The 72,089-nt window shown below is 40.4% G+C and overlaps 1 protein-coding gene across 1 annotated transcript; it reads left to right on the forward strand.

Moving 5' to 3' along the window:
* Positions 1 to 254: 254 nt before the first annotated feature.
* On the forward strand, positions 255 to 39,699 carry LOC149146617 (putative carbohydrate esterase At4g34215). The gene is made up of 3 exons (XM_089447671.1): positions 255 to 588; positions 687 to 1,021; positions 39,212 to 39,699. Exons 1-3 carry the CDS (start codon positions 411 to 413, stop codon positions 39,425 to 39,427), a joined length of 729 nt encoding a protein of 242 aa, XP_089303797.1. The 5' UTR covers positions 255 to 410; the 3' UTR covers positions 39,428 to 39,699.
* The last annotated feature ends 32,390 nt before the right edge of the window (positions 39,700 to 72,089 follow it).

The raw sequence follows: 72,089 nt of genomic DNA on the forward strand, positions 1-72,089 counted from the left end.
TTTCATCAAATTCCATACTCCAAAATCTCTCTCGAACATGATAGATCTGGAATTAGATGAATCTAGACTGATAAATAAAAAATTTAAATTAAATATGTTAAAAATAATTCCAAAAGCAAAGTAGATTAAGGGAGAACCTTCATAGTTTTATATGAGATAAATTTATAAAATGTGTACAACAATGGGCATAAAGTGAACATGGTTAAAGTTATAAAATTGCCGAAGTGTGAGAGGAAAAATATGTGGTGCTCACGAGCATTTGAAAAAAAGCAACAACATAAAACAAACTCGGCAGATCTGAAAAACATTCTGAGAACCGCCGTTTAAGGGGGATAAAGCACCTCTGCAGACACATTCGGTCTAATAATTAACGCGGGCATAATTAACGGCTAAACCTGTTAAAGCAGAGAATGGATATCTTCGTTCTCTCAGGACAGAGCAACATGGCGGGCAGGGGAGGAGTCTATAATTCTCATTGGGACCATTTCCTTACTGATGAATGCCAACCAGACCCTTCAATTTTTAGGCTCAATTCACATCTTCAGTGGGAGCAAGCCCGTGAACCTCTGCATGCGGATATAGATGAACGTAAGTATGTGTGGCACTCTGTGTATATATATATGAATGAGGATTCAAGTTAAGCCTAACCATTTGGTATTTCTGCTTCTTATTAATGTTCAATACAGGAAAATTGTGCGGCACAGGCCCCGGAATGATTTTTGCAAACACAATATTGAAGCACAGTAAAGATCCCGAAAAGACCCGTATTGGTTTGGTTCCTTGTGCCATTGGAGGTACTGCGATCAAAGAATGGGAAAAGGGCAGCTCACTCTATGAGAACATGATAACTAGAACTAAGGCAGCTCTCAATCACGGAGGCATTTTGAGAGCAATTCTGTGGTATCAAGGCGAAAGTGATGCAGGATCTGATCAGGATGCTAATAGTTATAAACAGAACCTCGAGAGACTTATCCACGATATCCGCTCGGATCTGCAACATCCTGATCTCCTTTTCATCCAGGTAATGTGTTTTTCTAATTCTGATTATTCGATTGAATTGTTGCTATATTTGTATTGAGTATTCTCTGAAGGGTGCCTACGCTTAGAGTATTTATTTCCCGATGTCAGGGAATATTTGGGGGCAGACATGCTACGGGAATTTTGTGCTCTGTATACTTCGTGTTTGAGGAAGATGCTTTTATTTTCTAGTATTTATTTGTTTTCTGTGAATAGAAAACATGATTAGAAACAAGATTGCACCTTTATCTGAATGCTGGTATTTAAGAGTTTGAATTAAAAGTAAATTACAGAGAAGACAATACAGAAGCACTCGGACAAGACAACTATTTATTTACATGGTGAAATCCTGATAGTGTGTCAAGCAAACATCCATAGGGTATGGTATCAGTATTCTATTGCTCAAGGAACAAAATTACTTTGTTCTCAGGTCTGGCTTACAGTAACAACATTGCATCCTCTTAGGTCCGTAGATCTATATCAAACTTGGCACCATTACATTCATTACATGAACAACCATTGTTACGCAAATTATGAAAATAATTATTTGAAGTAAATTTTGGTTTTTAGAACAATTTTTTTCTTTCTAATTGTCGTCACAATTCCAACAATCTCCATTTTGACAACAATTTACCTGATACCTTGTCCAAACCCATTCATCACCTTTTATGTGAGCCAAGAGAAGCCAAACACCACTCTAGCTTCTCTAACAGTACTGGATTTGTAAACACGTCTGCACAGTTTTTTTGAGTATGGACTTTCTTAAGAGCTGCTCCACCTCCATCAATAACCTGTCTTACATAATGGTATATAATATCAATATGCTTAGTCTTACTATGATAAGTTGGATTTGTAGCCAAATGAATAGCACTTTGACTATCATAGAATACATTTGCATTGTCTTGCATTTGTCCAAATTCACCCAAATACCCTTTAACCAAAGTGCCTCCTTGCATGCATGTGAGACAACGATATATACTGCCTTATTCGTGGATAAAACTGTTGAAAAATGTCACTAGGCTGGGTCTTCATAATGACATGTATAATTGTGATTTTATGAGCAAGGAATTTTATTTTAGTGATTGCTCCCTTTGTGAGCCTTTAGGATTTGTCATCTAGTCATAAAAGTCAATTTGAGTCTATGTCATGTAAGAAGGACCCTTATTGGGCATGTTACATTTTATATGAGTCATTTAATAGGTATGAAAAACCCTCCAAGACAAGCACAAGACCTCTCCTTCATGTTGGCTACAAAATATAATAAAGATCTCCTCCAAATGACACGTCGACTCACCCTCCAACAAGTCGGCTTATTTTGACAGGGAAACAACTATAAATAGGGCTGCTCGGCATCATTTCTGAGATAAATTTTCTCATACAGTCTGAAGTGCGAAGTACAACAAGGAAGCCTAAAGATCAGCGAAAGGAGAAGGAAGTTCAACGAAGTTCTAAGCTTCAGGTTTTGGCTCTTGTTTTAGGGTGGTATTGCTGTCACATGTGCGAAGAAAGAGGAAACCATCTACTGTAGTAAGGTTGAGTTACAAGGTAACCAGATTAAAGTTTTAAAGAAGGCCGAGTCAAGCTCCATCACAAGTGAAGTAAATCAAGGCATAAGAAAAGGTCTTATGTGCAATTTAAGATTTTTGAAGTAGGATTGCAGACCTAATTCTAGGAGGCCGAAGGTTTGAAGCAGAAGAAGGTCGAAGTGGAAGAAGAGCCGAGACAAAGGAAGGAGTACAAGGTTGTGTTGATTTCTGGTAGCATCAGATGTGCTCTAAGTCTCAAAATTTGCAGGGAGGCTAGGACACATGTATTCCACAATACCCAGAAATCGTTTTGGGAAATTCCACCCGAAGACAGTTTTATTAAAATAATTAATTATTTTTAATGGATGCCTAAGTCTAAACTTAAGAAATTAAAATAATTAAAGGGTATTAATCAAACTGAGGGTGAAACCTCTAGCAGAAGACAGAGAGCAAGTCCAAATGATTTGAGCCATTGATTAGAATCTAATATGGGCTGTTGATTACTCAACTGGAGGATTATAAGAAGGACTTTGATGGGCATTTGGAAAATACATCGGAGAGAGATCAAGAGATCAAATTTCTCAGAGAGGGCAGCGCAACAGTTGCTAGAGAATCGATCAAGGTGATTTCTTGCAGTGAGGGGTAGGGATAGTAGACTAGAGGAAGCTTTCCAGATCCGGGGAGTGCAAGGCAGAGAAGGCAGAGAGCAGTTCAGTGAGGCAGCGCAGAGCTTTAGAGGGAGTTCGAATTCCAGCTAGGAGAGACGAGATTCAATGCAGGAAGCCGGGGTGTGAGATTGGAAGGCCTGGAGATCAAATTTCCAGTCAGCAGGAGGTCAGCAGAGGGATTGACGCAAAGCCCAATCAGAGTGACGCAGTTTTGTGTAGGGTTGACACAGAAGCTGTGTAGAGGCAGCGTGGGGCCAGTCAACAAGCCCTTGATCATAATCGAATCTCCCAGAACAATGTGAGATTTCTCTCACTAACCTTTCAGCCAGTTTCTCTCTATATCGGATAGCTAGTTGGGCATCCAACAAATTGTATTCCTTTCAACCAGTTTCTCTCTATATCGGATAACTAGTTGGGCATCCAACAAATTGTATTCAGAAAACTACGGCCTAATAATACAAACCCTCAGTTGCTGCACTGGTTTTCCTGTATTGGGTTTTTTTGGGGATGTTTGTCCAAAAATAATGGTGTCATGTGTTGTGTATTTCTTTCTTGCTCAGTCTCTTGTTTCCACATTTAATTTAATTGGTGAAGGCTGCAGTGTATTAGTTTCGGTATTTGTTGTAGGATGCAGTAAATAATTTGTTTAGTAATTTAACAAATATAAGATACTTAATTAGTTGCTGCAGTAGAAATTTGGGTCTTCCAAATTTTCACATGGTATCAGAGCGCAGGTGAAGCAAGAGAGAATAGCCGGAAGAGCCCAACGCTAAAGAGCAGGAGGGAAGTTGAAGTGCTGCGTAGGCAACAAATCGAATCCCCAGAGAAATTGTGCAGTCCGGCTAGGAGGGCAAAATTTTCGTGAGAAAATCTCTCTCTGTGTGAGTCAACAAAGAGAAAGATTTCCAGATCAAATTTTGCTAGTGTCGGAGGGAGCAACGTAGAAGCACCAGCACAGAGCAATTTTCTAGTGAGACGTAGTTGTCTGTAGCAGTTGCTGGGGCAGAAAAGCGTAAGAAGGAAGAAGGATACATTGTTGAGGGAATTTCTTCCTCAGAGAATTCCTAGCCAGGAATTTAATTTCTCTATTGTTGAGCAACAACAGAGAAGAGCAGATCTACTATCTCCAGTAGGGAGTGCGTAGGCTAGCCTAGTGCTGCACAAAGGAGAGAGGAGGCAGTTAGACATTTCGTTGGCAGAGATGGCAGCTAATGGGTTGCGAGACAAGATCAGTTGAATGGTGCATCCCACTATGTGATCTGGAAGGCAAGGATCTCATGTCTTCTGGATGAGCACAATCTCAAAACCTATGTTGACAGTGCGGTAGTTGTACCCTTGGATCCAGATCTTCTTAAGAAGTACAAGGGTGAGATGGCAAAGGCCAAGCAATTGATCCTCGACAGAGTGAGAGATCACGTAGTGTGTCACATTGCTGGCAAGGATACTGCCTGGCAGATGTGGGATGCATTGGCTACGCTATATGAAGGATCTTCCAAGCAGCGAAAGATGTACTTGGAGCAGAAGATGAGATCCATGTAGATGCAGAAGGGGGAACCCATTGATCCATTCCTAATGAAGCTTTAGGAAATCCAAGTTTCGTTGGTAGTTGTGGAGTCAACACCTCAGGCTACCGAGATGGTTAGGCTGACCCTGAATTCAGTCTCAGAAGAATGGCAAGTGTTTGTCTAGAGTATCCTAGGCAAAGAGAGATTGTCAGATTGGGAAGGAATGTGGGCTGCTCTTCAGCAGGAAGAGATGAGGAGAGACTTAGTCAAGTGCAAACTTGATAGCAATAGCAACAGTGGGATGAAGCCCAAGGAGGAGGAAGAGAATGCAGCCCTTGCATCCAAGGGGCAGTAGGAGCAGCGGAGGCAGAAGAAGGACGTCTCGAAGATCAAGTGCTTCTGGTGTGGTGAATTTGGTCACTACGCTACACAATGTCCTCTCAAGAAGAAGGACAAGGATGAGAAGCATGATTTGAAGGTTGCATCTGCAAAGATCAAGGAGGAGGAGTTTGCCATGATTGCCCAGATACCTCCAGGGGAGAGGTGGGGTGATCTAGTACTGTAGTTCAAAAGAACTGCAGATGGGCAGGATCCTTGAGGAGTCCACCTCTCGGATCAATACCTTGCTACGAGAGCCTAGATCAGAAGTAGCAGGATGGACCAGTGTCAGTTGGTGCAGAGGAGTGCCAGAGTGACAGTTGTAATGGCTAGGAGCGCCAGAAACTGAGCAGCGCAGAGCAGAGTTGGCAGCAGTGCAGTTGGCACAGTGCAGAGTCAACAACAACGCAGAGGCTTCAGAGGATCAACGCATAGACTAGCAGTAGTTAGAACTCCAACAACAGATGCATCATGCTGAACACCTGTTCAGTAATTTTGGATGCTTTTCTGTTGCTAATGCAGTAGCAACAACAGTTGGAGAAGGTTGCAGTGCAGATGCAGTGTTGGCAGTGGCAGTGCCAGTAGTAGCACAAATGTAGAACTTATGAGGGTTGCAATATAGATGTAGTGTTGGCAGTGGCAGGGTCAGCAGTAGTACAGATGCAGCGTTTGCGGTAGTTGATGGGCAGTGATGTCAGACATTAGCAGTGTAGAGGTAGATGTTACAAAGTCTGAGTGATGCTTCAGCAGGTTGCATTACTAGAGCACATTCCTCGCTAAGAGGCAGTGTTGATTTCTGGTAGCATCGAATGTGCTCTAAGCCTCAAAATTTGTAGGGAGGCTAGGACACATGTATTCCAAAATACCCATAAATCGTTTTGGGAAATTCCACCCAAAGACATTTTTATTAAAATAATTAATTATTTTTTAATGGATGCCTAAGTCTAAACTTAGGAAATTAAAATAATTAAAGGGTATTAATCAAATTGAGGGTGAAACTTTTAGAAGAAGACGGAGATCGAATCCAATTGATCTGAGCCATTGATTAGAATCTAATTTGGGCTATTGATTACTCATCTGGAGGATTATAAGAAGGAATTCGATGGGCATTTGGAAAATACATCGGAGATAGATCAAGAGATCGAATTTCTCAGAAAGGGCAGCACAACAGTTGCTAGAGAATCAATCAAGGTGATTTCTTGCAGTGATGGGCAGTGATAGTAGACCAGAGGAAGATTTCTAGTTCTGGTGAGTGCAAGGCAGAGAAGGCAGAGAGTAGTTCAGTGAGGAAACGCAGTGCCACGCAGAGGCAACATTGAGCTTCAGAGGGAATTCAAATTCCAACTAGGAGAGACGAGATTCAGTCCAAGAAGCCAGGGTGTGAGACCATAAGGCCTGGAGATTGAGTTTCCAATCAGCAGGAGGTCAACAGAGGGATTGACGCAGAGCCCAGCCAGAGTGACACAATTTTGCATAGGGTTGACGCAGAAGTTGCATAGAGGCAACGTGGGGCCAGTCAGCAAGCCCCTGACTAGAATTGAATCTCCCAAAATAATGTGAGATTTCTCTCACAAACCTTTTTGCCAGTTTCTCTCTGTATCGGATAACCAGTTGGGCATCCAACGAATTGTGTTCAGAAAACTATGACTTAATAATACAAACCCTCAGCTACTGTATCAGTTTTCTCGCATTGGGTTTTTCCGGGGACGTTTGTCCAAAAGTAACGGTGTCATGTGTTGTGTATTTCTTTCTTGCTCAGTTTCTTGTTTCCACATTTAATTTAATTGGTGAAGGTTGCAGTGTATTAGTTTCTGTATTTGCTGTAGGATGCAATAAATAATTTGTTCAGTAATTTAACAAATGGAAGATGCTTAATGAATTGCTGCAGTAGAAATTTGGGTCTTCCAAATTTTCACAGGTTGACTATCATCAAGGGAACTTGTGTCTTGGTCTTGGAGTGGCAAATAGGTCAAGGGTCTTGGTCTTGGTATTTGTCAATTGGAATCTCTATAAGAAGAAGAATTTGTTTGAGTTTTCCTCTCAAGAGTGAGAGGCTTTGGCCTTGATTGATAGCCTATATTCTGCGTCTCTTGTCCCTTTATGGTTTATGCATTGGTAGTTGTTTGATGAAAAATAACACTAATAATCTAAGTAAAGGAAGATCCTAGTCTAAGAAAGTAAAAAGCATTCACAAACAGTTACTAATCAAAGAGAAATCACTTAATCTCTATGCCCTAGATTTCTCAACAAAAACAACTATTTTTGGAAGCTTTGACATCCAACTAATAAATCCTCCTGCAAGAGCGAAGACATAATCTAAAGTAGATCTTCTCTTGCCTAATTCGCCTACAAAATCTAAATCAACATAGCCCTAGAAAGAATCACCACAACGGTAAATGTGACACAATAATTACTTGTGCCTTTAAAATACCGAAGCACCCGTTTAACTACTTTACAATGCTCTCTTTCTGAATTTGCCATATATCCACTGTCAATCAACGTGGAAAAAGTCGAAATCGGGATTAAATCGGCTAGGATCCAGAAATTGAAAAGGTCGTTAAAGTTGGGAGGTTTTTGAAAAAGTCTGCAAAATTAAAAAAATACAAAAATATTCATTTTTTTTAAAAGTCATTAAGGAAACTACCTCGCTCACAATTTTTTGGAAAAACTCCCGATTTTATCCCTACTTTTTCAATAAAATCTCGATTTTTTCAAAAAATAAAATAAAAAAGTCATTAAAGAAACTACCTCGCTCACGATTTTTTCGGAAAACTCCTGATTTTATCTTGACTTTTTCGATAAAATCCCAATTTTTTCGTTTTCCAAAAATTTGCCAAAAAGTCGGTTAGCTCAAAAAATCGGACTTTGACAATTTTATCGGGACTTTTTCCACACTGCTGTCAACACTAATTACATGTGAAATATCTGGTTTAGTATATACCATTGAATACATTAAACATCCTACTGCACTAGGATATGGTACATGAGACATAAAATCCTTCTCTTTTTCACTACTAGGACATAAACTTGAAGAAAACTTAAAATGTGAAGCTATTGGGATATTCATAGGTTTCACATTATTTATACCGAATTTCACGAGTATTTTCTCCACATATTTTTGTTGTGATAACTTGAGCTTACATTTTTCCTGTCTTTGTATATTTCTATGCCCACAATTTGTTTTGCTACTTCTAGATCCTTCTAATTGAGCCTTTAACCTGTTGATCTCATCCATGCTTTTGCTTGCAACAAGCATATCATCAACATATAACACTAGGATAATGAATATATCGTTCAAAATTTTGAATTAAACACATTGGTCATACTCACTTCTAGTATAATTTTCTCTCACCATGAAGGAATCAAATTTCTTGTACCATTAACTAGGAGATTGCTTTAGGCCATACAATGACTTCTTGAGCTTGCAAATAAACCTTGTTTTGTGATGTTAAACAAATCCTTCTAGTTGTTCCATGTATATTTCCTCATCCAAATCTCCATGTGAAAACATTGTTTTAACATCTAACTGTTCTAAGTCAAAATCAAGTAAAGCAACTAGTGCTAATACAATGCGAACATAAACAAGTTTAACAACTGGTGAAAATTTTTCATAGAAATCAATGCCTTCCATATGATATTACCCCTTTGCTATCGGTCTAGCTTTATATCTTTCAATTTTACCATCAATGCTCTTCTTAAATTTGTAGGCCCACTTACACCCAAAAACTTTTCTATCTTTTGGAAGTTGTACCAGGTCCCAAGTTTTGTTTTTCTCCAAGGCATCCATCTATTCTTTCATTGCTATTTTCCATTTAGCATTTTCAATACCATCTATTGCTTCCTGATAACAAGAAGGTTCCCCATCTTTAGTAATCAAAACAATAAATGAAACATAATCATTATACCTCTTAGGAGGATTTCTGCCCTGTGTAGATCTCCTTAGTGTTGGTTGTGGCATTTCCACATTTTCCTAAATCTTTTCAACATCCGCAACTTCTTTATCTATCATCAGATTCTTCTTCATGCTTCCTAGATTCCGCAGATGGTTGAATCTCCAATTGAATTTGTTGATTTAGTGGTGCTTGTTCTTGTTTCATATCAACATCTACAATGTCCAATTTAATGAGGGGGGATTCATTAAATACTACATCCCTGTTAATGATGATTTTGTGGGTAGTAGGATCCCACAATAAATATGCCTTAACTACATCGTCGTAACCAACCAAGGCATTTTTTTCATTTGGGGTCTAACTTAGAATGCTAGTTTTTAAGAGTAAGAGCATAAGCTTCATGACCAAAACATTTTAAATTTGAGTAATCACAAGGATGACTTATCCATACCTCTTCAGAGTTTTTGCAATGATGGCTATCGATTTACCAGATAACAAGTAGTAGTGACCACCTTTATCCATTGACATTGCTAAGCATGCTTCTTGTTCTCTCTACAAGAGTCCTATTCATGCATTGCACAACACCATTTTGTTGGGATGTAAACTGTGGTTTTATGTATTTCGATCCCAACTTCTTTGCAATATTTCTCAAATTCCAAAGGTAAAATCTTGCCTCCGTTATTTGTTCTTAAACATTTGATTGTCCTACCAACTCTCTTTTTAACAAAAACTCTGAATTGCTTAAATAAATTAAACACATCGGCTTTGCCTTTTAGGATATAGACCCACAATTTTCTAGAGTAATCATCTATAAATGTTACAAAATATGATGATCCTCTAAAATAAATTGTAAGCCTATAAGGTTGTTAAATTTGGCAACTAGGGCCAAACTCCACCTTGGACAACTTATATGAGGTAGCTGATATTTTTATTGGATTCCTCTTTCTGAGAGGTGTAGGATTGATCTAAAGATCATCTTATTCTAACGTATACAAATGGAATTATGAATTTATTTCTATTATGGACAAATTATCAAGGTCGGCCAACAAACTAATGTAGGCTCAGAAGCCAAAAGGACACGTCTATTCATCCTCAATGTTGCATATAAATAAAAGGAGCCTCATCCTCATTTTCTCACTCATCTTCACACACATCTCTTTCTCTCTGTTGAACCTTTGAAGAATAATAAGAAGATTTGATCAAAGGGTTTCCCCACATTGGGGTTTTTCCCTAGCATCTGCCAAATACTGTGTCCTCTTGTCTTGGCTTGTCTTCTGGTTATTGTTTATGTTCTATCTGCATTTTACTATCATGCTAATGTGGTTTCTAATCTGGAAATTGATATTGGGCTGATAAAAAAATTGAAGTAAAATTGCTCTTAAGCATAGAACATACCATTGTTATCTAAAATTAACAGTATGGCCCACAAACATTTGAATGCATATAATCTTAGAATACTTTACTTGTATGACTAACTACTTTAAACTTCTATTTACACCACTTCCCAAAAGTACAATCTATGTTGAAATTCAAAGTCAGAGATTTTAAATTTGGAAGTAATTTGAGATTTATTAGTAGCTATAGCCCTTTATCACTCATATGATCAAGTTGTTGATGCCATAAATGAGTAGATTCATTTTCATCCTCATATACTGCCATTGCTTCATTTATTTGAGTATTCCCTTGGAGGTTGTAAAGGTTTTCAGTGTTTGTAGCCTTCATAACCACCAAATCACCTTTGGACACCTTCAATGCTCCACCTTGACCTGTAAATTTATTACTTCTAGAATCCAAAACTCCCAAAGAAATTAAATTCTTTTTGAGTTCAAGTACATGTCTTACCTCTATTAATGTTCTTACCATACCATCAAACATTTTAATCTCAATTCTTTCAACCCTAGTAGTCTTTCAAGAAGCATTATTTCCCATCTGGATAATACCACCATCAACAACTTGATAAAAAGAAAACCAACCTCTGTGAGCACATGTGATGTGAAACAATAGAATCTAATAAGTAATCTTCATAATATTGTGGGACATCACAATTAGATCAAACTTCATCAACCATACATGGACTTGATTCAATCAAATTTTCTTTCTATTTGAAGTCTTCCTTGGATTCCTATCTCTTACAACAATCTTTCTTGAGATGTATTGATTTATTATAGTACCAACATTTTAGTTTACCCTTCTTTACTTTTGACTTAGATCTTGATGTACCTCTTGACTTCTCCCCTTTTTCTTTGGATTGAACCTGGCACCTATGTCACATGGTTCAGGTTCGAATTCGAGTTCGAAAACAATTAAGTTCGATTTGAATTCGAATTTTTCGATGAGGTTCGAATATATATATATATATATATATATATATCATAAAATAATAAAAAATCAAAATCAATCAATAAAACTATATGAGTAGCAGTGAGCACCCACGAGCCACAAATCACGACCACTATTAACTTCATGCTTCGGGCGGTGGGGACAAGCAGCGTCTAGAAATTGAATTCAGGAAATTGTAGAGAATACAACACGCAGCGGCAACACTGAGCACAATAGAGCGAGTACACTCAGACTGAAGTTGGCTTGTGAAAATCTATTAACAACCATGGTAAATAAAGCCAAATGAGTATCCACTGCTGGAAACTAATTGGTGGGAAGCAGAACAAGAGAAAACCCTGTGTTGCTGATGGTTTTTCTCATAAACCTTAAAACAGCTGACAAAAACCACCCGAAATCTAACCTCGAACCCCAAAAAAATTTAAAAAATTATAAAATTGGGCTTCAGGTTCGTCTTTAGGTTCGCCTTCATGTTCGAATTTGAGGTTCGACTATCAGGTTTGAATTCGTTGAGGTTTGAATTTGAGGTTCGACTATCAGGTTCGAATTCGTTGAGGTTCGAATTTGTTGAGGTTCGAATTTGAGGTTCGACTATCAGGTTCGTCGAACCTGAACGAATTTGAAATTTTTTTTTGGGTTCGCCGAATTTCGAACCTCAAGGTTCAAATTCAGTGAACCCTGTGACATAGCCTGTCACCACAAACTCTAGCAACCTAGTGTAAAGCCTCAGTAGGGAGTCTAGGTTGGGGGAAACAATGAGATCAACCACCACTGTCACCTTAGTGTCTATTCCCTTGCTATTTGTGGATGGATATTATCCCCACAAGGGAGGCTTACACAATAGGTCTCAGAAATTAAGTGACCCAAGGACTCGTAGGCTAAATACCCTCTGAGAATCTTGTTAATTAGACACCTCAAAAGTATGTTCAATAAGGTGGTGCTTTGAGTGAAATGAGGTAGCAAGTTCCAAGAACCTATGGCTAAGTCTAAAGGGCTAGGATAAGTCCTATATATGCGCTCAAATAGATTCCAACCACGTGTTACTTTAATTAAATTGATTGCTATTATAAGTTAGGGTTTGAAATAAAAACAATTTACAACATGCAAAGTTTATGACAATAATAATAAAATAGCCCACAAATAATGAAAAACAATAAACTATCAAAGGTTATTAAAAGGGAAAACAAGGGAATAGGTCAAAGAAACTTTTGAATGGATGAAAATACACAAAACAAATATGCAACCCTAGATGTTAGCCCTAGAGTGATGCCAAGGTCTCACTTTACTAGTATCTTTATCCTTAATTCATGGATCATGCTCTTCCAAACCTTTTGAGAGATCTGCTATCTCTCTCTCTTGTAGTTAGAATTCTACTTTAGGGTGTGGTGGTGATCAACTTCAATATGGAGTTCAAACACTAACCACACTTCATCCAAGCTTGAAACCTCCTTTAAATGTAGCGCTATCTGAAGATCCCGATGCTCCTTACCAATCCTGATGTTTTCCCTAGCTAACAAGCGATCTATATATCTTTTCCTTGAATGAGAAATCCGGATGTCTGGGGACCCAACTAGCTATTATATTTCTCACTTCGGCAAGGCCTGAATAACCTTTTGGGCGCGAACCCCAAAATTTGATTCTTATTGTAAATTATAATGGGATCCACCTCAGATGACTTATGGTTTGGATATGAAATTCGATGCAAAATTTGATTCTCCTTACAAAACTTTTAGCGGGGTCCATGTCGGATTGTCAAAGTGATCCGGGATCCGGTTGATAGCTACACCGCTCAACAATTGTGGAGTCAGATACTCTCTGCCTCATATATCCTTCAAGCTAGGACTAACGGCAAATTGAGATAGACTTTTGTTTACACCTTTGTCAATTGGCTTGGTAAGTGGTTAATCTCTTGTCTTGTTTTTTTTTATGCTCCTTGATATGGTTTTTAAGTATTCTTTTCCAATCCATTGTTGATGTTATTGGTAAAGGCTATTCCTTTCAGGGGAACCCTTCTTTTAGGGGCCTTGGTTTTGATGACTTGTTTTGATTAGACAAGGGATTATTTGGTCTTTAAACCCTAGCCATTTATTCTAATCCATAAGCATTGAATAACCAAATCTTAAAGGGGCATTCTACTTGACCACATATGCCCTAAGTGGAGACAAGGCACTAAACTTACTCCTAACAACCAACCAGAAAACCCGAAAACACCAAATTATTTTCTTTCTTGTCTGATAAAAGATAAACATACAGAAAAAAAAAGGAAAATCCTGAAAAAAATGTTTACTCACTCTCTAGTGGAAATTGAATGATTAATTTTGTTTTCGTTTGTCTAGGAATTTATGCTAACTTGTTGATATTTAACACTAATATGGAAAAACAACCCCACACATTTATTCTTAAAGCTGTTATCTAACGTTTTGTGGGCTAATTTAAAGTGCTTACCAATTCTGGAAACTAATTTGCAACAGCAGATTAGGTGAAACCCTAAAAGCTAGGGTTTATCCCTAAAAGGTGTGTTCTAGCCCTACTCTAGCTTATATTTCATTCCTATATTGTTTACAAGGCTTATCTAATACAATCTATCAATGAAAGTCATCTCCTAAGTGCTTCATTATGTTTATGTTTCATTTGGAATTATTTTGGTGAAACCCTAAGGAAATTCACAACCACTCATTTACAAGTTGAAGTAATTTCATGGCTATTTTTCATTGATCTTATAAAATTTTCATTACTGGGCTGTTTTTACATATTATATTCATTTCCCTAGCAAATCCACCCAAGGTTTATTGACCTAAGTGCTTTTGGACACTCTCGAGTGGCTTTTCTTCACTCCAAATCTGCACTTTCAACATTTTTTTAATCATAAATCAGATTCTGGAATCTGTGAATAGCAGCAAGGTTGTCATATTTCAGCATACAATCACATGGTAACTCAATCATAGCTCTCTTGGAATTTGCAATCATATTTCACTCTTTATGGACTAAAAGGTACTCATTCTTGTGATTATGATGTGGAATCTAAATGCTGATTTGTATTTTTTCTGTACCATATCATTATTTTGGATCTGACACTTGTTAATTAGCTCTGAACCCTCATTATATTATGGTGTTTTTAGTCCTAGTTTTTTGTTGAATATTCTTTAGACATCTCATCATTTGGCACTGGTTTATCTAATCATATATTGAGGTGTGTGTTTGTTGAAGTGAATTGTATTGTACATTACAACAATATACTTTACAAGTTCATTTCCATAGATTGAGATACCCACTGTGGCTTCAAGGCATTGGCCTCAAGTGAAGGGGAAATTGTGTAAGGCGATAGTGGTGCATTTCCCAAGTGTGCCGACCCTTGTGGCACTATTGCTGCAAAATCTGGCAGGCCTAATGCAAAGCCCCACTAGGCCGAAACCAAACCTTAAGGCAACAAGAGATGGGTTGCCACTGTCACCTCAACAACCTATTCCTACTATTTATTGGTATTCAACCACAAGGGAAGCTTCCCTAAATGATCACTTAAGGGATATTCAATGAGAATGGCTTAAGGTGATAGAATATTGTCTAAAAATGGGATATAGTACTGGTAGAGCCTAGAGGGCTTAGGTAATATTTACCAAAGTTCAAGTACTCTATTCCCAGACCAATTATATGGCTGCTATAAGTTAGGGTTTTGCATATTTTCACTAGTAAGGCATACAACGTCATATAGCAGACAAAGGAAAAGGTCTCTCAATGATTAATTAACAAAAGGGGCATGACATTCAAATAGATACTTACGATCTAGGGTTTATAGTGGAGTTTTATAGCTGAAAAGAAAAAGAATGACAACGTGAGCCTTAAAAGCAAGTTTTAACATGCATATAATGCTAGATTTTAATTTCATATATTTATTAAATGCAGTTCCTACTTTTAAGACAACAATACATCAAACATAAATTACTTTTTAGTAATTTTTCATATAAAACCCTAGCCTTACCCTAAATATCTAGGAATTAGATAAAAGGAGGATAAATTTATTAAAGAAGAGAGTTTCATCAACACTACTAAAACTAGTGCCTTGTCCTAATGGAAATTTATGAACTTGTTGAAGTAAGTGGGGATGACTAGGGCATCCACTTTAAATCCCAACAATTTCCTTGTGAGGGGAGATTTTAAATTTAAGGGATGCACACTCGTGTGAAAATTTCTAAAATAGAAATCCTCCTGCAGTGATCAATGTTATTTCTTCTACTTATTATCACAAAAATAAGTTATTTACAGTGTTCTTATAACAACTATCAAAATATATTCTACTGTGATAAAAATGACAATGTTTGTATTAAAATACAACCCACTAGTCAGCTCTACGAAAGAGAGTCTGAGCCATGAGAGTCTGGCTCTGCACAATGCTCTACATTGTTCATCAACATTACACATTAAATAGAATATATGGTTTTAGGGAAGTTAGAACAACATCCTAAGAAATAGAAACTAATTCTTATCCTGAGGCTATGTGAACCAACTCTACCTATTCTAGGATATTCTCCATTATCTTCAACACTCCCCCTTAATGGAGAATGGGTTCACATATATGCCTAACATCTCCCTAAACATTTGAAACTTAACTTTTCCAAGAGGCTTAGTGAAAATGTCCACAACATTATCACATGTATTACAATATTCCAGATGAATTTCTTTAGATTGCACTTTCTCCCTAACAAAATGAAATTGAGTATCAATATGTTTAGTGTTTTTGTGAAACACCGGATTGTTGGCCAGCTTGATTGAACTTTGATTGTCGCATCTGATTGTTGTTGCGACTGTCTGTTCTTCCCCAACATCCTGGAGAAGTCTCCGCAACCAAATCGCCTCACACGTTGCTGCACACATGGCTTGATACTCTGCTTCTGCTGAGGATAAGGAGACTGTGTTCTGCTTCTTGCTACTCCAAGTGATCACCTCGGATCCAAGACTGAATGCATAACCTGTTATAGATCTGCGATCATCTACATTTCTTGCCCAATCTGAATCTGCAAATCCTGCCAATCTAACATCAGAAGAGTCAGTGTAAATAATTCCATAATCTACAGTACCTTGTAGATACCTCAAAACACTCTTCACTGCATTCCAATGGCTTTCAAGTGGCTTAGACATAAATTGGCTTAACACGCTGACTGCATAAGCCAAATCAGGTCTAGTGGTGGTTAGGTAGATCAGACTCCCAATTAGCTATCTGTAAAGTGTTGCATCCGCTGCTTTTGAGCCATCCTCACACTGCAATTTGATGTTCTGCTGTAATGGTATCGGTGCAGACTTACATTGATCCATTCTAAACTTTTCTAATAGGCCTTTGACATACTTTGCTTGAGACAGAAATGTTTGACCTGAATCTCTCCAGATCTCAAGACCTAAACAGTATCTGAGTTCACCGAGATGCTTCATCTCAAACATCTGTGACATTTGCTGCTTGATTTCATCAATTAGATATATAGCATCACCTGTAATGATCAAATCATCTACATATAATGAAATCAGCACTACGCACCCTTGTTTATCTTTCATGGTGTAGAGATTAGGGTCATTCTTACTTCTATTATAGCCAGCTTGTAGAAAAAATGAATCAATTTTCTCATACAATGACTTGGGAGCTTGTTTTAGTCCATAAAGTGCTTTCTTCAACCTCTAGACTAAATGTTCTTTTCCTTCTTGGACAAACCCTTCCGGTTGCTCTAAATAAACCTCTTCTTTCAGTTCTCCATTCAAAAATGCAGACTTTACATCTAGTTGGTGCATCATCCAATGTTTCTTAGTAGCTAAAGCAATTAACATTCTGATAGTGTTCAATTTAGCTACAGGGGCGAAGGTTTCTTCATAATCTATCCCTTCTTTTTGTGTGTACCCCTTTGCAACCAACCTAGCTTTCAGTTTTTCTATAGTTCCATCTGCATTAATTTTCGGTTTATATAACCATTTGCAACCTATGACCTGTTTTCCTCTAGGAAGTTCTACCAATTCCCAAGTGTTATTTCTGATTATTGAATCATATTCCTATTCCATGGCTATTTTCCATTCATTACTTTCATTTGCTTCTTTATAACTAGATGGTTCAACAACATTCATCATACTAGTTATAAAAGCATTTTCCCTATATCTTGCAGGCATTTGAGCTTTCCTACCTGATCTCTTGAGTGGTGGGGTGGTGGTTTCAAACCTTATTTGATCATCATTTACTTTTTCTTCCTCCTACTGCTGCTGCTATTGTTGTTGTTGCTGCTGCTGCTGTTGTTGCTGTTGCTGTTGTCGCTATTCATCCTTTGCCTTTGTTTGCTGCTGACCCTGATTGTTCTCTGCTTCTTCTTCTTCAAAGTACGGAATGTCCCATCCGTCATAGTGCTCATCAGGTTCTTCATTATCCTGCTCATGGAATTTAACATCTCTACTAACAAAGATCTTGTGAGTAGAGGGATTAAATAATCTATATGCTTTATATGACGAACAATACCCTATAAAAGTGCATTTGATGGCTTTTGAGTCTAATTTCTTTCTATTTTCCTTTGGTATGTGGGCAAATGCTTTACATCCAAATATTCTTAAGTGTTTTACTGCAGGCTTATATCCATATAATGCTTCAAAAGGAGTTTTAGACTCAAGACTTCTTGTAGGACTCCTATTTTTCAAATAAACCGCAGTATTCACTGCGTCAGCCCAAAAACCATTCGAAAGATTCATACCTTTCAGCATACTTCTAGCACATTCCATTAGTGTTCTATTCTTTCTTTCTGTTACTCCATTTTGCTGTGGAGTATGGGTTACTATGAACTGCTGCAAAATTCCATGATCTTTACAATATCTGATAAGCTCATCTTTCCTATATTCTCCCCCTTGATCAGAATAGAGAATTTTTATCTGTTTCCCTGTTTGTCTTTCAATCATATTTTTAAATTGCTTAAAGTATTCGAATGTATGACTCTTCTTACTCAAGAAATAAACCCAGAAAACTTCGTACAGTGATCAATATACAGTAGGAAATACAGTGCACCTCCTAATGATTTTGTTTGCATGGGACCACAAAGGTCTGTGTGCACTAACTCCAATATATCCCTCTGTTTCTTTTCTATTATAACAGGGAATTCTTCTCTATGCATTTTTCCTAAAGTACAAGCATCACAATCATTATGTACTTGCTTTAGCATAGGAAGATCTCTTACCATTTCTTTCCTCTGTAGTAACAACAAATCATTGTAGTTGATGTGGCCAAATCTCTGATGCCAAAGCTCTTCTGTAGTTAGGCTCGCTGCTGTCAATGCTCGAACTGGTGCAGGTCTCACATCCAACTTGTATAGAACTCCTATTCGGATTCCTGTGCAATTGTCTTCATGCTATCTAGCAGATCTTTAATGTAACAGTTAGATTTTAAAAATTCAACTTTCAAATCTTGATCTGTAATCATTGATACAAAAATCAAGTTCTTTGTTATGCCAGGCACATACATTACATTATAAATTTGTTTGATATTACCATCAGGTAGAATAACAAAAACTTTCCCACATCCTTTGATTTGATGGCTTCTGTCATCACCTAGGTAAATCTGTGCGCCTTCATTGATCTCTTTAAAATCCTCCAGCCAGTGCTTGTTCCCTGTCATGTGTGTTGACACTCCTGAATCTACATACCAGATGTCTGCATCAACATTTTCATCACGATCTGCCATGAACAATCTTAAATTCTGCACCTGATCACCATTTGCGAGATGACCTGCATGTCTCTTTGGCTTCTGCTGTTCTTCATGATATTTCTTTTTCCTACATTCCCTGGCAATATGACCCAATTTTCCGCAATAAAAACATTTAGTTTCAGAGTAGTTTTTATTCGGATGCATACCTTGGGTTAGATTTGGCCGTTTCTGTGAACTTGCTCCGTTTTGCTGTTGTGGACCTCCTTTCCCTTTGTAGAAGTTTTTCCTCGCCATCAATGCAAGATTGGCACTCTGGGGCTTCAGAGTCGATCTCCTCTCTTCTTCCTGCATCAGTATACCTGTCAGCTCTTCAAAATGCGGGATCTTCTCTCTGGCATTAATCCCAGTGATGAACATTTGATAATCATCAGTGACACCATTCATTGTAATGGTTACAAGATTTGTATCGTCCATTGTATGACCAATATCTGATAATTTGGTTTTCAGATCCTTGATCCTTGCTACAAATGAAGCAATTGTTTCATTCTCCTCCATCTTCATGGATAGGATCTTACTCTTGAGGAACAGAAGATGATTTGAATTTCTGATCTTGTACAATTCCTTCAGAATTCCCCAGATCTCGTTAGCTGACTTACCTTCTCTGATGTGCGGTATAATATAGTCTTTCATTGACATCTTTAACATTGTCCTTGCTCCGTTTTCTTGTTTCTTCCAATCTGGGACCGATGTTGATCCAGCTGCGGGCTTTGGCTCATCCCCATTCACAATCGACCAAGCACTCTGCGCTTCTAGAAGAGTCTGCATCTTAAACTTCCAATTTGCATAATTGGAACCATCAAGCTCGTTATGCTCGTTCATGCATGCTTCAAATATGTTGTTATTCATCTTGGCGATTAGAAAAAAAAATTTCGACAGGTAAAAGATGTTAAATTTACCCTAGATCTGTGATAGAGACAAATCTTGTTTGATCTCGCAGCACACGCGTAGATCACCGTGGCTTTCTTCTCAGCCTCCAGACAACCTCCTGTTATCAACTACAGCCTTGTTCTTGGCTTCCTCACGCAACCACAACCTTGTTATTGGCTTTCCTCGATCGTTGCAGAAGTCCCTGTCTGTTCTGCGACGTCGTCGTAGAGGTACATGTTGTTACTGCAACGAAAAATTTGCGCGAAGTGCTATAGTGCCCTCGCCGCTGAGGTACACGTCTTTCCAGCGACGATTTTGGAATCGTCACAGTAATTCGCCTTACAACTGCAATGATCTCGGTTCAGCGAACCACCCTCCAGCCAGGGTACAGGTTCCTCAGCCTTGACGCTCTGATACCATGATAAAAATGGCAATGTTTGTATTAAAATAAAACCCATTGGTTAGCTCTACGAAAGAGAGTCTGAACCAGGAGAGTCTGGCTCTGCAGAATGCTCTACATTGTTCATCAACATTACACATTAAATAGAATACATGGTTTTAGGGAAGTTAGAACAACATCTTAAGAAATAGAAACTAATTCCTATCTTGAGGCTACGTGAACCAACTCTACCTATTCTAGGATATTCTCCATTATCTTCAACATACTGTGGGCTTCACAATTAAAACATTGTAGAAAGTAAATGTAAGGAAAAATACTGGCACAAATACAATCAAAATGACATAGTTATTTTTGGACAATCGTCCCCGGAAAAACCCAATGTGGGAAAACCGGTGCAGCAGATGAGGGTTTTATTATTCTTCAGCAAATTCTCATGTACAAATTACAACCAGCAAAACAGGAATGAGAAATTTTACAGACGCTTCCTGACAAATTTCTGACCCAGGTGAAGTACTTCCTCTTCCCCGGAATCCTTCTGCGTCCCTCTGCGTCAAACTTCTCACACTGGCCTAGCGTCAAGCTGCCCACGCAGGCTCTGCATCAATCTGCCTCTGCACTGCCTCTTTCTGCGTCACCCTGTTCTTGCTCTGCGTCTTGTTGCCTTGCACTCTCTGAAGATGCTGATGCCCTCTCTTCCTTTCTCACCTGCAACTCTCCCTCTGATTCGATTTTCTCTTGCCGAACTTCGACCAGTGAGAAAATCAATCTTACTCAGGTAACTGAGTATCTTCCTCTGGTGTGTTCTCCAAGTGCCCATCAAGCCTCCTCTTATAATCCTCTCATTGATCAATCTACGGCCCAGATTAGATTCTAACCAATGGCTAGGATCATTTGACTTGATCTCCTCCTTTTTCTAAAAATTTCACCCATAGTTTAGATTAATACCCATTAATTATTTTAATTTCCTAAGTTTAGAATTAGGGTTCCATTAAAAATAATTAATTATTTTAATAAAATTGTTTCTGGGTGGAATTTCCCAAAATGATTTATGGGTATTGGAGAATGCATGTGTCTAACCCTTCCTGCAAATTTTGAGGCCTCAAGCACATCCGATGCTACCCCAAATCAACAACTCAGAGTTCCCTTAAAGGCTTCCAAGAAAATAATTTTATGTATCATACAGGAGCAAGATTTCAAGATAAATTTAGCAATTATATGATGGCACAATTAGAAACCCTACTCCACAAGTACAATATGCAAAATATAAAAGATGTGTGGTAAACTTACACAATTTTCCAAGAGAAGCACTTTAATCAATCCCAGGAAATCATCTCTAAGCAAAAACCATCTCCAAGAGAGACTCAGACGATAAAAAGATCACATTTTGGCCCAAGTAGAAAACAAGAGGACTAATTTGCACTCTTTAGAAAGAGAAGAGTGATGCTGGAAATGAATTAAGGCCTCCTCTATTTATATGAGGTCTAAAAAGCCTTATTTTCATAATTTTACAAGCAAAGCCCTAAAAAATGACTGTCTAAGTGTTCAACAAGTGTGAGGTCACAAGCCAACCTCAATATAACTCAAAAACATAACAATAAATGCCAAAATAGCCCACACATGTGGGAAATAATGTCCTCCACTATGACATCGTCCTCCATAAATGCTCAATATGACACAAGCAAGTTACAAATGGATAATGAGTGCTCCTTACCCAAGGAAAACTCAAAGTACGTGGGTAAAACGATGATGTTATCACAATTGTGCCCTACGTCACCCTTCCAGGGGCAAGAGGAATGATGTGGCACCATCATGCTCAAGTGTTCATGTCTAAAAGTGATGCGCAAGCCCTCCCATGTCATCTCAAGGATAACCAACCATCATCTGGGGTTTGGAACGAGTAACTCCCATCAAACCATGTTAAGGCCATCCTGGGGGCATCCTAGGTCCATCAACAGTAAGTGCAACACTCAACCTGAGTGGCTCAGAGTTTCAACATCTGGAGGTACTCATGAGAGTCAAGCACCATGTGGAATCATCTCATATCCCAATTCTGATCTCTAGAGGGGCAACACTACATCATTAAGGTCAAAACTGCTCTCTAGATGGGGCACAATGACCTCTGGAGTGTTGCTGAAGGAGATCAAGACCAACTCTCAAGGTGTCTCTGCTACTATGATAACACCACTTGACAAAAGTCTCTCAATATCAAGTGAAATCAACAATCATCAAGGTCAATAACCATCAATGCATCATAGTAGACCATACGTAATGCTAGGGGTGTAAGAATACTTCACACAAAGCTGACCTACAAATATATAACTAGATTAGGAGATGTAAATAAGTTATCTCACTTATATTAGGGATAATTAGGTCAACAACCCTATTAGGTGTTTCTAGCCTCCAAGGGGAGTGACATGTCCCATGTTATCCCATCAATCTATAGATGTGTGTGATAATGATGATTACAAAGTGGTAAAAACTTCAGGGTAGGTGCCATAGCCATGTGACCAGCTAATGGGGGTCCAACATCCCAAGTTATATAGATGTAGGAGTGAGCAATCATGGTGGCATAAGTTACCCCTTTCCTAGGCTTGTTTTTTCCACCTCTTTGGTTTGCCTTTTAATTTTTATGATTTTTTATTTGGGTGCATAGCTTAGAAGCCCAAGCTTGCTTTGTGTTTTCCAATACCCCTTTAAGATGAAGCAGTTTATCACACATCATGGTTGGGACTTTCAAGAGTTCGTTTCTTTAGATGAAGCATTGAATGCTTGAGGAACTAGGTGATGGCTAATGGGGGAGTAGAGCTCATGCTAGGCTTTTTCCTACGCCCTAAATATAGTCCCAACCATCGTTTTTATTTTTCATTTTCTTTCATTGTGGCTTTATATGTTTTTATCTTCATTTAGCTACATCAACCTCCAAGGCCAAATTTCTAGGCCTTGATTCAAGGATGCGGATGAAGGGTGCCAATCCCCATGACCAATGAGTACCAACCCAAAGAATGGAGATGGATAACAGGGAGGGATGGAAAGTGGTAAGTATGGATTATCTTGGACACACCACTGCAATTAGTGCTTCCCAAGTAGTGCCCCTCCTAAACCCTTAGGCCTTAGAGGAGGTCCCACTAGACTAGTGTCAAAGATTAATCTCTTAGGTGAAGTGTGGGACGAGAATACTATCGAGATTGATCAATCAATCATCCAGTTTGCTCCGTGATCCATATTAGTACTTCCCATAACATTAAATAAAAGTACATGATTGCAAAATCGTTAAAGTACCTATTAATAGATGACCCACTTTCCTTCAAGAAGAAATGCTGAAAGGGAGAGAGATCGGACTGGCGCAATAGGTGGAGGATCGTGGCACCATATAATGTGCTGGTCATATTGGGCTTGCTACGTCTCAAACTAGCAGGGGACCCTAGGGGGGATCCCTAAAGGGCAAATGCTAGGCCAAGGGCAACAAATGGAGACTTAGCCCACTGTCACTTCAGCTAAGGCTCCCTTCTATTTACGGACTTTCACTGATGGTAGGAGACTTGGTACATTATGGAGTCATCGATGAAAGATAAGTCAATGAAAGGATGTGGAGTGACCCAAATAATCCCTTTCCCGGAAGAGTTAGAAAGATAGAATTTGCTTGCTTTCTAAGCAAGGTACAATGTATTCTAGGGAAAGGAAGGGGGGATTTGAGGGTTAGGTTTATGGGATATGACTTATGAAGGAATTTCCCAATCTCTAAAATCTTTATTGAAATTGGTATTTCGAATGGTTCTTGAAGAATTGTCTTTTCAAAGAAATGGGACCACACGGGACCAAGTGGACCCAATCTAGGGTAGGGTAGAAGAGTATGGCAACCAATGATTATCCCTAACCTGGACAAGGTATGGAAATGGATCAAAGAAGGAATACCCAATTAAAGGTTTGAGTTGATCCAATAAGGTACTAACCTTTGAGGATGCGAGGGCAAAGTTTAATCTTGAAGCTAGGGCTTGGCTTTTCTCACAACTCCACTGTCGGAATGGCCTCAAATTTGGAGGTCTTAAGGAAACACCAATGCAGCAGACTCTTAGAGATCGAACTTTTTGGATGGATAGTTTGCCAGGAAAATGATGCCCTAGGTGACCCAACTTGGCTACATCTGGAAAAAGGTGAAAATATATGATTTTAGGTGACCACCTCTTGGTAGATCAGTGCCTTAATCTTGGGAGAATGGAGTCTATGATGAATATGAGTGAGGACCTTTGGTTCTTGGTCAAGGAGGCCTCAAGACTACTTTGTTAGCCTTCTAGGTCAAAGAGAAGCAATCTTGCAACTTTTATACTTTGATGTACAAAGGAGATGGCTTATCAAGGTCAATTTGTTGTCAGAATTACCCCTAGGAGATTTCGTTCACATTACATGGCCCATACATTGAGAGATGCTATAATAGAGACAAAATTCCACAATTTAAAGCAGTAAATGCATGCAACAATTAGCCCTAAAAATAGCGAAAATCCCAATCCAATGTATATGACAAAGTAAAACAAGAATAACATTAAAAACATGTACTTACATGTAACAAAATATATCCAACCATCCACAATTGACAAAAGAGAAGCTCCAAGATAAGATAGACCAATATCCACACATCAAAATTCATCCATAAAGCTCCAATTCATCCTCTAGAAAAGTGCGAAATTCTCAAGAGAGAAAAGATCTAATCAAAGTGATGATGAGCAAATGAACTCATCTCACTTGTATTTATACACTAATTAGGAGTTCGAATTAGCCTCCTTGGCCTACATGAGCCCCAAAAATAAAATAATGTTCTAATAATTCAACTTTTGGTGACAAGCCCACCAAACTAGCTCATAAATGAAAGAATAAGCCTCTCAAGAGGTCAAATAATAATCTATGCATGTCGTAGGGCCCTTTAAGAGGCCTAATGAGGTTCATGGGTTCCACAATGAAGAGTAGGACCCTTAAAAGTAGTGGACAAGAGGTTAGCCCCTTGTAATAACCTATGGTGCTCGAACATGTGGGGGCACACAAGTGTCCTCATGGGTCTCCAAACAAATCAAAGATGCCTGTAGATTGCCTGCAAGGGCTAGGATGATGGTGTAGGTGGTGCCACAATATCGTGCAAGTCCTGGATCATCTGCCAAGTGTATAGTGCAGATCTGGGGTCAGCTGGGCATGATGGATTAGGTGCATCTTTCTCGTCCGATAAGTGAACCATGATCAATCTCTGAATCGCTGTGGAGATCCATGGAGTGTTGTTTGCTGCTGTGGAGGCCCCTGGCTCTCAACGCACACCCTACATGTGCCAATGCAACCATCTGGAGGATTAGGACCCTATATAGGGAGACCATACCCAAGATGGAGACCATCTGCAATCTTGCATAAGATTCAATGTGTCCTCTAGCCTTCTAGTACAACAAGTCATTAGAGAAATCGAGTAAATGTGCTTACCAATCATGGACCACAGGTGGGGATTTCATAATGGCTTGCCCTTCCATAATGGGCTTCGGGATGTGCCAATGTTTCCTAAACTCCAAATGGGGTTAACCAAGAATCCTATTAGGTGGTTTCTACTTCTAAAGGGATAATATATTTAAGGTACATCTTTCAAAAGATGGTGGCATGTGACAGATAAGTGAATGAATTAGGGGATGAGAAGGGGCAGCCCTGGGTCACATGCTGGGGTACAAGGGTAGCTGAGAAAAGGGAAGCCCACACTTGGGTTTATAATGTATAGGAGGGAGAAATCGTGGTACATGAGGTGCTTTGACTATGATTTTTCCACCCTTCTTTATATGCCTTTTTCCTTTTTTTATGATTTTCTTTGATTAACTACTTGATGCTCAAAGGGTAAGAGCATGATGTATAAGATATAATAGTGAATACCCCTTTAAAGGTAGGACATCTCATTGCCCACCAGGGCTTGGGACAATCATGGGTTCCTATGTGATCAAGAAAGTTCATAGAACCTGGAGGAACTGGGTGATGACCATGATGATGGGGTAGAGCTCATGTATTGGCTTTTGCCCACGTGCTAAATGTGTTTGTCCTGACCATCTTTTGCATTTTGTGGTACATTTTCATGTTGAATGTGGCCAAATATGCTTTTATCTTTTTTTTTTTTAGCTGCATCAACCTTCAGACTTCTTTCCAGGTCATGATCCAAAGTGTGCGCAAGGGGAAGGGGCAAGCTAACCCATTCTTTTTGCCAAATCCCCCCATTAATCCATGCTCGGAAGTGTCCATCATAAGCAAACTTCAGTTCTCAATTACCAAATGACAAGGCATACCTTTAGGTTCGAGAGGCCCACCTTCAAACATACGATCATGGCAGATGGGCGAGGGACCACGTGGTTGGCTTAGGTAGCAGAGAAATGGCACAATGAGCTAGCTGGTGGTTGCAAGGGGATGCTCGCTACTGACTGAGGACCATCTTGGAGAATTTTTTTTTTTTTTATCCTAGGGATATCACCCACAAAATGGTGGGTAATAGGGCTATTGGGTGGCTGGCTATCCAAAGAGGTGATTTTTTTTTTTCTTATGGGTTACCCACTTTTTGGTGGGTAACAGACACCACGGTTGGGACTTTCATAAAGGTGATGATTTGGGTGGTGATAGGAAGCACGAGGTAAGTACAATTATTATCGAAATTGTAAGAGTTCTACACTCAATAGTTAGGACTCCAAAGTGTGTCAACCATCATTTCTCCAATCTTTTCGTTTCATTAATTGTAGCATTCATTCCATAAATCACATTCACTCTCCATGTTGTTCATGTTGTGTTCACCATGCCTATCATAGAAAAACTTGGAATTTCAGTATAATCATCAGTATTAAGAGGAAATACTCGCAAATTTGCCCGAAAGCAGGCAAATGCTAAGCATGCACCATATTGAACACATCTGATGCCACAAGGCATCCTTTGTATTGTATCTCTAACCTTATATCCTGTTATTTCAGCATTTTCACTTCGTAGTTAGATTAAATTTATGTTTTCATGTGAGTAGAATAGCTAATAAATGAAGAACTTCTATTTATATGATGAATTTTGGTTGGACGCTACTTATATAATCTTGTGTGTCGCTTGGATGTAGATTTTGGATTCTCACATTCCTCTGATGAAGCAACGTGTCCCCAAGTAGAGCCAGATGTTGACCACTTTGTGTCAACAACCCCATAGCAGTACACCCCATTCTTTTGCAAAAGGGATCCATCATGTCCGAATGTCTGTGCCATTGAGACTTTATCATCAACCGACAGTTTTGTTAAAGATGTAAACCCATTCTGCATGGTTATAATGTAAATTATCTTAGTAAGACCATCATGTATGTAACAACCTAGGTAAGCATAGTATTTTGGTGACGATTTCTATCCTAGGAGGTTTTTTGTCTCACTAATTCATCTGCGTCTCTAGACACAAATGATTGGCAAAGTTTTTCCCTCCAACCTCACCCCAAAGCTAGGGTGGATTTTGTGGTCAAGAAATTAAGTGAGTCCTAGTGTTTTTTATGGAGTCTTTGTAAAAGTAATTTTGGAATAATCTTAGCTAATTGGCTAGATTATTTTATTACAAATTACTTGGTCTACTAGATCATATTTTGAGTCGCAAAATTGGGTAGATATTTGAGGGTCTATGACGAATGGGTTTTCCTCTTCATGTATTTAAATGTAAAATCTTGATGTAAAAAATATTTAGTGCATGGTCCCTCATAATTAGACACCATGACTAAGTATTAGAGGGTTGGAAAAATAATTAATCCCCTCATCAGTCAATTAATTAAATTTTCTGGGCAAATTAAATTAAAAATCCTAAGCCAGAAATTTAATTAATTTTGTGTCCTAGGTAAAATTAAATTCTCTGAAGGTGAAATTCGTGGGTTTCAAAGAAGTTAGTTTTTGAAGGTCCCGGGCCAAGGGAATATTGAGGAAACCAAGAAATTTTGGACCCTTGGGCCTTGGTGGTTAAGTCAAAGTTAATTTTTTGAGAAAATTAACTCAAAATAATTAATTTTGAGTTAATTAAATGAAAAATTCGTTTTTTCCTCAAAAATTAAATAATTTCGACGGTGATGATTAAAGATTAATTAAATCTTTATGAACGGTCGACATTAATTTGACAGGGATCAAGCCAACTAGTCGTTGGAGATTTTACCTATAAATTAGAGGTTGGTGTTAGTCTTTTTTCATCCGATCTTTGAATCGTGTATTAAGCTTTGAAGCTCTCTTGTATAACTTTTTTTGAAAGTAATGCAAAAGTCTTTGGGGTTTCAACTGGCTGCGGTGTTCCTCTTCATGAATCTATGGTAACATTGTTTTAATTTCTGCTTCATATTATGTGAAAACTATCAATCAATAGCTCTCCTAGAATAATCTGAATACATGTGCCTTATTCAGTTTGTTGGATCTGGGGTAACATTTTTAATTTTGATTGAATTAGCAGGTATTTCTATTTCTTCATAATTTTATTGTTATCTTATTTCTCTATTTGATTTGATGGAAGATCTAGTGTTTGCAGAAGATCTCTCAGGTTTTCATTGAGCGTTTGGGGATAGTCCTCGGTTGGTCCAGCCAACTCTCAACACATTTTTTGAAGAGCCTACCTCATATCAGCCTTAGGATTTATCTAAGCCTCCTTTTCTGCAGGATGTTTTTGGGCTAGTACCTCTAAAAAAATCAAAATATTTTAAATATTTTGTGGAAAAATTGATAGATCTGGCTAGTAAGAGCCTTAGATCTTAAGATCTGGGAGTGGAGTTGGACTCATACTCCTCAGATCTTACAGATCCGCAACTTTTGTGCATAGATCTGTAAATATTTTGTATAGATCTGAAAATTTTATAACTTGGGTTTTTGGGGTTTTTATTTTTTATTTTTGTATATATCGGGATCTGAGTATTATTTTTTGTTTTCCATTCTTGTAGGTGTGGATCTGAAGGTTTTTCAAAGAAATTTTTTAAGATCTGAGATAGATCTAGGCCCTGGAGGGAAAGATCTTGTCTCAGAAAGTATTTGTTTGCAGGGATTATTCATTTCAAATCATTCAGCAAAGAACTTCAGATTCAGGGTTCTCACAAAATCTCTGAGATAAATTTAAAAAAAAAATACACCAGGTGGAGATTTTTAAGGTTATTTTTTTTTTACTTTTTGGGCCAGAGATAACCCTCATTTCCTCTTGCAGCCTCACTTCTCTTTGCTGCGTTTTTCTACTCCTCTGCAAATTTCAACTTTTTTTTTCCCTCTGCCCTCAGCTCCTACGCATTTCCTCATTTCTTTGCTCTCCATTCCTTACTCGACCCTCATTCCTCGTGGATCCGCGACCCTAATCTTGATATGTTGTCCATGCTATCCCTTGTGTCCTCTGCGTTTTCGCTCTCATTCGTCACAATTTTTGTTTTCCCTTTCCTCTGCAAACCCGTTGCCTTTTCCTTTCCTTCATCCTCTCGCCTTTTCCGCGCTATCTTTCCTCTCCCTCCTACATTCTTTCTCCTTCTTACCTTGTCGCATTCTTCTTTCTTGCGCGTTCCTCCTTCGTTGCATTCTCCTTGTCGTGAGGATCTCGCTTTCTTTTTGCCGCTCTCCGACCTACACACAAAACACTCCCTCATCCTCGACTTTCATTCCTCTCCTCCCTGTCGGCTGCCCAAGCTCGCCCCTCCTCTTCATCGCATTACCTTCTGTTTTCCATCGTCCATCTCCTTTGAAAACCCTAGTAGCCTTTCTCTCCTTTTGTTTTCATTCTTTTGACTTTGGTTAAATTTATGAGTGTGACTTTGATATTGTTAAGTTTAGGTATGTTCTATGCTTAGAGCAATTTATTTCAATTTTCAAAGTTAGCTCAATATCTTTTCCAGATTAGCAATCACATCAGCATTATAGTAAATTGCAGATAGAACATAAACATAAATCGCAGAAGACAAGCCAAGAAAAGAGGACACAAGATGTGGCGCTAGACAGGGACAAACCCCAATGTGGGAAACCTCTTGATCAATTCTTCTTATATGTTCTTCAATAGTTCAGCACAGAGAGAGAGAGAGATAGTACATATACAATAGAACTCAACACTTTGACTTATCTAAATAAGAGCATAGATCATCTTTAAATAGATGATACATGAGGTAACTAAACTCAGTTGAAGACATGCCGCTTCAACTGATTCTCCCAGGTGACTCCATCACCATGGTGCACCCATCATCACTATGTTGCATCTCATCATGCTTCACTAATCATGACTATACCCATCACTGTACTGCATCATCTACCATTGCTGTCCTATGTGCCATTGTCGCACCATGTTGCCACACCGCTGTCCCATGTGGCATGCTGAACCATGTTGCCACACCGCTGTCCCTTGTGGCATGGTGAACCATGTTGCCATACTGCTGTCCCATGTGCTTGCAGCACCATGCTTGCCCCCATGTGCTTGTTGCACCTTGCTTGCCATGCTGTCCTATTGTGCCATGCTTGCCATGCTGTCCTATTGTGCCATGCTTGCCATGCTGTTGCTGCTGTCCCGTTCACCATGCTTGCCCCCATGTGCTTGTTGCACCTTGCTTGCCACGCTGTTCTATTGTGCCATGCTTGCCATGTTGTTGCTGCTGTCCCGTTGTAGCATTGCTCTACAATGCTGTCCCATTATAACCTACAACAACCCAACAATCATGCCCAACACATACCTTGAACAACCTTAAAGAACTGCGGCCTAGTCAAGGTAGATTGCTGCGTCCTCATGCTGCTGTTCTGGGCATATGGTAGCCCCTAACACTTCCACACTGGCCTGTTTTGGAGTGGCTAGGCCTGTGGCCTACCACAGACCTCTGTTGCACACTAATAGCCTTCCGAAACAGTCTTACCTTACCTCTTGTTGCCCTCAAACAATCCGTAATTCTCCTTTCCAAACTCAGCCTCCTTGCAAGTGTGAACAGATCTCATTTAGAATAGCGTATGGCTGTAAATCATTGCGGTTAGGGTATTCTTCTCTTAGATTTCTCTTCCACTAAAACCCATAACAAGTGGAGAGAAATCAAGAGTGAAGTGTGTGTAGAAATGACTATCAATTCACCTCTTTTTATACTAAAACATTGAGCACATGTGTGGGTTACTTGGTTGCTGGCCGACCTCGACGAATTGTCTTATAACACAAATAAATTCATAACTCCATGAATACTTATCTGAATCAGATGATCTTTAGATCAATCCTACACCTCTCGATGAGAGGAGTCCAAGAAAAATATCAATTGCCATAAATAAGATGACCCACATGGAGTTTGGCCCTAGTTGCCAATTTTAACACTCCCTCTCAACTAGGGAGAACTCCATCCGCTGATCCATTGGCTAGACTGTACTATCTCTGCCAACAGTGCCCTGCACTGCTCGGCTCTGCTCAACTATGAAGAAGAAGAATTGATCGAGAATGTCTCATACCATTATCTACTGACCCGAATTCAGTTCCATATGAAGAGAGCGTGTCATACCACTCTTATTGATTTCAGATCAGTTCCAAGAGAGTGAGTCATATAACTCTTACTAACCCAAAGTTAGTTCCAACTGATACCAGATTAGTATCAAAAGAGTGTCTCAAACCACTCATACTGATCCCAGATCAATTTCATTGATCCTAGACCAATGGAGGTCATCCTAGCATAGGGAGTACAATAGATACAACGATACGTCCATCGATAGTACTACTATGGTCCCTAACCCCATTTCCCTCTCATTGGCCAGATGAGAGGTACTTCCCATGAGTCCCAGATTGCATGGGTAGGATGCCTCGACAAGAAAACTACTCATCTTGTTCATAAGTCGCCATAGGGTATCATAGGGGAAGGCTGAACCATTCACCCTGTACACAACGCACCATTAGGGGAGGATGAGCCGCCCTATGGTTGCTTGTTGCTCCGAGAAGTGCCCCAAGCTCCTCGGAGCTCCCAAAGCTCAATGCATGCATCATGCAGGACCCTCATTAGAGGGTCTATCAACGACTCCAATTCGTTTTGGAAAGTCACAAATTTGACCTTTCCTCGGGGCTTCGACAGAATGTCTGCGAGTTGCACATCAGTCCCAATGTGATGGAGCCTTCTTGCTCATCAATGTACCATATCCCAGATAAGGTAGTATTTGATGTCTATATGCTGGAGAAATCATAGAATACGAGATTCCTCAATAATTGAATCCCCCTTTGGTTGACACAGAAGATCATGGTGGTATCCATTATGTGTACAAACAACTCGCTGAAGAGCTTCCGCAACCAGGCAGCTTCACACGAGGTCATACTCGTAGCTATGTATTCGGTCTCAGTGGTGCTTATAACAACCGACTTCTGCTTCTTGCTCATCCAGGATATCGAAGCAGAACCCAAAGAGAACCAGCACTCAGAAGTGTTTCTTGCGATCCTCCACACTGCCTGTCCAGTCAGCATTCGAATAATCATGCAACTTCACATTTCCGACAGTGTATCTCAATGCATGAGAGATTGTGCCCTGAAGATATCTCAAAAGATTCTTGGCACCAATCCAGTGAGGCTCAACCAAATATGGGCCCAACATGCTAACTGAAAAACATATATCTGGATGGAAGCTCACCAAGAACATCAATGCGAATGAGTTTATGAAACTTAGAGGCATTTCCCAAATCTGGTCCGACATCACTACCACATAAATTCTGAAAGTTAAGCTCCATCGAGGTAGTCGCGGGTTTGCAGTTCACCATTCCAAATCTGGAATCCAACTCCCTCTTACTTCTGCAAATGAGAGGGTCTGCACCTGTCAGAAAGAGGTCGTCCTCATAAGGTGCCAATATGAGAGGTCTATCATCCACAACCTTCAAGCAATGGTTTGGATTGGCTTCACTGCTAGTGAATCTCAACTTCATCAGACATTTATCAATACTCTCATATTAAGCTCGGGTGTTTGCTTCAAGCCATAGAGGGATTTCTTCCACCTGCATACATGATATTCCCGATCATGAGTCTCAAACCCCTTGGGTTGTTCTAAACCTGTGGACCTGCTACATGAGGGGAATGGTTCCCTTGTAAGATTTTCCTTCGATACATCTCAGACATGTACCTTCATGCTCTTCTTGAATTCAGGCATCCCTGTCACCATCTGACTCACATCAAGTAGGGCCCCATAATAAGTAGACCTTCGGTGCTATAGATGAGATGTGACAACTGACATGGTCCCCAATGGATGATCCTGCAACTTGATACAAACTGCCAACCCTGAACTCAAGGATAAAAGCATCTTTGAAAATTCTATTTTCAAACACGTACCTTTCCATCGATGAATGCCACCCTGTAACCTTTGACTTCCATTGCCGAAATGGACACCAGGTTCTTCTTGCGATCAGGTACATAAAAGAGATTCTGTAAATGAATCGAGTTACCCTCATTCAATTGAGGGGTAACATTCCCTACACCCTTTTCGGGATAGGTGGCATTGACTCCAAGTATAATCCCACGATTGTTTCCATCTCTACCAAATTAGAGAGAGCACCCTTCTATCCGATGAAGTGCCTTGAAGCACTACAATCAATAAGCCAGATTCCCAAAGAGTCTGAAGGAGAGGGCCAATACAAGATAATGCTTCTTTATCTTATCAGAAACAACATTTGATTCTTCATACTTGGAGTTCCTTGCTTTCTTTGAAGAGTCGACCGTTTCCTTGATGACCTGCATTACCTGTCATTCCTCCGATCATTGAAGATGTCCCTAGAATGATTGTTATCATCATCAAGTGATGTGTCCCTACTAATCGTACACTCCTTCGCATAATGGCCGAACTTATTACAAACAAGGCATCTGCCTTTCCTTCTACCCTTAGATCCAGACTTCCCATTGAAGTGATCTTTCGGTAGGCCATTAAAAGCTTCCGCTGTGCCATTCTGATAATATTCTCTGCTTCGACTTCACCCTTGGTGAATTTGAAGAGGGATGAGGAATCCTTGATCCTTTTGTCTTTTCCCAACTGTCTTCGGTGATTGCTCTTTCACTCTTGCTTGGACTTTGTCTTCACCTCAGCTCTGATACCATGCTAAGTTTAGGTATGTTTTATGCTTAGAGCAATTTATTTTAATTTGCATAGTTAGCTCAATATCTTTTGCAGATTAGCAATCACATCAGCATTATAGTAAATTGCAGATAGAACATAAACATAAATCGCAGAAGACAAGCCAAGACAAGAGGACACAAGATGTGGCGCTAGCCAGGGACAAACCCCAATGTGGGGAAACCCTTAATCAGTTCTTCTTATATGTTCTTCAATAGTTCAGCAGAGAGAGAGAGATAGTACATATACAACCGAAGTCAACACTTTGACTTATCTAAATAAGCATAGATCATCTTTAAGTAGATGATACATGAGGTAGCTGAACTCAGTTGAAGACATGCTGCTTCAACTGACTCTCCCAAGTGACTCCATCACCATGCTGCACCCATCATCACTATGCTGCATCTCATCATGCTTCACTAATCATGACTGTACCCATCACTGTAATGCATCATGTACCATTGCTTTCCTATGTGCCATTGCTGCACCATGTTGCCACACTGCTGTCCCATGTGGCATGCTGAACCATGTTGTCGTACTGCTATCCCATGTGCTTGCAGCACCATGCTTGCCCCCATGTGCTTGCTGCACCTTGCTTGCCATGTTGTCCCATTGTGCCTTGCTGTCCATCGTGCGATGCTTGCCATGTTGTTGTTGCTGTCCCATTATAACCTACAACAACTCAACAATCATGCCCAACACATACCTTGAACAACCTTAATGAACTGCGTCCTAGTCAAGGTAGATTGTTGCCTCCTCATGCTGCTGTTCTGGGCATATGGCAACCCCTAACACTTCCACACTGGCCTGTTTTGGAGTGGCTAGGCCTGTGGCCTACCACAAACCTCTGCTGCACACTAACAGCCTTCCGAAACAGTGTTACCATACCTCTTGCTTCCCTCAAACATTTCGTAATTCTCCTTTCCAAACTCGGCCTCCTTGCAAGCGTGAACAGACCTCATTTAGAATAGTGTATGGTTGTAAATGACTGCGTTTAGGGTATTCCTCTCTTAGATTTCTCTTCCACTAGAACCCAGAACAAGTGGAGAGAAATCAAGAGTGTAGTGTGTGTAGAAATGACTATCAAGTCACCTCTTTTTATACTAAAACGTTGAGCACGTGTGGGTTATTTGGTTGCTGGCCGACCTTGATGAGTTGTCTTATAACACAAATAAATTCATAACTCCATGAATACTTATCTGAATTGGATGATCTTTAGATCAATCCTACACCTTTCGATGAGAGGAGTCCAAGAAAAATATCCGCTGCTATAAATAAGATGACCCACATGGAGTTTGGCCCTAGTTGCCAATTTTAACAAATATTTTTAGAAATTGAATTTCATTTTTATGAGCTTGCTTTCATTTTTTGATTTTTGATTTTGTTTTAGAATTTCAATTTTAATTGTGGCTTTGAAATTTTTCAATGTTTCAAATTTCGAATTAAATTCTTATGTGGCCTTTGGCCCATGAAAAATTTAATTAAGTATTTTTTGATTTTTTATATTGGCCACTGTAAAATTTTAATCATCATTCATAAAACTTATCACATTAAATTTGCTGAAGAAATAATTAAATTTTTAATCCAACATTCATTTTTGGGATTTTTGTGTTAAGGGTTTGGGATTTTTTAAATCTTAAAAGTGAAATCTTTTGAGGGGTAATTTTTTTTTTTGTTTCTTAAATTTCTCTATAGTCAAAACACATTTAATTATTTTTTAAATCATCTCTAAAGATTGACCATAGGAAAGCAAGAGAATTTTTTGGATTGGGGTCATTTGAAGTGTCTAGCATTTGAATTTCATGGTTCTACATGGTAATTAATTTTTGAAATTTAATTGTTTAAGTTTTTGCATGCTAAGGGTTTTGAACATTTTATGCTTGACATCTATTGAGATTGCTCGTAGTCTAATTAACTCTAAGCGTGGTTTTAATTGCTTGAATTATTGGATATTTATTGCATATTTCTTTGAGAATTTTTTCAAGTAATTGCTATGTACTCTTTCATGGAATTGTGATAAATTGCATATCTGTTGTTTCCTAAGCTGAGTATTATTTTTTGAGCATCTATATAATTGGCATTGATATTAAATTGTGAATAAGCATTTTTTCTCTTTGAACTATAATTGCATTAAAAAGAATTGAAGTGATAGGCTTGTGATTTAATTGGGCATTACATTGTAATATTTTAAGCATATTGTTGAGAAGTTTATCTTTTAGTCTAGTAAAGTGAATATTCATTTTGGGTGATTAAAGGTTTTTGGCCTATAACACTGAAGTAGATCGTGGCATAAGTGCTTTCAATCCTTGAATCTAACTTCATCTCATCTTCTAATCATCTTGTGCATATGCATATTAAGTTAGTTCTGCATAATCAAAATTTACTTCCAAGCATAAGCTTGGTCGATAAAACGATAGGTACCCATCCATAATTACTTGAGAAGCCTGCTTTTAATAGTACTTAAAATGGTGACCTTGCTGTTGTTAGAGCCACAGTTCTCTGTAGCGCCGGAAACACTGGGTATGTTAGATTTTCAGGAGAGGCATTGTTAATAACACCTTATTGTGCTTCACCTTATATTCTCTCTGCCACGTACTATGGAATCAGGCTCAATATAGAAAGGATTGAAGGGTTAAAACTTAGATAGGAATTTAACTAAAATTAATCAAGATTCCTACATCTCACATTAATTTTACGATCTACACTTCATATAAGATAGTTATTCATCCAAGCAACAGTCTCTAATCAATTACTTGGTCATAAATTTCATAGTAAGATAGTTGACTCCATAAGGCATTGGTATCAATCATTTAAATCTAATCAAATCCTACAAGTCTTGCTAATTCTAAAACAAGTAGTTGGTCGCTTGATTGTGTCTCCCGAATTGGTTGGTTCCCAACTAGTTCTTCTCCATTCCATTTTCGTAGGGTCTACCCCCCTTAGCCTGCTATTGGGAGATATCTTAAATGAAGAGATTGGGGATCAGGGTGACAACCCCCGATCTGAGCCGTTGTCGCGGTGCCTAGACATTCCGTGTAACAACAGGTAGCATGGGATACGTTTTCGGGTTTGAAGGATCCGTTTACCTAGTGGATCCTATGTGGATCTAGGTGGATCTGTATCCATATCTGTATCTGAGACAAGGATCCATGGATCCAGCGTTAAGGCCTTGTGGATCCGGTAACACAGTTTATTTGCTAATATGAAAATCATTGTATTATGCATGCTGTTGGTGATTATGTTTGTTATTTCCTTCACACCTAGACATGCATTATATCAAATTTGGCCTTTCCTAGGAGGCTTAACTAGTTGGTATTATGATTATTTGGCCTCTATGGGTTGGAATTTGGAATCCTGTGGTCATAGCTACTCATCTTGTGGTTGGGGTTACTGGATGGGGATGTTAGATGCATATAGATCAAACAAGTTAGACAGTGCTTCATGGAAGTTCTGAATAACTTATACTAAACTATAACACATCTCAAATCCAAAAAAATTATGGATAGCTCTGAACATCTTGCTAAAGGTCTATGATCCATTCTAATTCACACCAGTTCTTGAGAAGCTGATACAGTTCTCTAAATTATGTGTGAGTGTGATGAAGGAAACAGCTGGCCTCCATGCACTTGTTCGCAAACTTGCAGATGTTCTTTGGGAGCCAAAATGACTCTAAGTGATCTTCTAATCTTGTTTCCATGGAATCAACCACCACTGCTTCTAATTCCTTCTGCAACCACAGGAAACGTGCCCTTTCTGCCATAAAAACTCCCTAATAAAATATTGGATATGCCCAACTGCAATGCTGCTAGTCTACATCTTTGAGAGTCATTAGTAAAAATGTAGAGGAGGAACATAACGCTTATTGAGAAGGCCTCCTATGGGCAGATCAGATTTCAGCAAGGTGGGGGAATGCTAGTTAACAGAGAAGCACAGGTGAGGGGATGGAGATTTATTATTTGAAAGAGATTGGGCTAGTAGTTCTGAGGCTTGGTTTAACTATTGGAACATAAAAGAAGATAATTAAATCAATAATATCCACAATCTTACATCTTACATCCCTCTGAAGTTTAAAGATAAGCCTTAAACAACAATAAAATCAGTAAGGAGAGGAATTTGTAATACTACAAAGCTTTTATAATTCCTAATTCACTGATCAAAACTATTTTTCCAACATTATTAGCTTAAAGAACAAAATGATATTGCCAAAATTAGGATCAATGTTCAGGACCTCCATATTGAAACTGGTCATTAGATTACCCAAAAGCATATTGAGATGAACAACTTTGTAAAATTTGTGATGCAAAGGAGGTTGTGTATGAACACCATTTTCTTTTAACCTGCCCTACCTTTAATAATATAAGACATAACTTCACTAAGTTTCACAACTTAATTACTCTTCAAGTCCTTCTCATTTAAGGAAACCTTGATGATCTTGGTACTTGAAAACCATAATGATCTTGATACTTTAATTTCCATAATCTTCAAATAGAATAATAAAGAATGTTTATTGTGATTCCTTTTTTTACCCAATAGACCTTAATAGTCCCAAGGGATGGTGAATATCATCTTCGTCATCATTAGACATTATGGCAAGAAAGCCTGGTGGGACTTGGAATATCATGGAATGTACGAAGGTTAGTCAATCTCGCACTAATTGGTAGCTAATCATTGGTTAAGTTACCCTACCTTGCCCCTTGTCTTAGATTCTATCATTTTCTTATAAAATCTAATCATTCTTGTATTATTTGTTATGAAGATTCTCTGTTTTACTTTCCTAGCTGAGTTGAACATAGAGCATGAATGGCTTGGATATATATTCGTTTCTCATTTGTTTCATGGGTAGTTCTGAATGTGGTCTGTTGCAGGTTGCTATAACTGTGGGGGATCCTCCCTACAGTGAACTCGTGCAGAAGGTGAGGGAAGCACAGTTGGGTGTTAACATTCCAAATGTTTACTGTGTTGATGCCAAAGGACTTCCCCTCAAGGAGGACAAACTTCACTTGACAACAGAGGCACAGGTGCAGCTGGGCAAAATGCTGGCAGATGTCTATGAAAGCCATGGGATTTCCAACAAAAGTTAGCTGGTGGCAGTTCATACTGTTTGGGATGAAAAAGAGAAGTCTGTTTTTGCTCAGGATGGCCCTATTGATTGTACTGAATGTTCGAGGTTTAGAGATTTCTGCTGAATATGAATTAAAGCATAAGAGTTTCTGCCACGGCTGTGATCTGAATAGAATTCCTGTTTGGATCATTATTTAATGTTAGGGCCACTTCCTACTATGAGGAATATAAAAAATTGTTCAATGATTTGTTGTACATACTACATATTAATTCGATTAAAACTTCATCTAATACTTTTGTGTTCTTTGTTATCTATGTTTGAAGAAGCTTGTGAAGCAACCTGAGACACTTAAAGCGGCTTGGCATCGACTAATATAATGGAGTGAACTTTGTTAAGTATCCGAGACTTGTTTAATGTATCAAGGGAAAGCAGCCGATTTAAGGCAACTATACATCGTCTCATGTTAAAGTGTCCAGTGCGAAGCTGCAACTTCATTATCATAACTGACCTTACATCAAGGCAGGCAAAGTGGTCCCTCACAATCTCTTTTTTAAACAATTTTTTTTATGAGAAATTAATTTACCTGGAGGCATTTACCCTACTGGGAAAATCATTTCCTTTGGCACACCTAATTAAAACACAGGCCAAAGATTCTTTTAAGTGCATCAACTGGTCGTTTGTAATATCCCAAATATAATTTGGACTTAAACTTCGGGAAAATTGCTTCAAAAACTATGCCAAAAATGTTCCCACTTCTAAATGTCTTGGGAAACCCAAAAAGTTTTTGAGTGTATGTACTCTGGTTCACTAACTGTTGGAATTTCTAAGTCTGACACATTAGAAACCCTTCATGCACTTTATTGATTTATTCCTACCTACTTGTTCTGTTAATTAACAAGTTATTTACTATGTAAATACTGTAAATAAATACAAATGCATGCTCAACACATTACAAATCATCAATTGAAGGAAATAGAAACAAGCACACAATTAACACCGTTGTTTTTGGACTAATGTCCCTAGGAAAACCCAATGCAGGAAAATCAGTGCAGCTATCTGAGGGTTTGATTTATTAAGCAGTTTCAGAATACAATCTGGGTGCCAAATCCGGCTCACCCAACAGAGAAAAATCTCGGCAGTAGTACCTCTCTACTCGGAAGCAGATATTCCGGCTGAAACCTCGGATAAACACTCCGGCAGCTCCACAGCTCCAATCTGCCCCACGAAACCCCAGCGTCAGCCTCTAGGGACTGCGTCAGCCTCTCTCTGGCCCAACGTTAGCCCAGTGTCACTCCGGCTTGGCCTGTGTCAGCCTCTGGAGGCACTACGTCAGCCCTCTGGCCCTCTACGTCACCCACGCTGGCCCTCTGAGGCACTGCGCAGCTCTTGGCTGCCTCTGCGTGAGCCCTGGATGGCTCTGCGTGAACCCTTGGCTGCTTCTGCATCCCTCTCTCCAGCTACTGCGATTGCGCTGATCCTCTCGGTGTTATCTCTGCCTCTCTGCTTTTGTATTCACTACCCCTTCGCTGAAAATTTGATCACTCTCTCAACTTTCTCAGCAAACCCAGCCCCAGAAAGTCAAAATTTTGATCTCTTGGTGTGTTCTCTTAGTGACCTTCAGCCTTCTCTTATACTTTTCTCGTTGACAAATCAACGGCCGAGATTAAGTCTCTAATCAATGACTATGTTATGCTCTTAACCTGCAAAGTAATACCCAAACACAGAATATGCGAAGAAAAGATACCCAGAACATAGAATATGCGAAGAAAAGATACCCAGAACACAGAATAGCAATGATTTTATTATTCACAGAGAAATGTTCACAGGCCTCTTCGAGGGGGCAACCTCCAATAGAGCAGAGCTCGATTACAAAAACAAGACACGATACTCCTCGCAGGGAGTCTCTATCCTTTATATATGACTCATACATGCAATACCACGGGCCGATACCGTGAGTTTTATTAATACCATCTATCTAATACTACCGCCCATTTGCAACTAACTGTGGTCCCGTCATTAATTGCGGGTTAACCACTTACAAATATTAATATGGGCTTTATTGACTCTTGACTATGACGTGATCCCATGACATAAATAAGGGGGTTAGGGTGGGACCCTAACATGCCCTCCCCCTTAAGACTAGCCTTGTCCTCAAGGCTGAAGCTGCGGAAACTGCTGAAGAATAGTGGCTGGTTCCCAAGTTGCATATTCCGGGGAGGTGTCTTTCCATTTGACGAGGACCTCCTTAATCATGCGGCCGCGCAGGTGCTTGTCTCGTGTGTCTAGAACCTGTTCGGGTTGAAGCCAGATTGACCCTTCTTCGTCTAATTCAGGTAGACTGGTTTGAACTCGGCAATTGTTCCCAATCACTTTCTTGAGGCACGATACATGGAAAACTGGATGGATTTTTGCCGTAGGGGGCAAAGCCAACTTGTAAGCCACTTCTCCAATGCGCTGAAGTACTTGGTATGGTCCATAAAATTTTGGAGCGAGCTTTTGACAACCCTTATCTTTGAGTGATGTTTGCTTATATGGTTGCAGCCTCAAAAAGACCTGATCCCCTTCTTGAAATTGGCGCTCTGAGCGATGTTGGTCGGCCTGTTGCTTCATGCGGTTCTGAGCTTGATGAAGATTCTCGCGAAGATGGGCGAGCATGGTTGCGCGGTGTTGTAGGAGTTGATCCACTGCTTGTACTTTGGAGCATCCCTTGAGATAAGAAGTAGGGGAAGGCGGACGTTGACCATAGACTGCTTCATAGGGAGTCATTTTGGTGGTGGCATGATAGTTGGTGTTATACCACCATTCCGCCAGAGGTAACCACTGTGCCCAAAGGTGTTGCTTTTCTGAAGTGAAACACCTAAGGTAGGTTTCTAGACATTTGTTGACGGCTTCGGTTTGACCATCTGTTTGCGGATGATATGAAGTATTGAGTTTGAGTTGAGTGCCTTGTATTCTGAAGAGTTCCTGCCAAAAATTGTTGGTGAAGATCGAGTCGCGGTCGGACACTATAGAAGTGGGCATGCCATGTAATTTGAAGATCTGATCCATGAAAGTTTGAGCAACCAAGGTAGGTGTAAACGGGTGGGGTAGGGCGCAGAAATGAGCATACTTCGACAGTCGATCCACAACCACCATGACGACTGACTTATTTCCTGACTTTGGAAGACCTGTAATGAAATCCATAGAAACCTCCGTCCAAATTGAGGCCGGAATGGGCAATGGTTGTAAGGTGCCTGGTGTGTTGACGGTTTCCCCTTTGTGGCGTTGACAGACATCACATTCGGCTACGAAAGTAAGGACATCCTTTTTCATGCCTGTCCAAAAGAATGATCTTCTGGTGCGAGCATACGTCTTCTGAAAGCCCGAATGTTCAATGGTAGATGAGTGCAATTCTGCCAAAAGGCGACTTTTGAGGGTAGATGTTGGTGATATTACAACTCTGTCCTTGTAGCGAAGAATATCATTCTGCCACGAGTAGCCCTTGCGGGAATTAGGATCTACCTGCAATTGAGAAATGAGTTGGGAGAGCCCTGTGTGTGAAAACCATTCCCTGCGAGCCTCTTCAATCCAGTCTGGAATGGGGAGGGAAATTGCGAGCAAAGTACTTTCCTCCTCAAATTGGCGCGACAATGCATCTGCTACACTGTTGTCTTTCCCTTTCTTGTAAATGATCTCATAATCATATCCCAGCATTTTGGCTAACCATTTATTTTGTTGTGGGGAGGATAGGCGTTGCTCCAAAAAATATTTAAGACTGTGATGATCTGTGCGGATTTGGAAACGTCGCCCCAATAAGTAAGGTCGCCAGGTCTCGACTGCATGTAAGATGGCCATCATTTCCTTCTCGTAGGTAGATTGGCCCAGATTCCTCCCACTGAGTTGTTGGCTGGTGAAGGCCAATGGTCGCCCTTCCTGCATTAAGACCGCTCCAATACTTGTACCCGAAGCATCACATTCAATGACAAAGGATTTGGTGAAGTCAGGTAGTGCTAAGATGGGAGTGGAACACATGGCGTTTTTGAGAGCGGTAAATGCCTGTTGTGCTTCCTCATTCCAGAAGAAGGAATTTTTCTTTAGGAGTTGAGTGAGGGGCTTTGCTATGCGGCCATAGTTGCGGACATTTACGATAATAGCCTGTTAGACCCAAAAATCCTCTCAAGCTCTTCAAGGTCTTAGGTTGAGGCCATTCTTGCATTGCCTGAATCTTTTTGGGGTCCACCTTGACACCTTCACGCCCCACAATGTGGCCCAAATACTCAACTTCTTCCATGCCAAACGAACACTTAGACATCTTGACAAATAATTTATGCTGGCGGAGCAGTTGCAAGAGTAGATCTACATGCTGAAGATGTGCCGCCCAAGTGCCACTATAGATGAGGATGTCATCGAAGAAGACCAGGACAAATTTTCTGAGATATGGTTTGAGGAGGTGATTCATAAGTCTCTGAAAAGTAGAGGGGGCATTACAGAGGCCAAATGGCATGACCAGAAACTCATAATGGCCTTCATGAGTTCTGAAAGCCGTCTTGGGAATGTCGACTTCCTTCATGCGAATTTGGTGGTAGCCTGAGCGAAGATCCAAATTAGTGAAGAATTGAGCCCCATTGAGTTCGTCCAGCAAATCGTCAACCACCGGGATGGGAAATTTATCTTTGACTGTCAACTTATTGAGGGCCCTGAAGTCGGGACACATCCGCCACTCCCCATCTTTCTTGAGGACCATGACCACTGGGGATGAATAAGGACTAATGCTGGGACGAATGACACCTGCTTCCAACAATTCCTTGATGATTTTTTCTATTTCATTCTTTTGGGTGAACGGATATCTGTATGGCCGCACATTTGGGGGTTGGGCCCCTGGAACCAATGTGATACTATGATCATGTTCCCCTCGCGAGGGTGGAAGCTCATGAGGCTTATCAAAGACCGTCTGATGTTTATTTAAAATCTGTTGCATCTCAAGATGAATTGGCAGAGACATGGTTTCGACTACCTGGATGGCATTAAATTGAGCTACCACTCCATGATGGCCCTTTTTTAACAATTTTTCCATCCTATGCGAGCTGATGATAGAGGGGGCTCCCGCCTGTAGCCCACGGAGGGTATGTGTGGAGTTGTTCTGCTTAAAACTCATATATAACTCCTGGAAATCCATTGTGATTGGCCCCAGAGTGCGGAGCCATTCCGCGCCTAGGACAATGTCGCAACCCCCCATGTGTATTGCAAACATGTGGGTTTTCAACTGATAATCCCCCATTTGAAGTTTGACATTTTCACAGTGGCCTTCACATTTCATTGTGCCCCCATCTGCAATTTGGACTTGGAAGTTAGAAACTGCACGGACAAAACAATGCGCTGCTTCAGCGATCTTTTGATGGATGAAATTATGGGTACTTCCACTATCAATCAAGACTACTACTGGGCGATGTTTAAGAAAACCCCTGATCTTGAGAGTTTGAGGGGAAGAAATGCTTGCCAATGCATTTAGCGAAATAATTGGTTCGTCAGATACAATCTCCTTTTGGTTATCTTCTTCGATCGCCTCCGGTTCCTCAAGTGGTGGATCTTCCTCGGTGGAGCTGTAGTCAGTGGCATCTATTTGAAAAAACTTGGGTTCCTTGCATTTATGACCCGGGGAATATTTTTCATCACAGTAGTAACATAGTCCTTGCTTCCTTCTTTCGGCCATTTCCGCAGGTGACACCTTTTGAATCTTAAGTGTCTGAGTCGTGTTGGGAACCTGTGGGGGACGACCTTTAGCGGGGAAGTTGAGGCGGTTGGATTGGGCTGTTAATGCACGTTCCACCTTACGAGCTACCTGGCAAGCCTCTGTCCACGTGGGAGGGTGGTGGAGGAGAACCTGAGCTTTGATGGCTTCTTTCAGATCGCTGATAAAGCATTCCATGTAGAACTCATCTGTGAGACCCTTAGTGCGGAAGGCTAAGGCTTCAAAAGCGGTAATATATTCATCCACTGTACCCGTCTGTCGGAGCTTAGTGAGACGCCCCAAAAAAGAGTCTTCTTGTTCAAAGCGATTTCGAAGAGCTTTGGCAAATTGGGCCCAATTTTGAAAATGTCCATTGCAACGCTGATGCCATTCCTTCCATTGCCATCATTCATTGTCCAAGTACATGGTGCCCACCATAAGCTTAGTCCCCTCATCTATGATATGATTCAATTGGAAATACTGCTCCATTTGTGCTAGCCATGCGGACGTGTGAGAACCGTCAAATTTATGCATATCCAACTTGGGAGGTCGCTGACTGGGTGGTGGGTGGGTGTGCCAGACGTGGGGAGAGTGGCTAGACTCACCCTCATGGTATTCATGGCCATTATTCGCCTCCTCGTGGGCTGGCTCCTTGCCCTTTAGTGCGTTCTGTATCTGGATACTTATTCCTTTAATCTCATGTTGTATTTCGTTCACCGAAAATTGGATGGAGTTCACCTGGTCTTCAATTTTGTCCATCCTTTCATTGGCCATCGCTTGAGCGCGAGTTTCTACCATACACCAACCTGATGAAAAATTGGGACCGCCAAAAAACTTTTTTACTAAGAAATTGAATGGTACCACCTTGCTCAGCTCGTCGTCCTGATTCTGATGGGCTAGGTCACCAATAAGCGCCCCGGAAGATCTCAGACTTTTTTTTTTTTTTTTTACTCGATCAATACTGCAGTCGCCAAATCCTCAAAATGTCATTGCCGCCAAAAGTCCTGCGAAAATTATATCCAGGTACAGGAACCCTTCACAACTACTCCGATCTGGTGGATCTGAGAGATCTGAATGGTGGGACAACCGCTGTTGCTGATCTGATGGAGCTGCAGGGCTGATGTCTGTTGCTGCTGCACTTGCTGATCTGGAATAGATGATGTGTGATCCCCCGATAGAAAGGGAACTATGGTCTTGAGGAGTGTCAGGTGCTACAGATCGCAATATACATAAGGGTCTGACAGTAGTACTCGACCCAATGTTTCAGGGCTCTAACTAAGGAGGATCGACCGTACCCTTAGCCGTACAACCCGACTACCCTATCGTACGGTCGAGTAATCTCTCCGAGTGCTGTTCTCGGTGTACTGTAGCCACAAGACGGCCGAAGGTTTATCTATGGCGAGGTTTCAAGGGAGCTAGGGGGCTTCCTATATACCCAGAGGGTACGTGGAAGACAGTCCGTGCGCGGTTCTGTCTAATGCGCTACTACTCGAAGGGGTACCCACAGGGGTTACAAGGGAGTCCAACAGACGTGACCACCTCTTGTATTTCCTGCGTGCATGCCTCCCCAAATCCGCAGGTTTATGCGCTTAACGACAGATCCCGTGGTTTAAAGACGCCGGAACACGTCTCTAGCCAATTTTTTTTTTTTGCTAAAAATTGGAGATCCCACCGAGCCCTGGAAAGTGCTCTGATACCACTTGTTATGCTCTTAACCTGCAAAGTAATACCCAAACACAGAATATGCGAAGAAAAGATACCCAGAACATAGAATATGCGAAGAAAAGATACCCAGAACACAAAATAGCAATGATTTTATTATTCAGAGAGAAATGTTCACAGGCCTCTTCGAGGGGGCAACCTCCAATAGAGCAGAGCTCGATTACAAAAACAAGACACGATACTCTTCGCAGGGAGTCTCTATCCTTTATATATGACTCATACATGCAATACCACGGGCCGATACCGTGGGTTTTATTAATACCATCTATCTAATACTACCGCCCATTTGCAACTAACTGTGGTCCCGTCATTAATTGCGGGTTAACCACTTACAAATATTAATATGGGCTTTATTGACTCTTGACTATGACGCGATCCCATGACATAAATAAGGGGGTTAGGGTGGGACCCTAACAGACTAAGATTAGATTTGGCTTGATCCATGACTTTTGGACCATTCTAACACAGTTTTATATTAATTCACATTAATATTTTATTTTCCTTAAGTTTAGACTTAGGGACTCCATTAAAAATATTAACTATTTTAATGTCTCCCAAACTATTTAGAATATGCCCAAACCCTTTCTGGGTATTGGAGATCTCATGTGCCTTAGCCTCTCCACTAATTTTTGTGGTTAGAGCACACCCGATGCTACCCCAAATCAACACTCCCTCTTAGCGAGGACTGTGCTCTAGTAATACTCCTCACTGAACATCACTCCGATCATCCGACATCGGTCCCTATGCTGATTCTAGGCCCGCTGCATCCTATACTGCTACCCATGGCCTTGCCACTGCCACTGCTGCATCCATACTGCAACTCCCTCTGCATCCGTGCTGCTGCCCATGGCCTTGCCACTACCACTACTGCATCTCCACTGCAACCCCTCTCATCATGCTGCCCATAGCACTACCACTGCTAACTGCTGCACAGCAACTCAATTACTGAGAAGTAATTGATCTCCCAACTTTGACATCTCTGTCGGGCTAGAAACACTCATGATGCTGAAGCTCCCTCTATCGCTGACAAGTGCTCCCTTTCTGACCTCTGCGCTGCTGCAACAACTCTATGCATCTCGCACCATTGCACACCTCTCTGTGCCATCCTCCATTGGTGCAACACTCCCGTGCTTCTCGCATTGTTGCAACCTACTAGCCTCGCACTGTCCTGGGAATCTTGCATTGTAGCTCCCTCTCTCGCTCCATCCGCATTCGTCTCTACTGACATCCCGCCAGTACTGCTACACCTCTTCAGGCTTCTCGTAGCAAGGTCTAATCCAAGAGGCTGGGTACCTCAAGGATCCTGCCCCTCATCGCCTGTAGTCCGTCTGACTACAGCTCGATGTCTCCCCACTTTCGCTCAAGTAGTGTGTGTGCACTCATGGCATAATCATCGTCTGTCTCCACTTCCTTCTCTGCCCTTGCTGGCACAACCTTAGTCTCGGAGGCCTCTCCCTTGATCTTCTTCCTTGCACACTGGGTCGCATAATGACCTAGCTTCCCACAGTGGAAGCATTTGACCTTGGAGAGGTCCTTTTTCTTCTGTTTCTCTTACTTTCCCTCAGATTCTAGGGCAACATCTTCCTCCTCCTCCTCCTTGATTTTGGTCCCCTTGCCGCTGCTTCCCGCCTTGCTCAACCTTCTGATCTCTTCTTGGCGAAGAGCAATCCACATTTCCTCCCAATCTGGAAGGGTCGCCCTACCCAGTATGCTCTGGACAAACACCTCCCAGTCTTCTGAGACTGCGTTTAGGGCTGTTCTCACCATCAATTCTGGATCCGGTGTTAACCCTATGGAAGTTAGCTGATCCCAGATCTCCTTCAATCGACCGAGGAATGGGTAGATCTGTTCTCCCTTCTTCATCTTGTATGATTGCAGCTGATTTTCTAGTAGCATCTTCCTTTGCACGGAAGTATGCTAACACAACTTGGTCAGGGCCTCCCACATCTCTTGTGCCGTGTTCTTCTCGGCAATATGTGGTACTATATGATCCTTGACCCTGTCAAGGATGATACTCTTAGCCCTCACCATTGCATCCTCGTACTTGTCATTATCAGCCGGATCAACTGGGATAGCTATCGTGCTCAAGGCGAAGTGCTTGACACGATTCCTGTCTAGTACGGATAAGATCCTGCCCTTCCAGACTACAAAATTTGAGGCTCCGTCTAGTCTCTCCTGGTCTCTTACTCTGTGTAGTGCCATTTCGTTGCTCCTCTACTTCCCTCCTGGAATTTCTTGATATGACTCCTCTGAGCCTCGATTTCTCTCCTGGAAACCCTTCTGCTAATGTCGAGATGCCCCTCTCCAATCATTTGTGCAACTGCAACACTGATCTGGATTCCTTGGCTAAAAATCCACCTCGGCAACAACTCCCTCTACCTTGGCCTTGCCTTGTTAGGTACTGTTCTGACTACAGTACCCCACCAGTTCCACTCTGCAACTTACCCACAGCCTCCTAAACCCCAGCAAACTGAAGGTTAGAGCTCCTAGGCTCTGCGCAATCCTGGTACTGGAAAATCAGCCTCCTCAGCCAACTGCGTCAGCCCTCCTAGCCTTTGTGTGGCTCTGCGTGAGCCTGCCTTTGCCTCCCTCAACCTCTGCGCTGCCTCTTCCTGGCTCAATCTTGATGATGCAAGCATTGCGTCACCCCTTCCTTGCTGCTACTCTGCTAGGAACAACTTCTGTCACTCGGGACAACTGTTTTCTGCTGCTGCTGCTCTGCTTGGCTGATGTCCGTAGTTCTCCTGTGATCTGTAACCAACCTCTCATACCATGTTGGAATTTCTAAGTCTGACACGTTAGAAACCCTTCATGCACTTTATTGATTTATTCCTACCTACTTGTTCTGTTAATTAACAAGTTATTTACCATGTAAATACTGGAAATAAATACAAATGCATGCTCAACACATTACCGATCATCAACTGAAGGAAATAGAAACAAGCACACAAGTGACACCGTTGTTTTTGGACTAATGTCCTCGGGAAAACCCAATGCGGGAAAACCAATGCAACTATTTGAGGGTTTGATTTATTAAGCAGTTTCAGAATACAATCTGAGTGCCAAATCTGGCTCACCCAACAGAGAAAAATCTCAGCAGTGGTACCTCTCTACTCGGAAGTAGATATTCGGGTAGAAACCTCGGATAAACACTCTGGCAACTCCACAGCGCCAATTTGCCCCATGAAAACCCAACGTAAGCCTCTAGGAACTGCGTCAGCCTCTCTTTGGCCCAGCATTAGCCCAACGTCACTCTGGCTTGGCTTGCGTCAGCCTCTGGAGGCACTGCGTCAGCCCTCTGGCCCTCTGCGTCACCCACGCTGGCCCTCTGAGGCACTGCGCAACTCCTGGCTGGCTCTGCGTGAGCCCTGGCTGGCTCTACGTGAGCCTTGGCTGCTTTTGCGTCCCTCTCTCCGGCTACTGTGCTAATCCTCCCAGTGCTATCTCTGCCTCCCTGCTTCTGTATTCACTGCCCCTCAGCTGCAACTCTGATCACTCTCAACTTTTTCAGCAAACCCAGCGCCAGAAAGTCGAAATCTTGATCTCTTGGTGTGTTCTCTTAGTGACTCTCAATCCTCCTCTTATATTTTTCTCGTTGACAAATCAATCGCTGAATTTAAGTCCCTAATCAATGGCTAAGATTAGATCTGGCTTGATCCATGACTTTTGGACCATTCTAACACAGTTTTATATTAATTCACATTAATATTTTATTTTCTCTAAGTTTAGACTTAGGGACTCCATTAAAAATATTAATTATTTTAATATCTCCAAAACTATTTAGAATATGCTCAAACCCTTTCTGGGTGTTGGAGATCTCATGTGCCTTAGCCTCTCCACCAATTTTTGTGGCTAGAGCACATCCGATGCTACCCCAAATCAACACTAACAACACGGGGGCTTCACTTAATGAATCTCTGACATAGCACGTGCGTTCGTGGCATACTAAACAATAACCCTAATTTGACTACCTATTGGAAAATATCTCTAAAAATCACTTTATTTAACCCCCTACTAATACGAACCCAATACACCTTCCCAATTTAAAAACTCCCCGTGTTCACTAGATGTTGAAATTTGGTACCGGAGGACAGGTGGTTCTCTTAGGCTTTGATCTTTGGTCTAGGGAAAAGTGTCCAAAAGAATTTAATTTTTCTCCTAAAGTGACTTTATAATTTTATAAAGTTAAATCTAATTTAAAAGTGACTTTAAGTGATAAAGTTATTAAGTCTAATTTTAAAGTGACTTTTATAAAGTCAATGAAAAATTAGAAAGGAAAAGTGACTTTGGAAATAAATGACTAAGTGGGTCTTTATTAAAGTGGGGTGAATAAAAAAATAGAAAGTGAGATTTAAATGAGCATTTAATCTCAACCATTGATCTAAATCTATTTCAGCCATTGGATTTAGAGATCACCCAAAAGTCACTTGGATCACCCAAAAGTCACTTGGAGTTATATTAAAGAAAGAAAAGGAGGAAAAGGTCATTTATTCTTTCATGAGCAGATTGGGAGAAGGAGAGCAAGAGAGCAAGAGAGATTTCTGAGCAGGGAGGAGGAGACAGCAGCTTGGCACACATTCCAAGGCAGCAGTTGAGCAGATTTGTACAGCTGATTCAGCACATAGTGAAAGACAGATTTTTGCACAAAAATCGAGGAGCAGTTTGCTGATTTTTCTGCACACAAAACGGAGGCCGTACAGCATTTATTGCTGTCCTGTTTGCTGTAATTTCCAGATTGCTATGAGGCACGGGAAAAGAGATAAGTTGTAAATTTGCTTGCTGATTTTTTGCTGAATAATTCTCACTGTAAAAAGGCAATTTTCAGAAATAAAGAAGAGCTCTCAAACTGGTTTTCCCCAAGAGTTGTAGGGGGTTTTTTCAGGGTCAAGTTGACAAAAAATATCAGTGTTTTAATGTGTTTTAATGGCTGTTTTTGATTGCTGATTTTTAATTCTGCAATTTCCAGCATTCTGAAAATTTTTCAGAATTTGTGTTTTCAGCAATATTTATTTTTTTCAGTCTGTTAAATGTATGGTTATGGGAATGGGCATTTAACTACATGGGAGAAATAAGGAGAAACTGAAAACCGGGGTGGGAAAACAGAAATTTCTTCATGGTATCAGAGGTTGAGTGCTGAAGGGCAGTTTGGGACAGCAAAAGGAAAAATTACAGTTGCTGATTTTTCACTCAGAAAATTCCAGCAAGCTGATTTTTTCATAAACAACAGTTTTATCTTTACTACAGCAGTGCTATTTTTCAGTTTTAGGACAGCAGGATGTCATTGGGATTGAGGGTGGAGGATAGGTTGGATGGGCATACAAATTACAGTGTTTGGAAGGAGAGAATGCAGAGTATCTTTGAGGAGGCAGAAGTCTGGGATATCATGGTGCATACCGCACAGAACCCTGTTGTTGTGCCCACTGATGTTACTCAGTTGGCTGAGTATAAAAAGAAGAACAATAAGGGTAAGAGGCCGATTCTAGACGGAATCAAAGACCATTGCATTCCTCATGTGAGAGGAAAGAGCAATGCCCATGAGATGTGGACAACATTGTCCAATCTCTACCAGAGTACCAATGAGAACCGGAAGATGGTCCTGAAGGAGAAACTGAAGAACATTAAGATGGGTAATGATAGTGCAGTTGGATATCTCACAAAGATTACTAATGTGAGAGATGAGTTGGCAGCGATTGGAGAGGCCATTCCATCCACTGAGTTGGTGCGTATTGCAGTGAATGGCCTCCCCCGTTCATGGTTGAACTTTGCTGATGGGGTTTGTGCACGTGAGACCCTTCCCACATGGGAGAGGTTTTGGGATGATTGCATTCAGACAGAGATCAGGAAAGGACAGCTTGGGGCAGCCAAGCCAGTTGAGCAGGATGAGGATGTAGCACTGGTGGCAGGAGGCAAGAAAGGCAAAGGGAAGAAGCAGGCTTCCACAAGCAGTGGTGGGAGCAAAGGCAAAGGTAAAGGTAAACAGGGGAACACACAGAAGGACTATTCCAAGGTGAAGTGTTGGAATTGTCAGAAGATGGGACACTATGCAGTTGTGTGTTCGGAGAAGAAGAAGAAGAAGGGGAAGAACCAGGATGTGGCAACTTCAGTTGAGATTGAGGACTTTGCAGGTCGTTTTGACCGGGAGTTTGCGTTCACTACATGTGAGTCCTCTAGTGCAGGATCACCTGCCACACAGGTTCAGAGGGAGCATGCTTTTCCCTCGATTAGCGGAGCATCTACAGGTATTTGGTATGTGAACAGTGGGGCTTCACGTCACATGACAGGAGTCCGTGAGTACTTCTCAGAGCTTTCAGAGAGTGGCACTGATATTGAGGTAGTACTCGGTGATGACAGAGTTGTTAGAGCAGTCGGGGTGGGGACAGTGACATTTCAGAGGGAGTCCAAACCTCCCTTGAAGGTGTCAGAGGTTCTTTATGTGCCAGGGATGAGGAAGAACCTCATATCCGTCTCAGCTTTGGAGGACAGAGGATATGAGGTACTGTTCAGGGGAGGACAGGTGTTGATGTAACCCAGGGACACTCCAGCTGATTCAGCTAGAGTGATAGGTGTACGCCATGCAAAGGTGTACAAGTTTGCATTCCAACCCCTTTTGGCATTGAGCAGTAGTACCGACAACAGAGCTAGCAGTTCTGAGCTGTGTGAGATTTGGCACCGCAGGATGGGACATATGTATCATGGAGCCTTGAGGACATTGCGGGAGATCACTACAGGTGTGCCAGATTTCAGTAGTAAGTACTGATCACTTTGATACTTGCAGAGGTTGTGCGATGGGCAAGTTTGCCAAATCCCCTTTTCCCAGCAGTGACAGCAGAGCGACGGGGATACTTGATTTGATTCATTCCGATGTGAGCGGTCGGATGTCTCATGTTTCCTTGAGTGGATATGAGTACTATGTGTTATTCATTGATGATCACTCCAGGAGGACCTGGATTTATTTTTTGAAGACCAAGAGTGAGGTCTTCAAGCGGTTTCAGGAGTTCAGAGCTCTTGTGGAGACTCAGACAGGTCGAAAGATCAAGTCCTTGAGGTCGGACAATGGAGGAGAGTACACCCTTGGAGAGTTTGTTGACTATTGTGCGGAGGCAGGCATTAGGAGGGAGTTCACTGTTCCTTACAACCCCCAGCAGAATGGGGTTGCAGAGAGGAAGAACAGATCCATCATAGGGGCTGCCAAATCCATGTTACATGATCAGGGGTTGCCATTGTTCTTGTGGGCAGAGGCCTGCAACACAGCTGTTTACTTGCAGAACAGGAGTCCGCATCGTGCCTTGGGGCACATGACTCCGGAGGAGGCTTTCTTTGGGAAGAAGCCTGATCTTGGTCATCTTCATATCTTTGGATGCATTACATACTCCTATATACCCAAGGAGAAGAGGACCAAACTAGAGCCCACCGCAGAGAAGGGTATCTTTGTGGGCTACAATGAGACCTCAAAGGCCTTTCGGATTTACATTCCTGCACAGAGGAGAGTTGTTGTCAGACGGGATGTGAAGTTCGAGGAGGACAGGGCCTTTAGGAGGTCACGGGAGTTAGAGTATCTGGATCAGCCAGACCCTCAGCAGCAGTTGAGTCAGTCGCAGGGATCCAGTGGGCAGGGATCAGGAGGATCCGGAGGTACATCTATGAGGATGTCAGGTCCATCAGTGAGCAGTGGCTCGCCGAGCCAGAGGGGTGGTGCTCCGAGCAGTTCACTAGGGAGTCCACTGATGGACAGTTCACACGGTACCTCAGCTTCTACAGGTTCAGGTGCAGGCAGGAGGACAGCAGACAGACAATCAGGAGTTCAGGCTACTGATGGTGATGAGGAGGAGGAGTTTCATTCTCCTATGGGAGAAGCATGCTCAGGGAAGAGGAAGCTCAAGTGGCTTCAGGACACCTTGAGAGATGCCACATCTGTTGCTGAGCCGAAGAGGCCGGTCAGAGAGAGTAGACCACCTGAGAGGTTTTGTAGCTATATGGCGATGGTTACCAGCATCCTTGACTCTGAGCCTTCTAGCTATGAGGAGGCAGCTAGCCAGCAGGTCTGGAGAGAGGCCATGCAGGAGGAGTATTCTTCTATCATGAAGAATGATGTTTGGGAGGTGGTGCCGAGGCCTGAGAGCAAATTCGTGGTTACTTCCAGATGGCTTTACAAGGTAAAGCATGCTGCAGATGGCAGCATTGAGAAATTCAAAGCGAGATTTGTGGCTAGAGGGTTCTCCCAGGTAGAGGGAGTTGATTATGAGGAGACCTTCGCTCCCGTGGCTCGATATACTTCGATCCGCTCCATTATATCGATAGCAGCAGAGATGGGTTGGAAGATCCACCAGATGGATGTGAAGACCGCATTTCTCAATGGCTTCATACAGGAGGAGGTGTACATTGAGCAGCCACAGGGCTTTGAGGTGCATGGGAAGGAGTCCCATGTGTGCAGATTGAAGAAGGCCCTTTATGGCCTGAAGCAAGCTCCCAGAGCTTAGTACTCCAGGATAGATGCATACTTGCAGGGGATGGGTTTCACAAAGAGTGAGGCAGATCCGAACCTTTACTTTATTGTGATTGGTGAGGAGCCTCTCATTCTGGTGCTGTATGTGGATGACTTGATCATTACAGGTGCAGAGAGACTCATAGAGCACTGCAAGAGAGATCTTGCGGCGGAGTTTGAGATGAAGGACATCGGCTTGATGCATTACTTTTTGGGTTTGGAGGTGTGGCAGGAGGAGGGGCATTTCTTCCTGGGGCAGGGGAAGTATATTGTGGACATCCTTAGCAGATTCCACATGGAGGATTGTAGACCCATGTCGACACCGATGATCACCAACTGGAAGAAGCTTCATGCTTCGGATTCCGAGTTGGTGGATCCCACATTGTACAGGCAGTTGATTGGTTCCTTGATGTATTTGGTCAACACTAGACCATATATCTGTTTTGCAGTCAACACGATGAGTCAGTTTATGTGTGAGCCTAGGAAGGTTCACTGGGTGGCTGCAAAACACATTTTGCGGCACTTGCAGGGGACAGTGGATTATGGTCTGGACTACAGACAGGGAGATGGAGTGAGATTGGCAGGATACACTGATTCTGATTGGGCAGGTTGTGCTTCTGATAGGAAGAGCACTTCAGGGTGTTGTTTTGGGTTGGGTTCAACAGTAGTGTCATGGTTCAGCCGGAAGCAGCAGTTAGTAGCACTGAGTTCAGCGGAAGCAGAGTATATGGCAACCAGTCTAGCTAGTTGTGAGGCCATCTGGCTTTGCAAGATGTTGTTTGGCTTATTTGGTCAACCGTTGAGACCTTCAGTGATTTACTGTGATAATCAGAGTTGCATTAAACTCACGGAGAATCCAGTATTTCATGACAGGTCAAAGCATATCGGGATCAGATATCATTTCATCAGAGACTATGTTCAGAAGGGAGTTGTGAAGCTTGAGTATATTTCCACTGATCAGCAGGTTGCAGATATCCTTACCAAAGCCTTACCACGGGGCAAGCATGTCTACTTCAGAGACAAGATGGGTGTGGTGAGGAACACCTTCCTCGGTAAGAGGGAGTGTTGAAATTTGGTACCGGAGGATAGGTGGTTCCCTTAGGCTTTGATCTTTGGTCTAGGGAAAAGTGTCCAAAAGAATTTAATTTTTCTCCTAAAGTGACTTTATAATTTTATAAAGTTAAATCTAATTTAAAAGTGACTTTAAGTGATAAAGTTATTAAGTCTAATTTTAAAGTGACTTTTATAAAGTCAATGAAAAATTAGAAAGGAAAAGTGACTTTGGAAATAAATGACTAAGTGGGTCTTTATTAAAGTGGAGTGAATTAAAAAATAGAAAGTGAGATTTAAATGAGCATTTAATCTCAACCATTGATCTAAATCTATTTCAGCCATTGGATTTAGAGATCACTTAAAAGTCACTTGGATCACCCAAAAGTCACTTGGAGTTATATTAAAGGAGGAAAAGGAGGAAAAGGTCATTCATTCTTTCATGAGTAGATTGGGAGAAGGAGAGCAAGAGAGCAAGAGAGATTTCTGAGCAGGGAGGAGAAGGAGATAGCAGCTTGGCACACATTCCAAGGCAGCAGTTGAGCAGATTTGTACAGCTGATTCAGCACATAGTGAAAGGCAGATTTTTGCACAAAAATCGAGGAGCAGTTTGTTGATTTTTCTGCACACAAAACGGAGGCCGTACAGCATTTATTGCTGTTCTGTTTGCTGTAATTTCCAGATTGCTGTGAGGCACGAGAAAGGAGATAAGTTGTAAATTTGCTTGCTGATTTTTTGCTGAATAATTCTCACTGTAAAAAGACAATTTTCAGAAATAAAGAAGAGCTCTCAAACTGGTTTTCCCTAAAAGTTGTAGGGGGTTTTTCCAGGGTCAAGTTGACAAAAAATATTAATGTTTTAATGTGTTTTAATGGCTGTTTTTGATTGCTGATTTTTAATTCTGCAATTTTCAGCATTCTGAAAATTTTCCAGAATTTGTGTTTTCAGCAATATTTATTTTTTTCAGTCTGTTAAATGTATGGTTATGGGAATGGACATTTAACTACATGGGAGAAATAAGGAGAAACTGAAAACCGGGGTGGGAAAACAGAAATTTCTTCACTAGATATTGTAGGTATCCATTTTTTCATTAACATTTTTTATACCCCTTTATATTTATATCCTTAGTATAGTAACATGATGTTTCTCTTATGACCCCACATGCATTCTACAATGCACCTTTCTTCTTTTGATATACATTGTAGATGCATATTAGTTCTCCCACAATGCAAAATTACTCAACCCACACTCAAGCACATCTCACTATGATTTGTGGCATTTAATGGTCTAAAGCACACAAAGATCAACCATGTTTTAGGAAGATTGATTATGTGCATGTATATAAAATGACATATAAATTGATCTATATGATGATGAAAAATCAATTGATGAATATTTATGAATACATTTGCACCAAATAAGGTGTTCAAGCACAAGTCTAGATGTTCCCTGTGGATTCCGAAGGCAATCTGTCTAAGGCTCATGTTCCTACTGGCGTTTTAGGCTAGGAACGAAACCCATGAACCAAAATTATGAAATGGATAGGCCATGAATTCAGACTGTAGATAATCATGAATTCTGGTTCATGGGTTCATTTTATGTATGATTCCAATGCAAGGTGAATGTACATTTTTTCTATGAAAAAGATTAAAATGTTGCAAGATAATCATTTCCTTAACCAAGCAACTTAACCCAAAAGGTGCATGAAGGAGAAAAAGGTTTGCCACAGGTAACCTCCAAAATGGTTGCATGAGCAGAACACTCGAGAGATTTTACCACCAAGTGATGGAGTTGTGACAACATGTAAAGCATGACCATGGGAAGAAGCCTTATGGAGAAAGAAGAAAGGTTAGGTTTAGGTGCAGTTAGGGTTGGAATTTGGATTTCTTTTTACCAGTCAGACAATTTTTTTTTGACATTTTGGCTCATGATGCTTCCCTTCAAGGAATGTTATGTTTTAAATTTCACCCTTAAATAGAGATGTTCTGATAATAAATTAACCCTTCACCAATAAATATTTGATTAAAAAATTATCCTTCAATTGTATATTTTGGAAATATTTTGGAATTTGATGGATAGGAGTTTTTTTGGACCTAGCTCCTGTCTATCAAATTCCAAAATATTCCCAGAATCTATAATGGAGATAAAGATAGCTCAAAAGCAAGGGTGGAATTTAAGGCACCTAGAAGTTGGGGGATGGAAGTGATTTGGGATCAATGTGTGTTGGGATTCAGATTTAGATTGTTATAGTTGTGAAAATGTTGTAGTGAAATTGTTTTAGAGGTTTTTTTAATTATTATTTTTGGTTAAAATTTGTCTAAAATTGATCAATTTATCAAGGTGTTGAAATCACAAGTTTGATTTGTGAACTCTTATCTAATCTAAATACCTCAGAGATTTTTCAAAGTGTTGAATTCATTTATACTTTGAAAAATAAATTTTAAAAACACAATGTAATCAACAATTGTTTCTCCAAATTCAAACTAAAAACTCTAAAACATAGAATAATTAAACAATAACTCTGAAAATTCTGGGTATGGAAATTACTTGCTAGTTGTAGGTCAGTCAATTGCAAAATTAGAACTGTCATTCCGTGATGTGTTGAGTTGGTAATGTAATTCAACACACAATGCGTTATAAGGCATTTCAAAGCATGGAATGGCAACAACACATCCAAGACAAGATTACCTAATTTTGTTATTTCATAATGAATTCTCTTCAAATAACTCCACAAAATCTATTTAGGTGTTGTAGTTGGATCAACGGTATGTTCATGCAGTATATAGTATATAAAGTAAGGTGTACCATAGAATGAACCTAGTGTCTAGTATCTTGCTATATACAGTAATCAAAACAAAGCACTTAATCCTTATCTAGAAAATGGAATCACAACATGCATGATGCATTCAGCCAAGGTTGTGAGGTTGTCAAGTTGAGATCAGATGCACATTTAATGTTGTTACAACTACAAAAATAATCCATGCTTTTAGCTATGCGTTCACCAAACAACCTAGCCAAGTTGAAGCCACTCTTCAATGAGCCAGCGAAAAGAACACATCAACTTGACATGTTCAAACTTTAGATACAAAATTTGCATAAGCAACCTTCCAACAATACTTATAAATAACAACCTCTCATATGATGGCCAACTTCACATTTATTTCTGTTGCATAACCTGAACAACTCATATCCAATATCCAATATTGAGTTTTAATTCAACTTAGACTTTCAAATCTTCTAAGCGCAAAATCAAATGATGCATGGATTCTTGGTCTTCAAAAAAAGACAAGTGACTTTGACTTGCTATACACCCTTACAAGGTATTGCTTCAGAGCTTGTGAATACACCTATCCCAAACTATGTTGGCTTTCAAAACTTTCTCAACAAGCTCTAAGGTTAATAGTCAAATTCATTTTCCCTTTTACTTTATATAAATACAATGACTATTTAGAAAATGGCTTTACAAGGACAACTAAGTCTCCTCCAATTGATTCAATCCTCTCACATCGTTATACAGACAAAATAGTAGTGCACATTAATTTTGTTGGTCCTATGTCAGAACTTGGACAGCAAAGGGCAATGCTAAAATCAAATAATCATTATCATAATGTGATATATAGATCCAAAACTTTTTCCACTTGTGTTGAGAGTTAGCCATGTTTCTTAAATCAATCCTCTTTTGAAGAGAAACTATAAGATTTGGCACCAAACGTAGGTCCTCTCTGTTCTACTTCATGTCAGAGGTCAAAAGCTTACTGCATATTACCTTCTTCACAAAGTAGATTTATTAGAGTATCCTAAGAGTATAGGAACCATCCCCATGCCCATCATTTTAATTAAGAGCTTACATATGTCCTGCATTTGTCCCATCTGGAAAAGTCCATAGATGATCCCACTGAAAGTATAAGAATCTGGAAGCAGAACATTAACTACCGTTTCCTTCCCTAGATGGAGCCTACATTATGACATTCCTTAAAGTGTCCATCTGGTGGTTCTCAATTTCCTGAATGTTATTCAATCTACGTATCTCGCTACACATAATATTAAATTTTCAAACAAATTTTCAAACTTTGGTTCACCGTTGATACAGAGATGGGGAAATGCAGTTAGAGCTTTCAGCTGGAGTTGGTAATGATGTGATTGGTATTGATTTGGGAACAACAAATTCATGTGTTATTCTCTTGGAAGGCAAGAACCCCAAAGTCATTGAAAATTTAGAATGTGCACGAACAACCCCATCCATCATATATTTTAATCAATAGGGAGAAATTCTTGTGGGCACTCTTGCACTCTTGCTCAAAGACAAGTTGTGACAAATCCAACAAACATAGTGTTTGTAACAAAGTGTTTGATAGGAAGGCAATTTCATGACCCACAGACACAGAAACAGATGAAGATGGCCCCATATAAAACTATTAAAGCAACCAATCATGATGTCTGGTTGAAGTAGATGGGAGCTAGCATTCTCCAAGTCAAATTGGAGCATTCATCTTCACAGAGATGAAAGAAACAACATAAGCCTATCTCCAGAGGTCTGTATCAAATGTAGTTAAGAACCCCCCTAAATTTATATGTATAATAAATGGGCGAGTCCCCGTGATACATAGGAAAAATGGAAGACAATTTTATCAATAATATAATATGTATATATAACTTTTTTGGCGAATCTCTCACCATATTGTTAGGTCCCTATAATACTAGTGATTCCCCCATTATTATTGTCATTGTAGCCCTTATTGTTATTGTTGTGCCCCTATTGTCCCCATATTGTTATTATTGTGCCCCATAGAAACCCACTATTGTTATTGTTGTGCCCTTATATTATTATTGTAATGTTGACTTTGATTATATTGTGACTCCTTAGAGTCCTATATATAGAAATAGGTTTTTTCATTTGTATCATCCAAGAATTGTTCATTTGTGTAATGTAAAGGAGGTTTCCCCCTCGAAGAGACTGATTTTGAAGGCGTTGATCTATATTTTCTTCTATTTTGTGAGTTGGTTGCATAACATTTGGTATCAGAGCTTTGGATTTTAGGTTTCGCTGCTTCAAACAGGCCATCGTGGCATTTTCACTATAATTTTTTTCTGCGACGTTTCAAAAGCTAAAAAAAAAACCCATTTGAGCCAAAATCTTCCTAAACCTCGGGTCTGAATTTCAGAGATTGTCGCGCTATATTTTTGGAGATATGATCCAAGGAAGTTAGGGTTTTTGCAGGATCCCAAATTATATCTCAAACAGGTGACCTGGGAAAAATCGTCATAACTTTCTTTCTGAGCATCAGATTGAAATTTCGTAAAACGTTATAGAAAGATGACGACCTATAGTTTTCTGTGTATCGGTTTCAGGTCCTAAGGTTGAAACAATGACACGTGGCACTAGTACAAGTTCGCCCTACTGAGCCAGTTTATAATCAGGTCATCGAGGGAGATTTGGAATAACTCTTCCTTGGAGAATCCAATCTTGATCAAACTTGCGGGGTTGGAAAGAGGACTCAGAGGGTTACCACAGGATGTAATTTCAGACCTTGAAGATCCGAAATTATAGAGATACAACAAATTCAATATCAAGTTCCTACAAAGTGAAAAAATGTGTGTAGTTTTTTTAAAATTTTGTATAAGTTTGGTTTGAAAAATTAGCTTGAAGGAATTCAAAGGGCATAGTGAAGCATTATTATCATTAATTGATGCTCCGAAGAAAGAAAATGGAAAACACCTAGAAAGCAATCTGAAAGCTCTAGCATGACTCATTAAGAAGAGGAATAAATGCAACGTGATATATCAAAATTATGAGATCAAGTGCAACAAAATTCAATTTCAAAAAAAATAATGGAAGCTAAGATGGATGGTTTAAAGAAAGGCATGGAAGCTAAGATGGATAGTATAGAATAAAAACTTAAAGGCAACATGGAAGATTTGAAGATGGATTTGAAGACAGATTTGACAAATTTGCTACAAGAAATGCTTACTAATGGCGAAAGGGTAGTAAAGGAAACTCATGAGGAGAACAAAAGAAATGTTAATCATGATTTCATAGACACTAATGGTGGATTGAAGATTGAACATGTTCCAAAGATCGATATGAGGAAGTTTGATGACAAGGATCCCGTAACATGGATACTACAAATGGAGTAATATTTCAATATCCATAATGTGCAAAACAGACAAAAGGTACGTATTGCAACTTTAGATTTGGAACCAAATCAGTTTGTATGGTATCGATGACTTTGCTCTCGTAAACAAATTGTCACTTGGACAATTTTTACGGAAGAAATGATAACACATTATGAGGATACAAAAAACAATACTTTTTTTAGCCAATTGATAAATCTCAAACAAAAGGGTTCAATGATAGAGCACATTGAGGACATCCAAAAATTGAATATAATGGTAAAAGATATTCCAGAGGAGCATATGATTGATGTGTTCATAGGGAATTTAAAGGATAACATCCAACATGAGGTTCGCCTTTGGGAACCTGATTCATTGGAGAAAGCATTCAAGTTGGCAAGAAAAATGGAAAACAAAATTATGGCCACAAGGAAGTCTACCACTCACAACTATAAAGATGGAAGTGTTGTTGCCCCTAGCCTTCCACAACCTACAGGGTTGACACCACAACAATTGGAAGAAAAAATAGCAAAAGACCTTTGTTATAGTTGTGATGGCAAATACACTAAAGATCATAAGTGTGCTGAGAAGAAATTATTTAACAAGGAAGAAAAGGAACAAGAAACATCAAAAGAAGATGATATACACTAGGAACAAATCCTAGAGAAAGAAGAAATGAATCCGAGCATATCTTGCAATGCATTGGCCGGAATTACCACTCCTCAAACTATCAAGATAGAAGGACATATCAAGAAGAAAAAGGTAATAGTGTTGATTGATTCGGGAAGTACCCATAATTTTATTCATTGTAAGATAGCCAAGGAATTGAATTGCTTCCTATATCCAACACCAGAGTGTCAAGTGATGGTTGCAAGTGGAGGAACCATAAATTGCTCTGGAAACTGCCATAATATCGAGCTATCCATGGGATAATATGTATTAAATAGCCCAATGCTTTCCATTCCAATGGGTGGTGTTGATGTTGTACTAGGAGTCCACTGGCTACAATCCTTAGGTACAATAGCTTTCAATTTTCAAGAACTTTTCATGAAATTTTCTTCAGAAGGAAATGAAGTTGAATTAAGGGGTATCACAGGGAAACCAAGAAAGCTCTAACGGAATGACAAAGCTTCTAAAGAAAGAACAACGAGGCGTAATTTCACAATTATGTTCGCTAGAGGTTCCCACATTGAAATCATCTATTTCTCCAGATCTCCAAAAAGACTTGGACAATCATTCCAAGGTATTTGAGACTCCCAAAGGCCTTCCACTTATTCGTGATCATGATCATGCTATTCATTTGATTCCAGGAAGTGTTCCTCCAAACATCAGGCCTTACAGATATCCCTATGCCCAAATGTTAAGTTATGGTATGTTCTATGCTTATAACAGTTTACTTCTTTTTCTTATTATATTCCACCGATTAGCAATCACATGTACCTAAAGTAAAGTGCAGATAGAACATTAAACGATCGACAGAAAACAAGCCAAGACAAGAGACACAAGATGTGGCGGCTAGCCAGGGACAAACCCCACAATGTGTGGGGAAACCCTTTGATCAAATCTTCTTTATCTTCAATAATTCAGCAAAGAGAAATAGTACAATAAATCTGATTCATATCAGTAGTAGCAAACCCTATATCAGCAACATCAGCATTAGCGGCTTCATTATCAAACTAGGGCAGACCATATCTCACAAACTGACCGTCGGATTGACTTCATTCCACCACCAAAAGTTTCGGCTTCCAAAGGAGGTTCAGATGAACCTACAGCGCAGTTCAGATGATGAGATCTTCTAGGCCACGCAGGTCAATCTTTACTTCTGCAGTTGCAACTTCAGTTTCAACAGTTTCCGGCTTCAAACTAGGGCAGTCGATATCTTGCAAACCGTTCGGCGGATTGACTTCATTCCACCACCAAAAGTTGCGGCTTTCAAAGGAGGTTCAGATGAACCTACAGTGCAGTTCCAAAGAGGAGATCTTCTAGGCCACGCAAGTCAATTTTTACTTCTGCAGTTGCAACTTCAAATTCAACAGCTTCCGGCTTCACATGTGTGAGAGAGAGAGACCCATTTCAGCGCAGTAGAGAAGAGACTCATATTTGCGCAGTAGAGAGAGAGAGAGATGTGATGAGATGAGTGAGTCCAAATGAGGAAAAATCCTCTTATATTTATAAACAACGTTGGTGGGTGAATAGATGCGACTGTTGGGCTTCTGAGCCTACATGAGTTGTAGGTCGGCTTGATAATAATTCCATAATCAAAATAAATTCATATCTCCATGAATACTTATTGGAATTGGATGATCTTTATATCAATCCTACACCTCTCGACGAGAGGAATCTAATAAAAATATTATTAGCCATGAATAAGATGACCCACATGAAGTTTTGTCCTGGTTGCCAATTTTAACACTCCCTCTCAACCATGGAGAACTTCATCTGCAATCTGTCTATCGGTCGTTACTATTCATTCATCAAATGCACTGCCTTGTACAGCCTGACCCTTGCCCTGCTCTACTCTAATTTTGCTTGTTCTGCTTTGTCTTGTTCTGCCCTGCACTGATCTGTACTGTTTTGTTCTGTTCTGCTCTGCTCTTGCATTGTTCTGTTCTACTCTGCTTTTGTCCGAATTATGAAGAAGAAGAAATGATCGAGGATGTATCATACTGACTCAAAGTCAATCTCAGAGTATGTACCACTGATCCCAGACCAGTCTCAACCAACCCAAAGTCAGCGTCATAGTGAGTACAACTCCAATGGTCCCAAACCAATATCATCCTCCACTGACTCAAAGTCAGTCTCAGAGTATGTACCACTGATCCCAGACCAGTCTCAACCGACCCGAAGTCAGCGTCATAGTATGGTACAACTCCTACCACTGGTCCCAGACCAGTATCATTGATCCCAGATCAATGGAGGTCATCCTAGCGTAGGGAGTACGGTAGTTACAACGATGCGTCCATCGGTACTACTATGGTCCCTAACTTCATTTCCCTGCTCATTGATCAGATGAGAGGTACTTCCCATGAGTCCCAGACTGCATGGGTAGGATGCCTTGACAGGAGAACTAATCAATCCTGTCCTCACAGGAGAACACATCAATCCTGCTACAATTGCCATGGAGAACACATCAATCCAGGCCTCACAGGAGAACACATCAATCCTGCTACAATTGCCATGGAGAACACATCAATCCAGGCCTCACAGGAGAACACATCAATCTTGCTACAATTGCCATGGAGAACACATCAATCCAGGCCTCACAGGAGAACTAATCATCCTGCTACACAGGAGAGCGAATCATCCTGTTCCACAAGAGAGCGAATCATCTTGTCCCACAAGAGAGCGAATCATCTTGTTCCAGTGTGCACCACCAGGGGAGGGTGAGTCACCCTGTGGTCATATGTTGCTCCAGTAGGAACCGCAAGCCCTCAGAGCTCCCAGAGCTCAATGTATGCAACATGCAGGACCCTTGTACAAGGGTTTCTTGCCGACTCCAAGTCGTTTGGGAAAATCACAGATTAGATCTTTCCTCGGGGCTTTGACAAGGTGTATCAACCTGTACATCATCTTAATGTGATGGAGCTTCCTTGCTCATCATCTTACCATATCCCAGATGATGTCTATCTGCTGGAGCAATTGACGAATACGGGATTCCTCAATAATCGAATCCTACCTTTGGTTGTTACAGAGAATCACATTGGTATCTAATGTAAATCCAAACAGCTCACTGAAGAGCTTTCGCAACCAGATTGCCTCACACGAGGTTATGCTAGCAACAATATATCCTTCTTCGGCGGTGCTCAAAGCCACCGACTTCTGCTTCCTGCTCATCCAGGATATCGAAGCAGATCTCAAGGTGAAACAGTACCCGGAAGTGCTCTCACAGTCCACCACACTGCCTGCCCAATCAACATTAGTATATCCAAGTAGTCTCACATCTCCGGCAGTGTATCTTAATCCATGAGAGATTGTGTCCTGAAGACATCTCAGAAGATTCCTGGCATCAATCCAGTGAGGCTCAACCAAATATGAGCTCACAATGCTAAGTGCAAAACATATGTTCGGACGAAGGTTCACCAAGAACATCAATGCGAATGAGTTTTTTGAAACTCAGAGGCATTTCCCAAGTCTGGTCTGACATCATTACCATATAACTTCTAAAAGTTAAGATCCTCGAGGTAGTCACAGGCTTGCAGTCCATCATACTGAATCTTTCCAATATATTTACCACATATTTTCCTTGAGATAGGAAAATTTCCCTTGGCTTCTGCCACACTTCAAGTCCTTGCTCCTTCATTTCAAATTCAGAAGCCATCTCCCTCTTACATTTGTGAATGAGAGGGTTTGCACCTGTTAGAAAGAGGTCATCCACATAGAACACCAGTATGAGAGGCTTGTCATCTTCAACCTTAAAGTAAAGGTTAGGATCAACTTCACTCCTAGTGAATCCCAGCTTCATCAAGTAGCTATCGATCCTCTCATACCATGCTCGGGGTGCTTGCTTCAGCCCATAGAGAGCCTTCATCAACCTGCATACATGAGATTTTCAATCATAAATCTCAAATCCTTCAGGTTGCTCCACATAGACCTCTTTTTTGATAGAACCATGCAAGAACGCGGTCTTAACATCCATCTGATGTAGGTTCCATCCTTGTGAATCCACAAGGGCTATGATCAAGCAGATTGTCGTATATCTGGCAACAGGTGCAAATATCATAGTCTATACCTTCCTTCTGGGATAAACCATGAGCAACAAAATGAACCTTATACTTTTCCATACTTCCGTTTGCTGCATGCTTTATCTTGTAAAGCCATTTTGAAGTAACAATTGTCTTGTCCAGGGTCTGGAAACTACTTCCTAGACATCATTCTCCATAATAGACTCATATTCTATGTTCATAGCATCCTTCCATACTTGATGCTTGACGGCATCTGAGAATGACGAAGGCTCATTTTGTATGATCGTGCTCATGATGATCAGGTATCCTTGATACCTATTAGGTTTCTTACTTTCACGAAAGGTTCCTCAGGGTGCAGCATGTCCTTCAGCATCATCAAGTAACCCCTTAAGCCATGAAGGCCTCTTCCTAGAAGAGGAAGGCTCATATGGAGGAGGATCAATTGGATCCATGGGTTCTTCTACATCAGGCATTGATTCATCATCCTTTTCTTTCGGTTCCCTGGTGTTGGCTTCTTGAGAGCTCCTTTGTCGGAAGATTGATCACCTTGCTGAGAGCCATATCTTCGTCAAAGGTGACATCATGACTAATTATGACTTCCCTTTGACCGGCTACATAGATTCTATAGCCTTTAGTATTTTCACCATAGCCCACGAAAATTCCCTTCTTTCCAGATGCTCCCAATTTATTTCTTTTCTCTTTCGGCACATGAAAGTATACAGGGCTTCCAAAAATTTTAAATGAGAAACATCAGGTTTCTTACCGGTGAATTTTTCTTCAGGAGTCTTGGAACCCAATGCTTGATGAGGGCATCGATTTTGTATACGGCAGTGTTTGCAGCTTCAGCCCATAGAAACTTCAGAAGTCTTTGATCATGTAGCATGGCCCGGACAGCTTCCATCATCGTGTGGTTCTTCCTTCCCATCACACCATTCTGCTCAGGAGTATGTGGTGTAGTAGTCTCCCTCTTAATGCCAACCTCAGGTATGCCTGAGTAAACCAATTGTAATATATCGGAGGTCTTGCTTTGGCTTGAGGGGAATGGTCCCCTTTTGAGATTTCCTTTGACACATCCCGGACATACACCTTCTTTCTCTACTTTGAATTCGGGCATCCCTGTTACCATCTGTCTTACATCGGGTAGAGCTTTGTAATGAAGGTGGGCAAACCTCCGATGCCAAAGTTCGGACTAAAGAGTTGTGTCACAAGACATGACACCTAGCGGACTTCCATCGACCTGATATAATGAATCAACACTAAACCCAAGAGTAAAAACATTATTTTTCCATATACATACCTTGCCATTGCTGAAGGTTACCTTGTAGCCTCTGTCTTCCATTGCCAAGATGGACACTAGGTTCCTTTTGAGGTCAGGTGCATTTAATACATCCTAGAATTTCTAGCCTTCTTGAATGCTTGTCCTCTTCCTTGATTCCCAGCTCTCCTCTTACCTTTGCTGTTGAATTTGCCATTCCTTTGATTGCCATCAGAGGGATTTCGAGTTGCACCACTGCATACTGTACCATGCTTCTCTAATCATGATTATCATCATGCTGCCCATGTCCATGATTTTATCCATCATAATGTTGCTCAAACTAGTGTGCATCATCATCATGCTATCCTATATGTCCATGATCTCATGTTGCCCTTTATGTCCATGATCTCATTCATCATGATGCTCATGATCTCATACATAGTGACTTGCTTTATCGCAAATGTAACATCGTCATTTTCTTCTAGCCTTAGGTCCAACCTTTCCTTTTTATTTAGTCCCGGAATTATTTCTTTTCTTTGCATGAGAAGAAAAGGCAGCAGGAGGACCTTTAGGCATGGGCATTTCTTGCACTTCTTCCCTTGTTTCTTCTTGAATGCATCTAGCCATTAATTCCTCGAAACCAGGAATTACATTATAGTTTAGAAGAGTAGTCTTGAACACGTACCATTCGGATGGTAATCCTCCAAGAGTTGTGAGTACCATTTCTCTGTCAGTAATGGTTTCCCCAATAGATAGGAGATCGTTCTTGATCTCGGTGATTCTTAAGAAGTATGCTTGCATACTTTCATCTTTACCCTTCTTGATTTCCCTTAACTTATTTCTAAGAAACAAAACTTGATTTGCATCATTAACTTTAAATAAACTCACCAGTCTGTCGTAGATTTCCTTGGAGGTGTCTAGATCAGAGATGTAGGCCACCAAGCGCTTGTTGATAGAGTCCCGGATGATCTTCTTTGTTTTGACTTCTCCATTTTTCCATTTGTTCCAGGCAGCAGCAGATGCATTTGATGAAGGCTCAACAATATTGCCTCTTACATGGTCCATCACTCCTTGATCTTCAAGGGTTAGATCGATAGACATCTTCCATCCGTGATAGTCAGCTTTCTCACGGAGCTTGTCTTCGGCATGAAAGAGTGTTGAGGACCCCATAGTTCTTTTAGGATAGCCTTGCCAATCTTCGCTTCAATGATTGCTCTTGCTCTTGCTCGGGCTTTGTCTTCACCTCAACTCTGATACCATGTTAAGTTATGGTATGTTCTATGCTTATAACAGTTTACTTCTTTTTCTTATTATATTCCACCGATTAGCAATCACATGTACATAAAGTAAAGTGCAGATAGAACATTAAACGATCGACAGAAAACAAGCCAAGACAAGAGACACAAGATGTGGCGGCTAGCTAGGGACAAACCCCACAATGTGTGGGGAAACCCTTTGATCAAATCTTCTTTATCTTCAATAATTCAGCAGAGAGAAATAGTACAATAAATCTGATTCATATCAGTAGTAGCAAACCCTAGATCAGCAGCATCAACATTAGCGGCTTCATTATTAAACTAGGGCAAACCATATCTCACAAACCGACCGTCGGATTGACTTCATTCCACCACCAAAAGTTTTGGCTTCCAAAGGAGGTTCAGATGAACCTACAGCGCAGTTCAGATGAGGAGATCTTCTAGGCCACGCAGGTCAATCTTTACTTCTGCAGTTGCAGCTTCAGTTTCAGCAGTTTCCGGCTTCAAACTAGGGCAGTCGATATCTTGCAAACCGTTCGTCGGATTGACTTCATTCCACCACCAAAAGTTGCGGCTTTCAAAGGAGGTTCAGATGAACCTACAGTGCAATTCCAAAGAGGAGATCTTCTAGGCCACGCAAGTCAATCTTTACTTCTGCAGTTGCAGCTTCAAATTCAACAGCTTCCGGCTTCACATGTGTGAGAGAGAGAGACCCATTTCAGCGCAGTAGAGAAGAGACTCATATTTGCGCAGTAGAGAGAGAGATGTGATGAGATGAGTGAGTCCAAATGAGGAAAAGTCCTCTTATATTTATACACAACGTTGGTGGGTGAATAGATGCGACTGTTGGGCTTCTGAGCCTACATGAGTTGTAGGTCGGCTTGATAATAATTCCATAATCAAAATAAATTCATATCTCCATGAATACTTATTGGAGTTGGATGATCTTTATATCAATCCTACACCTCTCGACGAGAGGAATCTAATAAAAATATTATTAGCCATGAATAAGATGACCCACATGAAGTTTTGCGCTGGTTGCCAATTTTAACACCAAAAGAGTGAAATTGAACATATGGTTGCAAAAATGTTAGAGGTTGGTATAATTCAACCTAGTCAAAGTTATTTCTCTGCTCCAATAGTATTGGTGCACAAGAAGGATGGGTCATGGCGCATGTGTCCGGATTATATGGAGCTCAACAAGCTCACTATTAAAGATAAATTTCCCATTCTTGTCATTGATAAATCATTGGATGAATTGCATGGATCAATTTACTTCACCAAGTTGGATCTTTGTTCAGGATATCATCAAATCAGAATGAAGATTGAAGACATTCCAAAAATAACATTTAGAATTCATGAGGGTCATTATGAATTTTTGGTCATGCTTTTTGGCCTTACCAATGCACCTTCTACATTTCAAGGTTTGATGAATTCCATTTTCAAACCCTTTCTCAGAAAATTTGTGTTAGTATTTTTTGATGATATACTAACCTACAACAAGTCTTGGAAGGATTATGTTCAACATGTTGACAAGGTGCTCAAACTATTGGAGGAGAAACAATTATATGCAAAAAGCTCCAAATGTATCTTTGGAGTACAAGAGGTGGAATATCTGGGTCATATTGTATCTCATGAAGGTGTGAAGGTAGACCCTAGCAAAATTAAAGCCATTAAGGAATGGAAAATTCCCACATCCATAAAGCATCTGCAAGGATTTCTCGGGTTGACAAGGTATTATCACAAGTTTGTTAAGAATTATGGGCCAATACCAGCACCCCTAACAACATTATTGAAGAAAGATGTATTGTCATGGACTCCAGAAGCAACGAAGGCCTTTGAACATCTTAAAGAGGCGATGTGCCAAGCACCGGTCTTAACTACGTCGAACTTCACAAAAACCTTTATTGTGAAATGTGATGCCTCAGGAAATGGAATTGGTGTTGTTTTAATGTAAGAAGAAATACCCATTGTTTTTGAAAATCATCCAATCAAAAGAAAGTATTTACACAAAGATATTTATGAGAAGGAAATGTTGGCAATGCTACATGCACTTAAGAAATGACGACCCTACCTAATGGGAAGACACTTCAAGGGAAAAACGGATCATGATAGTCTTAAATACTTTTTAGAACAAAGATTATCCCTAGAAGAGCAGCAAAGTGCATCACAAAGATGTTGGGTTATGACTTTCAAATCATCTACAAAAAAGGGAAGCAAAATGTTGTGGCAGATGCACTCTCAAGAAAGGATGAGGATGTGTAAGCATTGCTTTGCGCCATTTCTATTATCCAACCATATTGGATAAACGAAGCAAGGGATGAATGGAAGAATGACGTAGAAGTGTGGGCACTCATTCAAAAGTTACAACAAGATCCTAGTACATCTGATACATTTGGCTGGAAAAATGGTTTGT

This window comes from Pinus tabuliformis, chromosome X (genome assembly GCF_031772625.1).
Source record: "Pinus tabuliformis cultivar Carrire ecotype Pingquan chromosome X, CPIR1, whole genome shotgun sequence".
In the NCBI taxonomy this organism is placed as follows: Eukaryota; Viridiplantae; Streptophyta; class Pinopsida; order Pinales; family Pinaceae; genus Pinus; species Pinus tabuliformis.

Coding starts and splice junctions, on each gene's coding strand:
- LOC149146617 (XM_089447671.1), top strand. CDS start 411: ATGGATATCTTCGTTCTCTCAGGACAGAGCAACATGGCGGGCAGGGGA. Junction 589..686: donor GCATGCGGATATAGATGAAC/GTAAGTATGTGT, acceptor TGTTCAATACAG/GAAAATTGTGCGGCACAGGC. Junction 1,022..39,211: donor CTGATCTCCTTTTCATCCAG/GTAATGTGTTTT, acceptor GGTCTGTTGCAG/GTTGCTATAACTGTGGGGGA.